Raw genomic sequence first — 72089 nt, 5'->3', positions numbered from 1 at the left:
AGTAGGCAATGATTTTAGACACAGTTGGACAAAATTCGTCCATGAATTTACGATCTACAGACCTACAAGGGAGTAATTTGAAAGTTCTTTGTCTAAAGGCTTCCTCAAAATTGTGGTTCGGGAATCTCCCAGAAACAGAAGGTTGAGGTCGGGAAGGAGCCTTAGACTTCGACTTCTCAGGTGACTTAGAGGTCCCCTCACCCACTGGTTTCTTTCTAAGAGTTAACAATGGGATACAATGGGAAATAAATGAGCACAGGAGCCACCCGAAACAAAAACCACAGTTATGGTGAGAAATGAAATCAAAATGCCAAGTTCTAGAGAAGTAAGGAGTTACCTTGGTGTCATTGAGCTGTTGGCTAGAGCTTCGGCTAGGGTTCCGGCGTGCAAAGAGAAGAGAAGGGAAGAGTCGGCTAGGGTTCCGCGTGAAAGAGGAAAAGAAGGGATCGGGAAGATTTAAGGGTTTATTGATGGGTGTACAGTTGATGAAATGATCGGACGGCTGTCCGATCAGGAGGTATCAGGAGCCTCCTGATCGGTCCCTGGACCGATCCGGGAACATCCTGATCGGTCCGCAGACCGATCAGGAAACGATCAGTAGTCGCTGATCCGTCCTTGGACCGATCAGGGAACTTCCTGATTGGTCGGTAGACCGATCAGAGAATGATCAGGCCAGCCTTGCGTGCCGGATTGATCTGATCGGTCTTCGGACCGATCAGGGAACTCCCTGATCGGTCTGTAGACGGATCAGAAAGTGATCAGTAGCGGGCTGTGCGTGCCAGGCTGACCTGATCGGTCTGTAGACCGATCAGTGTCTGATACTTAGATCTCTCCAGTAATTTCAGTAACTGAAATTAGATAGAGATGTTCTATAGTTCGTGGAAGTTTCTCTAGGAAAACTTCTAAGTTCAGAACCTAGAACTTGGAGGATCTACAAGCATAACGATTACCTAAAAATTATGGTCTGAACTTGTTTATAGCCCTAAAATTACAGATATTTAGAAAACAAACAACTTAAGGCCTGAAAGCTGAAATTTTTGACCTTTGTTATGTTCAGTTTCAAGTTTGTCAAAATATAACCAACTTGCTATCATTCTTTCAAGGACTTGTCCTAGTATCAATCAAAATCATGAAAAGCATCGTTCAAGTGTAACAAACAGTCCATCAACCAAAGTTTCATAATTTCTAGGTAAAGGTCCAACCAAGTTTCCTTGGTTGGAATATATGAGTAAGATCTAGGAACCAAATACACATGAATTATGTAATGGTCTTCCCCATACTCAATTTATGTCTCTTCAACCTAATTATTCAAGGGATGCATGATACATTTTGAATAATTCGGCTGATCCTAGCATCTCACCCCATTTCTAGCAAACAAAAATCATTTGTTAAACCTTATAGTTTGTGTGAGATGTTCCCAAGTTGCCCAAATTAATTTCCCTATTTCTCTTGTTGTTTTAATTGTCCTTATTGATCATGATAGGGTCCTAATGACCTATTGAGCCAAACACATTCCCAATTCTCTCCTCAAATGACTAAATTCATTTTCCGGAAGAGGTTTGGTGAAAATATCGGCTAGGTTTGACTTTGACTCAACATAGGTGAGTGCAATGTCTCCCCTAGCTACGTGATCTCTAATGAAGTGGTGACGCACTTCAATATGTTTGGTCCTTGAATGATGGACTGGGTTTTTTGTTAGGTTTATTGTGCTGATGTTGTCACACAACACTTGCACTCCCTTATATGAAAGTCCATAATCTTCTAGAGTATGGATCATCCACAACAATTGTGATACACACTCTCCCATGGCAATGTATTCAGCCTCGGTCGTGGAGAGAGCAACACAATGTTGCTTCCGACTTGACCAACTAACTAATGATGAACCTAAAAATTGGCAACCCCCACTAGTGCTTTTCCGATCCAATTTGCACCCAGCGTAATCGGAGTCGGTATAACCTATCAAGTCAAAAGACTCCGTGCGAGGGTACCATAGACCTACTCGAATTGTGCCCTTAAGGTATCTCAGAATTCTCTTAACTGCAATTAAATGAGATTCCTTGGCACAGACTTGATATCTAGCGCACATGCCCACAGCAAAAAGTATGTCCGGCCTACTAGCTGTGAGATATAGAAGACTACCAATCATTCTTCTATATTGCGTTAGATCAACTGATTTTCCACTCTCATCATTGTCAAGGCGAGTGTTTGTCGCCATTGGAGTGGATACTTCCTTAAAGTCACTCATTTTGAATTTCTTGAGCATCTCTTGAGTGTATTTTGTTTGATGGACATAAATACCATCTCGAGTTTGTTTGATTTCAAGTCCAAGGAAGAATGTCAATTCTCCCACCAGACTCATCTCAAACTCACTTTCCATGTGAGTGATAAATTCATTCAAATAACCCTTGTTATTTGAGCCACAAATTATGCCATCGACATACACCTGGGCTACAAATATGTTTTCACCATCTCTACGCAGAAATAGTGTTGGGTCTATTTGACCTCTCACAAAATCCTTTTCTTATAGGTAAGTTGACAACCTTTCGTACCACGCTCGAGGTGCTTGTTTAAGCCCATAAAGAGCTTTCTTGAGCTTGTACACGTGGTTTGGAACTTCGGTATTCACAAACCCCGGTGGTTGTTCAACATAGACCTCTTCTTTAATGAAACCATTTAAGAAGACTGATTTGACGTCCATTTGATAGAGCTTGAAGCCTCTATGTGAAGCAAAAGCTAGCATTAAGCGAATGGATTCTAATCGAGCCACGGGAGCGTAAGTCTCATCATAATCGAGGTCTTCGACTTGACTATAGCCCTTGGCTACAAGTCTTGCCTTGTTTCTTACTACTTCTCCCTTTTGGTTTAACTTATTTTTGAAGACCCATTTGGTTCCAATAATGGTGGTCTTCTTAGGTCTAGGAACTAAGTCCCACACTTGGCTCCTTTCAAATTGACCTAACTCATCTTGCATAGCTATGATCCAATCAGGATCGTGCAATGCCTCATCAACTAATTTTGGTTCAATTTCTGAGATCAAGGTGACCTCATTAGACTCATTTCTAAAGAATGACCTAGTCCTAACCCCTTGTTGAATGTCTCCCACAATCTGGTCTTGGGGATGACTAGAGGCTATCCTAGATTGCATTGGTGTTGACGGTGCCTCATGAGTGATCTCACTAGACACAGGCAAGGGCTCAGTATCAGGTAAAGGATCAGACTGAGCCCTCTCTTGCCTTTGCTCATCGTCATCGGAGTCAGCCTCGACTCTTTCTATGTTTTGATCATTTAAACTTAGATTTCTAAGTTCAAATTGAATTTCTCTTACATCCCTTAATTGATCATTTGATTTAGGGATTTCTTCAAATGCTACATCCGAGGACTCTTCAATCAACTTAGTCCTATTATTGTAGACTCGATAGGCTTTGCTGGTGAAAGAATACCCAACTAGTATCCCTTCGTCAGCCTTAGCCGTGAACTTTCCAAGATGATCCTTGGTGTTCAAGATAAACACCTTACAACCAAACACCCTAAGATGTTTAATTGTAGGGGGTTTCCCAAACCAAAGTTCATGGGGAGTCTTTCCTAAAAACCTATGTATCAAGACTCGATTTTGCACATAGCAAGCGGTATTTACCGCTTCAGCCCATAAGTAGCTCGGTAATGAGTACTCATTGAGCATGCTTCGTGCAGCCTCTTGCAAGACTCGGTTCTTTCTCTCCACAACCCCATTTTGTTGTGGGGTCCTTGGAGTAGAGAACTCATGCCTATATCTTTTTTCTTGACAAAATTCTAAAAATCTATGATTTTGAAATTCTCCACCATGATCACTTCTAATTGTTTTAATTGTTGTCGATTTTTCATTTTCAGTTCTTCTACAAAAAGAAACAAAAACATCTATGGTTTGATCCTTATTTTTCAAAAAGAATGTCCATGTATATCTAGTAAAATCATCAATGATCACTAAACAGTATCTACTCCCATTCAATGAAATAACATTACTGCAATCAAACAAATCCATATGCAATAAATCTAAAGCAGTAGATGTACTTACAGCGCTTTTACCTTTATGAGCCGCTTTTGTTTGCTTACCCTTTTGACATGCATCACATAATTTTGTCTTTAGATACTTGATGCTTGGTAAGTCTCGCACTAATCCTTTGTTGACCAGCTTTCGAATGTTCTTCATGTTTACGTGGGCCAACCTTCTATGCCACAGCCATGATTCTTCTTCTTTTGACATGAAACACTTAGCAGAGGTATTAGTAGCACTTTTAAAGGATATTTGGTAAATGTTATCTATCCTTGTGCCTACTAGTACCGTGTCAAGTGTGTCAATGTGCTTGACCAGACATTGACTTGAATGAAACTCAATTGTGTAACCCATATCACACAATTGGCTGACACTTAGGAGATTAAAAGTCATCCCCTTGACTAGAAGGACATTTTTGATTTGGAGACATTCGGATATTTGAATATCTCAAACTCCTATAACCTTAAGGCTACCATTATTACCAAATGACACATTACCTCTATTTTTGTTTTGAAGGGTGGTAAAGAGTGACTTGTCCCCGGTCATGTGCTTGGAGCATCCACTATCAACAAACCAAGTTGATAGATACTCTCCCTTGACAAATGCCTACAAGACACGAAAGATAGATGTTTTAGGTACCCAAATCTTGGGACCTAATGCATCTACAATGAAAGACCTAGGAACTCATGCCTTGGTCACACCCTTCCTAGTCTCATGAACCCTAGAAGCATGTGATACATGAAATTGGGTTCTAGACACTAAGGAAATGAAACTAGACTCCTTAGGTTGGTATCCTAATCCAGCCTTGTTGTAGACCGCCCTTTGGGCATTTAGAATCATATCTAAGGTCTTAGAGCTAGTTGAGAATTTCTCAAGCATTTTCTTGAGTTTCTCAACTTCACTCTTTAGGGCATTATTTTCATCCTCAAGAAGCTCTTGATGAAGGTCATCAACCTCATCTTCCCTAAGAGTCTTCAAGTGTTCTACTTCTTCTTTTAATAATTTGATTTCAGTTTTTGATTTCTTGAGCAGTGTAGATAAATGAGCAATAGTCTTATAGCATTTTTCTAAATGTGGAGAGGTTACCTCTTCATCATCCGAAGATGATGAAGCCGTGGCTGATGTGTCACTTCCGGAGTCCGATTCCTCCCTTGCCATGAGTGCTAATTGACGAGTGCTTTTCTCCTTCTCTTCCTCCGATGAGCTTGAGGAGGATTCATCCCAAGAAGCTTTGAGAGCTTTCTTCTTCTTGGCCCTTTCTTCCTTCTTCTTGAGTTTCGGACACTCGCTCCGATAGTGTCCTTTCTTGCTACACTCATAACAAGTAACGTTAGTCTTATCAATATTTTGATCAATAGACTTACCTTTCCCTTTGTATCTTCGGCTCCTTCTCATGATTCTTCTCACGAAGTTGGCCATCTCGCTTGATGATGATCCTCCTTCATCATCGGACTCGGAGGAGGATGAGGATGTAGGAATTTCTTTCTCCTTCTTCTTTTCTTTCTTCCTCCTTCCATCCTTGTTCTTTTCTCCTGCAACTAAAGCAATACCTTTCTCTTTTTGACCCTTGTTAGCAAGCTCATGAAGTTCCATTTCACAAAAGAATTCATCTAACTTAACAATTGAGAGGTCCTTGGAGACCTTGTAGGCATCTACCATAGATGACCACAAGGCATTCTTTGGAAAAGCTTTGAGAGCGTACCTTACGAGATCGCGATTTTCTACGCGTTCATCCACGGAATGAAGACCATTGATGATCTCCTTGAACCTTCCGTGTAGTTCACTTACCGTTTCGCTCTCCTTCATGGTGAGATTTTGTAGTTGGTTTAGGAACAAGTCTCTCTTGGCGATCCGAGAGTCTCGAGTTCCTTCTTGGAGCTCGATGAGCTTGTTCCACAAATCCTTTGCACTCACAAATGGACCTACCTTGACAAGCTGATCTTTGGCTATTCCACATTGTAGGGTGACCACCGCCTTGGCATCGGCTTGTCCTTTGCGAGTTTGCTCGGCGGACCACCTTGACGACTCTAGTTCCTTACCTTCTTCATCCTTCGGTGGTGTGAAACCTTCCTTGACCGAGAACCACATGGAGATGTCGGTATTGAGATAATACTCCATACGACTCTTCCAATATTGGAAATCCGCTCCATCGAAGTAGGGTGGGCGATTGGTACTAAAACCTTCCTTCATAGCCATCTTCTTGCTCTTTAGGGTGTTAATCCGGATGAAGAGCACCTTGGTGTGAATAGCCTCCACCAAAAACTCAATCAATTCCTCACAAAAGCTTGTTAGCACAGCGGAAATAAACAAGAATAAAACTGATGCAAGGAAAGAAGCACAACTCACAGCTTACACAAGTATGTACGAGGTTCGGGGATAACTTGCCCCTACTCCTCGGCGTGTCCGTAAGGTGGACGATCCCTTGATCGTTCGGTAGATCACACCCCGGACAAATTCCGGCTAAATGTTTCTCCTTCTCGGTGGAGGAACCTCTCCACAAAGATCACAAAATAGATTTGAAAGTGAAGCACAATTACTCACAGAGTTCAGTGGCTAAAGGATTGAACAGATGAACTTACAGCCACGAAGCAAAAATGCAAAGACAGAAGGAATCAGCCAAGAGCTCAACAACACACACAGCCTCTTGATCGACAGAGAGTTTTTCCAGAACCTTCGCAAACCTCTCTTCTTCCTCCTTCTTATTCTGCTTTCTCACTGTCCCGAATCACTGTCACCTGTGTCGAATCGCTGCAACCAACTCAGGCGTTGCCAATCACTCTTCCTTCTCATCTGGTTCTCTGAACTCACACCAATACCATCCATGGTCTTCACTGGTGTCTCTGAGCTCGAACCAATGAGCAAGAGTCCAACTGATCGCGGCCAGTGAACGTTGAAGCCCGAATTGCATCACTTACAGTGAAATACAGCATAAAGGGCACTTGTTCTTATTCTTCTGATGGAGCTTCATTTGAAATTAACCAATGGCACGATACCTGCAACCTGTAACTTAAAAATCTCACAGCAGATGATTTGATCAGGTGAATCAGAAGTGAATCAGAAGTGTATCAGAAATATCAGAGAAGCAGCAGACACAAACAACATGTTGTGGATCGGTCAACAGACCGATCCATAGCTCTCTGGACCGATCAGGACTCATCCTGATCGGTCTAGGAAGTGTCTGATCGGTCTGTGGACCAATCAGCCTATGGGTGGATCGGTCCACAGACCGATCCCCCCTAGCGTTTTGAGTCCCAGCGCATCCCAGCGCTTCTTTCTGATCGGTCTGTAGACCGATCAGATAACCCACAGAATGCTTCTGTGTGGTTACTGATCGGTCCACAGACCGATCAGATAACCCACAGAAACTTTCTGTGTGGTTCCTGATCGGTCACGAGACCGATCAGGTGACTTAAGTATCACTGGATCGGTCTGTGGACCGATCCAGACAACCAGAGTTTCACTGGATCGGTCAACAGACCGATCCATAGCTCTCTGTGTTAGTTTTAGAGCCTCCCAGCCCTAAACCCTAACATCTTCCTGGTCCAGAGAACGAGCTACCAAGCCCTCTCTGACCTAGTCCGGAGAACGAGCTGCCGAGCCCTCTCCGACTTCGTCCGGTCCAAAGAACGAGCTACCGAGCCCTCTCTGACCTAGTCCGGAGAACGAGCTGCCGAGCCCTCTCCGACTTCGTCCGGTCCAGAGAACGAGCTACCGAGCCCTCTCTGACCTAGTCCGGAGAACGAGCTGCCGAGCCCTCTCCGACTTCGTCTGGTCCAGAGAACGAGCTACCGAGCCCTCTCTGACCTAGTCCGGAGAACGAGCTGCCGAGCCCTCTCCGACTTCGTCCGGTCCAGAGAACGAGCTACCGAGCCCTCTCTGACTTTGTGTGCCAAGTATCCGTACTTGGACTTTTCCTCTCCTCATGATCAACCTTGATCATCAATCAGTCTGAGTTTAATTAATGTCTGATACAAACTTAAATCAGTGTCAACATCAAAACAACAGCCAGGTCAGACTGTATCAACACTAATGTCTCCAACCAGTGAGAAAATGGCCGAGCCAAGGAGTATAACCCGTGCTAGTCTTACAGAATTGATGATGTTCGAATGCATCAATTTGATTACTAAAGAAATTTCAATATATTCATAATTACACATGTAGAGATAATCACTAGTTGCGATCTAATTATAAATTTTTTCATGCTATAAATTATATTACAGACATTTAGTAAATGAGTTTAAGATAATCAAACATATAATATATACTCAAATAATGAATCTATACTTATCAAATAAATAGAAAAAACCATAAGGCGATTACCTTAGGATATCATCAAATTCTAACATTTAAGTTCATAGACCCTACTGGACTTCGGCCAGCTGTTAAGTCCCGTGGGCCTAGCCAGACTTCCTACCAGATATTGGGTTACTCCTTGACCTATCTGGACTTCTACACCAATCATTAGGTCCTCTAGACCTAACTAGATTTCAACCTGGTGTCAAACTAGTCAAGTCTTGCACACTTGGTAGAAGAGTTAGATCACACAACATGTCTAACTTTAATCCATTTTTCAATCAGCAAAACTCAGGTTTAATCATTGATGTCAACTGCACCAACAATATATGACAAAATGTTAAAGTTATATTATGTGTGATCTAATGTATTATTTACCAAGTGTGCAGTAAAGGACTTTATGGGTCTAAAGGACCTGATCCTAGGATAAAGTCCAGTTAGGTTAGGAGGACCTAATAACTGACAGGAAGCCCAGATAGATCAAGAGAGGACTTGATATCTGACAGGAAATTCAGTTGGATTTATAGGACCTGATAACTGACAAAAGTTTAAATAGGGCATTTGGCAGGAAGACTTGATGGATTAGATGACAAGCCAGTAATTATGGTGAGTAAGATGAGTCACTAGAAGAGAGAGATCAGTGAGGACGAGTCCTAGTAGCACTGTAGGCCCTAGTCCAAGTTAGATCTATTTTAAAAATCTAAGTTGAGACCAATACTAGATTTTGGTCTTGGTAAGACATGATCTAATTCATAAATTAATTTATGCATCTATGCTAACTTTATTTTGCACAGAATTTTATTATTTGGACTAACACATTTTTGCATGAGTTAAATGAAAAAAAATTAATTTTGGATTAACAGTGTTTGAGACACCTCGAGTGATGGAGGGTACCCCTAGTGAAGGCTTGGAGGGTGCCTCGAGTAAGTGGAGATGCCCCCAAACAGATAAGCATCAAGGATAAAACTTCAGTGTTGGAGGCGCCTCCATCAACCCGAGGTGCCTCAGGTTGGAGCATTGGAGGAGTCGTTAGTCGAATGGAGATGCCCCTAAGTGGATAGAGACCAAAGTTCATGGAGAGGATCAACTCAAATGGAGGTGCCTCGAGTCATTAGAGGCGCCTCCAATGCAGTAAAAAAGAAATCCATGACCAACTCTTTCAATACAATTTTATACGGTGAGTAGGGAAAAGGGGGGTAATGAGCTTGCATAGGTGGCAATTAAAGTCCATGGGGTCAAAAGGCAGAATAGCTAGCCTACTAGCCCCCTACCCTCCTGATCGGCCTTGCCAATCGAATAGGTTTTCTGTTAACCCCGCACCCGACACAGACCGGATTCGCTCAAAGCTCAATGACCCTCTCGCTCGATTGACCCTCCCGATCAGATAAGTTCTCTATGAACCCCACACCCAAGGCGGACCAGTCTCGCTCGGGATTCAACTCCCCTCTTTCTCAATTGATTTTGCCGATCGGGCAGACTCTCTACGGACCCTACTCCTAGTTTGAATCGGATTTACTTGAGGCTCTGTTCTCTCATTCTCTTGATCGGTCTTGCTGATCATACACTATCCCAGTGCCCTAATGCCCCATTCCCAGCTTGGAGTAGATTTGCTGGGGGTTATGTTCCCACTTTCCTAATCGGTCATACCAATCGAACAATCTCTCAATATCCCAATACTTTAATCCCTACTCAAGACGGACTCACTCGAGACTCAACTCCTCTCACTCCCATTCGATCTTGTCGGTCAGACGGGTTCTCCGTGGGTCCCATTCTCGGCTTTGACCTGATTTGCTCGGTTATATTCCCACTCTTCTAATTGGCCTTGCCGATCGGACGAGCTCTAAAAGAGTCAATGTTCACTTATTAGTTCGCCTATAAGACTTTGTTTCCTTTGAGGATATCGCTACGGCCCAGTCATGCCATACACTTAAACGGACTCCATGAGAAGCTTATCTTCTAGGTAGCAACCCAAAAGGTCTCCCAACCCAAAAGCCCAATAACTACCATTAATACAACATGTGGATTTGTCAGAGGATCATATCCATGTATAAATACTTACACCACCTACATGCCGATATGATTAATAGATGTGGTATAAGCATAACGGTGAGACAGATTAATTGATTATAGAATAATGTCTCATTAATGCGGAGATTATGATAGGCATTATAAAAGGGAGCCCTTCTTTGTTGGCACAAATATGCTCATGCACACCTATGCATCTCTTCTTCTTTATTGTTGCTTGCTTTCCTTTGCACTACAATCATTGTTCTTACTTGATCGTTAGAGTAGCTGTATTAGGGACCCCCTGACCTACTTACTGACAATTTCCTTCTTTTCTCAGGAGTTCTTAGAGTTAGTCAATCTACACACCACATCATCGGTGGTCCATCCTCATCACTTCTAGACAGGATTAAATATGACAACATATATGGGAACCTCTCAACCTAATTTGGAATGTGAAGATGTCGGAAAACTCTTTGCCATCACTATGATCCCAGAGGATTTGGACGAACACATTGCCACCACAGTGCAAAAGGAAAAATGAAATTTCTTACGCACCATTCTCAGTCAACTGGGGCGTTTAAAGCTTACAAAACCCTTATTCTCCATATCCTCAAGCGACACAGACATTAGGTTCTTATTATATTATATTCTCCCCTCAACTCCATGGGTATTCATGAGTCAAGGGACTAAGTCAAATCCTCATCCGATCGACAGGTTAGTTTTTCTATTATATTCTCCCTCCTACTCCACGGGTATTCGGGAGTCGAGAGGCTGAATCAGATCCTTAGTCGGTTAGTAGGTTCACTTTTGTATTATATTCTCCCTCTGAGTCCAATAATATTCAGGAGTCGAGGGGCCGAGTCAGATCTTTAGCCGGTCAACACAACTCCCCGATCAGGTATGCTGCGGGCTCTACTCCCTCTTACGACCACAGGATCTGCTACAACTCCTCGATCAGAGAGTAAGGGTCTAGCTCCATGATTAGAGACTAGGACCCTAGATCCACGATGCGAGACTAATGGCATAGCTCCCTAATGCAAGACTATGGGCACAACTCCCCAATGTGAGACTAGCAGCACAATTACCCAATAGGGGCTAGGGCCCTAACTCATCTATCACGGACTAGGGGCCTCTGTCTCCGATCAGGGACTAGAGGCTCAACTCCCCGAATGAGTATGCCACAGGGTTTGCTTTTATTGGTTGTTACTCGGAAAACCTAATGGTTCCACTGTATAAAAATTTTGTACAAAGGTCTGAACCTTTTCCTAGCTACCATGTGTTCTTTTAAATTAAACTTGGATCGCCTGCGGAACTTAACACGTTTGATCCAAAGTTTAATCTATTTGTTCTTTTAGGTTTAGACTTGGATCTCCTGCGGAACTTAACACGTTCGATCCAAATCACCTAGGTTATTAATTCCATTAAATATTAATTTCCAAAATTGGCTTCCAGTGCTGACGTGGCGAGGCACATGACCTTCTTGGATATGGGAATAACCACCACCGACTAGACAAAGTCTTTTAAGGAAAGCTAATATTTAATTTCCTTAAATAACTCTAGGTCAACCGAAAAGAATAATCAAATCACAAGGAAAAGAAAAATAAAAAAACACAAATTCGAAAACTATTTCGAAATACTAGAATCGCAAGCCTCTTGTATTTGGTATTATTTCCAAAAATAACTAGTATGATGTGGAAAGGAAAAATACTAGTTATACCTTTTAGAAAGACCTCTTGATCTTCTACCGTATTCCTCTTCTAACCTCGGACGTTGTGTGGACAATGGTCTTCCAAGATGAGAACCACCTATCACCTTCTTCTTCTTCCTTCAAGTTTCGGCCAAGCACCAAAATCCAAGGATAAAGAACTTTTTCCACCAATTAATCTCCAAGGGATGCAAGCTTTCTCTCCTTCTTCTTCTTCTTCTCCAAGTAGTATCCGGCCACCACAAAAGCTCCAAGCAAGGAAGAGTTTCGGCCACCACAAAGAGGAAGAGAGGGTGAGAAGATGGCCGGCCACAACACCAAGGAAAAGAGGGAGAGAATAATAGAGGTTGTGTCTCATGAAGGCACCCCAACCCCCTCTTTTATATTCCTTAGCTTTGGTAAATAAGGAAATTTAATTACAATAAAATTTTCTTAATTTTCCTTGTCATCAATTAATTAAGAAAAATTAAATAAAATTTCCTAATCAATTATGTAATGGTCGGCCACCTCATGGAGAGCAAACAAGATAATTTTTAATCAACAATTAAAAATTTCTTATTTGTCTTCGGAAATTTTAAAAAATAAAATTTCCCTTTAAAATCCCTTCATGGTTGATAAAAAGAAATTTCTATAATTTTAATTTTTCAACATGTGAATAATTTACAAAGAGAAAAAATAAAATATCTTTCCTATCTACAAATAAGGAAAGAGATCTAATATCTTTTCTTAATCTTTTGTAGAAGAGATATTTTAATTTTAATTCTCTCCAATAAATTATATCTTCCACATAAGAAAAATTTAAAATTAAAATTCTTTTAAATTTAATGGGGGCCGGCCACCTAAGCTTGGGTTCAAGCTAGGGCCGGCCACCCATGAACCAAGGCTTGGCCGGCCCTAGCTTGATCCACAAGCTAACTTGGTCGGCCCCCTACATCATGGGTATGAAGGTGGGTATAGGTGGGTATAGTACTCTATAAATAAGAGGCTACGATAGGGACCGAGAGGAGGAATTGGTTTTGGTCTCCCGATAAAATTAAGCATCCCGTGTTCGCCTCGAACACACAACTTTAATTTTATCAATAATAATTCATTCCACTAGAGAACTATTATTGAACTACCGCACCAATCCCAAATTACATTTTTGGGCTCCTTCTTATTATGAGTGTGTTAGTCTCCCTGTGTTTAAGACGTCGAATGTCCACTAATTAAGTGAGTTACTGACAACTCATTTAATTAATATCTTAGTCCAAGAATAGTACCACTCAACCTTATCGTCATGTCGGACTAAGTCCACCTGCAGGGTTTAACATGACAATCCTTATGAGCTTATCTTGGGGACATTATCAACCTAGATTACTAGGACACAGTTTCCTTCTATAATCAACAACACATAGTATAAGTGATATCATTTCCCAACTTATCGGGCTTATTGATTTATCGAACTAAATCTCACCCATTGATAAATTAAAGAAATAAATATCAAATATATGTGCTTGTTATTATATTAGGATTAAGAGCACACACTTCCATAATAACTGAGGTCTTTGTTCCTTTATAAAGTCAGTATAAAAGAAACAACCTCTAATGGTCCTACTCAATACACTCTAAGTGTACTAGTGTAATTATATTGTTTAAGATAAACTAATTCCTAATTACACTACGACTTTCCAATGGTTTGTTCCTTTCCATTTTGGTCGTGAGCTACTGTTTATAATTTATAAGGTACTAATAACATCATTTTCTGTATGTGGCACCACATACTATGTTATTTATATTATAAATTAATTGAACAACTACAACTAAATGTAGACAATTTGACCAAATGTGATTCTTTATTCAAAATAAATGTTTACAAAAGCTTAGGCTTTCAGTATACACTCTAACAATCTCCCACTTATACTAATGACTAAGCTGCCATATCTTCTGCCATACATCTGATTCCCATTCCCTCCACATGCCGATCGAAAGCTTTTGCCGGAAGGGCCTTAGTGAAAGGATCTGCCAGGTTATCTGCTGATGCAATCTTGGCGATGACAACTTCTCCTCGCTTCACGATATCTCGTATCAGGTGGTACTTGCGCTTTATATGTTTACTTGCCTTATGGGCTCATGGTTCCTTCGAGTTTGCAACTGCACCGCTATTATCACAATAAATTGTGATGAGTTTGGGCAAACCAGGAATCACATCTAAGTCCATTAGAAAGTTCCTGAGCCATACTGCTTCTTTAGCCGCCTCAGAGGCTGCTACATACTCAGCTTCCATGGTTGAGTCTGAAACGCATTTCTGCTTAACACTCTTCCATGCAATGGCTCCACCTCCTAAAGTAAACACATAGCCTAATGTAGACTTACTGTTGTCCCTATCTGATTGGAAATCTGAATCCGTGTAACCCACAGGGAGCAAATCGTCTGCTTGGTAAACAAGCATATAATCTCTAGTCCTTTTCAGGTACTTTAATATATGCTTTACCGCATTCCAATATCCTTGTCTAGGGTTACTTTGATATCTGCTAACCGTGCCCACAGTAAAACAGATATCAGGTCTCGTACATAGCATTGCATACATTAAGCTTCCTACAGCCGAAGCATAAGGAACTGCTTTCATGTCCTCTATCTCCTTTGATGTCTTCGGAGACATCTCTTTAGATAAAGCTACTCCATGCCTAAAAGGTAAGAAACCTTTCTTGGAATCCTACATGCTAAAACGAGCAAGGATTGTATCTATATATGAAGTTTGGGACAGACACAACATTCTTTTCTTGCGATCCCTTATAACTTTGATCCCAAGAATGTGTGCACAATCTCCTAAGTCCTTCATATCAAATTGTTTGGACAACCATACTCTTACGTCCGATAATACCTTGACATTGTTGCCAATTAACAAAATATCATCTACGTATAGTACAAGAAATACCACTACATTTCCGTTACACTTCTTGTATACACAAGACTCATCCGGACACTGAATAAATCCATATGACTAGATCACTTCATTAAACCGGATGTTCCAAGACCTTGAAGCTTGCTTCAGTCCATAAATGGACCAATTGAGCTTGCACACTAGATGCTCTTTGCCTTTTTCAATGAACCCTTTTGGTTGCTTCATATGGATGTTCTCTTCAAGACTTCATTAAGGAAAGTTGTCTTGACATCCATTTGCCAAATCTCATAATCCATATGAGCAGCAATGGATAAGAGTATCCGGATAGACTTAAGCATGACTACCAGTGAAAAAGTTTCCTCATAATCGATTCCCTCTTTCTGAGTGTACCCTTTCGCAACAAGCCTAGCTTTAAAGGTTTCTACCTTCCCGTCTGTCCCTCTTTTCCTTTTGTAGATCCACTTGCATCCAACGGCTTTTACACCATCGGGTGGTTCTACAAGCTCCCAGACTTTATTAGAGTACATAAACTCTATTTCAGAATTCATTGCCTTTTGCCAAGATGCTGCATCTATATCTTGGAGTGCTTTGTCATATGTTCGGGGATCAGGTTCATGTTTACCCGGGATCAAGTCCGAAGACTCTCCCAAAAACATGAATCTATCAGGCTGCCTTACAACCCTCCCACTACGACGAGACACTGTGTGTGGTTGTGTATCATGTGTGACACGTGTTGCAGTCTCTTGTGGTACTTCATCTTGTATTGTTGGTACTAAGGTAGACATGTCCTCTCTAAGTTCTTCTAAAATAACTTTGCTACTGGGCTTGTGATCCATTATATAGTCTTCTTCTAAAAACTGGGCATTGGTGCTAACAATGACCTTCTGGTCTTTAGGACTATAAAATAAACCACCTTTCATTCCTCTGGGATACCCTACAAACACGTGAACTTCTGTACGAGATTCTAACTTATCAGCATCTGGTTTCAGCTAGAGCCGTCAATTTGGGTTGGGCCCGTCGGGTTGGCCCGCCCCGCCAAACAATTTAAGCGGGTTGGGTTGGAATTTTATTAACCCATGTCCGCCGTGGGCCGACCCGCCTAGGCCCGCGACCCACGCGGGTCGGCCCGCTCGGGCTTGGGTTGGCCCGCGGGTTGAAAAACACATGTAAGCTAAGTTTTAGGCCAATTTATTATCTTTCTTTGTTATAATTTTGAAATAAAAATAGTACTTTTCATCCAACATAAGTACTCATTTGTGTTCATTTATATTTAAAATACATGTTTATGTATACATTTAATTGTAGAAAACTTTTTCGAAGTAAAATGTTGAAGATATGAAATATTTTTTATTTTTTTAAAAAAATTTTGATGGGCCCGCGGGTTGGCCCGCCAAACCCGCGACCTACCTTAGAATGGGTTGGGTTGGAAATTTCCCAACCCGCCAAGTTGGCGGGTTGGCCCGCCCCGCCACGGGTTGACCCGTTTGACAGCTCTAGTTTCAGCACATGTGCTGGACTACCCCAAATCCGAATATGTCTTAGACTGGGCTTTCGCCCATTCCACAATTCTGTGGGAGTAGTAGAAACTGATTTAGAAGGTACTAAGTTCAGAATGTACACTGCCGTTTCCAGAGCGTATCCCCAAAACGAATTTGGTAATTCTAAATAACTCATCATCGATCTAACCATTTCCATAAGAGTCATATTCCTTCGTTCTGCCACACCATTCTGTTGGGGTGTGTACCAGGTGCAGACAGTTGGGATTGAATCCCGGCCTCTGATAAGTAATTCCTAAACTCTCCTAAGAGGTATTCGCCACCATGATCAGACCGTAGTGTCTTGATACTTTTACCTAGTCGTTTCTCCACATCAGCCTTGTACTCTTTGAACTTATCAAAGCACTCGGACTTGCGGCGCATTAGGTAAATGTATCAGTATCTTGAATAATCGTCTATAAAAGAGACAAAATATTCAAAACCACCTCTTGCCTCGACAGACATAGGACCACACAAATCAGAATGAACCAATTCTAACACTTCTTTGGCTCTATACCCCTTGGCCTTGAAAGGCCTCTTGGTCATTTTACCTTCCAAGCAAGATTCACAAGTTGGAAAATTTTCCAACTCTAATGAACCCAAGAGTCCATCATCTATAAGCCTCTGAATCCTACTTAAGTTAATATGACCAAGCCTTAGATGCCAAAGACATGCTTGGTTCATTTCCGAAGGTTCTTTTCTCTTATTAGAGTTAGAAGATGAGTTATAAATTTCCATGTTTTACTTTGTGGGAGAAATTGGATTTAAAATATACAAATTACCAACTAATGCACCAGGACAGATAATCACTTTATTTATCTTAATAACTACATCGTTACTAAAGGAAACTGAATATCTATCCAAAAATAGTTTAGAAACTGAAATTAATTTTTTTTTAAAATTGGGCACATAAAGATAATTTCTTAAAACTAAATTTCTATTTCTATTAAAAGATAAGTAGACGTCTCCCACTGCAACAGCCGCCACCTTAGTAGCATTGCCCATGTAGACAGTAATCTCTCATTCAGTTAGTCGTCGGGTTTCCTGGAACCCCTGCAAGGAATTGCAGACATGATCAGTGGCTCCCGTATCTACACACCAGGTGCTGGTAGATAACACCACTAAACATGTTTCAACAACTAGAGCATGAGATATACCTTTATTGTTTTGATTCCTACGAGGACAGTCCGCCTTCCAATGCCCTGACTGCTTACAGATGAAGCACTTACCCTTTGGCTTCTTCACTCCAGCTTTAGGTCCTGTACTCTGAGATTTATTCACTTTCTTTGCTGGACCAACTTGTTTCTTCTTCTTCTTCTTTCCTTTCGGTTTAGAAGTAGAACCATTTTCAGCATAGTGAATATGAGAATTGTGACGAAACAAACCTTCTGCTGCCTGAAGTTCTGTCAGTAGTTCCACCAATGAATATACCCTTTTGTTCATATTGTAATTCAGGCGGAATTGCTCAAAACTTCTAGGTAGTGTTTGGAGGATCATATCGATCTTGGTTTCCCCATCAATTTCTCCTCCAAGGATCTGTATTTCGTTCAGATAAGCCATCATCTTTAGGATATGATCTCTCACAGGAGTACCCTCTTGCATGGTGGCTGTCATTATTTTTCTCATGGCTTCTTGTCTAGAAGCCCGATCCTGATGACCAAAGAGTTCCTTGAGATTGTTCATAATATCATAAGCTGTTGGTAAATCTTGATGCTGATGTTGCAATACATTTGACATTGAAGTCAGAATGTAACACCGCGCCATCTCATCTGCCTTTACCCATTTCTTATGATATTCAATCTCCTCTTGGGTAGATTCACCAGTGGGTGCATCAGGACAAGGCTCAGTCAGTACAAACTTATAGCTTTCAGCAGTAAGAACAATATCCAGGTTCCTTTTCCAATCTATGTAGTTAGGACCAGTAAGTCTATTCTGTTGTAGTATGATAGACAGTGGGTTGAAAGTTATCCTAAGAATCACAAATAACTTTTGGTCAGAACTCTAAATTTAGAATAATATTGATTCCTCAAACAATACTATTTTAAATTAACCAACACCTCAAAACACCGTGAATTTTGTATGCCACGATAGTGTGGACGTATACAAATTCAACATTTGTAAAAGGAGGGATTTAACCCATTAATTTTATTATCTTGTCAACCTAACTTTTTGACAAATAAAATTAATAGTTGGTATCCTTTGGTCACACAAATAATAGCAGTGACTCCGATGGGGAGGATACTATTAGTTGTGTCTAAGTGTATACCTTTACTTGACACTAAGTCCATTAATAAGATTGTGCCCCTTCCGATGGGGAAGATCACACGCTCTTTATTAACTTCCTATAGTCATCCCAAATGGAAGTTTGTTCTAGTGATCCACAAACAAGCTCATACGATATGGAGGAAGGCACTCAGAGCCAACGCACAAGCTTGTTTGCATCACTTACAAACCAGTAATGGAGACCGTGGAATTTATTTAAAATCCCTCTCCCACTTAGTTATTTATAAATGAGGAATTTTAACTATGCTAGCCTACTAAACATGTATACTAACATGTACACACAGCACAATATAAAAGTAATAAATATAAAATCTAATTTTCAACTATTATGTCTTTTATCTATGGTTGTCCTCCATTATGCCTTGCAAGATTCGATCCGCGACACAAATAGAATTTTACATTTTTCGATCCTATATTCCTCGAAGGAATGTACATGTAAACTAGATCGAACATAAAATAAAAATTTACATCCATCGATCCTATATTCCATAAAAGGATTGTACATGTAACTAGATCAAAAATAAAATCCTAATAAAACTAAATACAGCTCCTGCTGTATTTTATAATACAATCATGCACACACATATAAATGCCCTTGACATGTCCAAGGGTCCAATCACACACATAATAACTAAAAGTCATAATAGTTGGATCCTGCATCCACAAAGTTAGCACATCCTACTATTAACCTGCCTAAATTATGTATGACATGTGCATAATTAAACTAATACCAAATACACAGAGGCAAAACCCTAACTCTGATACCAATTGATGGTTGCTACTCGGAAAACCTAATGGTTCCACTGTACAAAAATTTTGTACAAAGGTCTGAACCTTTTCCTAGCTACCATGTGTTCTTTTAAATTAAACTTGGATCGCCTGCGGAACTTAACACGTTTGATCCAAAGTTTAATCTATTTGTTCTTTTAGGTTTAGACTTGGATCTCCTGCGGAACTTAACACGTTCGATCCAAATCACCTAGGTTATTAATTCTATTAAATATTAATTTCCAGAATTGGCTTCCAGTGCTGACGTGGCGAGGCACATGACCTTCTTGAATATGGGAACAACCACCACCGACTAGACAAAGCCTTTTAAGAAAAGCTAATATTTAATTTCCTTAAATAACTCTAGGTCAACCGAAAAGAACAATCAAATCACAAGGAAAAGAAAAACAAAAAAACACAAATTCGAAAACTATTTCGAAATACTAGAATCACAAGCCTCTTGTATTTGGTATTATTTCCAAAAATAACTAGTATGATGCGGAAAGGAAAAATACTAGTTATACCTTTTAGAAAGACCTCTTGATCTTCTACCGTATTCCTCTTCTAACCTCGGACGTTGTGTGGACAACGATCTTCCAAGATGAGAACCACCTAGCACCTTCTTCTTCTTCCTTCAAGTTTCGGCCAAGCACCAAAATCCAAGGATGAAGAACTTTTTCCACCAACTAATCTCCAAGGGATGCAAGCTTTCTCTCCTTCTTCTTCTTCTTCTCCAAGTAGTATCCGGCCACCACAAAAGCTCCAAGCAAGGAAGAGTTTCGGCCACCACAAAGAGGAAGAGAGGGAGAGAAGATGGCCGGCCACAACACCAAGGAAAAGAGGGAGAGAATAATAGAGGTTGTGTCTCATGAAGGCACCCCAACCCCCTCTTTTATATTCCTTAGCTTTGGTAAATAAGGAAATTTAATTACAATAAAATTTCCTTAATTTTCCTTGTCATCAATTAATTAAGAAAAATTAAATAAAATTTCCTAATCAATTATGTAATGGCCGACCACCTCATGGAGAGCAAACAAGATAATTTTTAATCAACAATTAAAAATTCCTTATTTGTCTTCGGAAATTTTAAAAAATAAAATTTCCTTTTAAAATCCCTTCATGGTTGATAAAAAGAAATTTCTATAATTTTAATTTTTCAACATGTGAATAATTTACAAAGAGAAAAAATAAAATATCTTTCCTATCTACAAATAAGGAAAGAGATCTAATATCTTTCTTAATCTTTTGTAGAAAAGATATTTTAATTTTAATTCTCTCCAATAAATTATATCTTCCACATAAGAAAAATTTAAAATTAAAATTCTTTTAAATTTAATGGGGGCCGGCCACCTAAGCTAGGGCCGACCACCCATGAACCAAGGCTTGGCCAGCCCTAGCTTGATCCACAAGCTAACTTGGCCGGCCCCCTACATCATGGGTATGAAGGTGGGTATAGGTGGGTATAGTACTCTATAAATAAGAGGCTACGATAGGGACCGAGAGGAGGAATTGGTTTTGGTCTCCCGATAAAATTAAGCATCCCGTGTTCGCCCCGAACACACAACTTTAATTTTATCAATAATAATTCATTCCACTAGAGAACTATTATTGAACTACCGCACCAATCCCAAATTACATTTTTGGGCTCCTTCTTATTATGAGTGTGTTAGTCTCCCTGTGTTTAAGACGTCGAATGTCCACTAATTAAGTGAGTTACTGACAACTCATTTAATTAATATCTTAGTCCAAGAATAGTTCCACTCAACCTTATCGTCATGTCGGACTAAGTCCACCTGCAGGGTTTAACATGACAATCCTTATGAGCTCATCTTGGGGACATTATCAACTTAGATTACTAAGACACAGTTTCCTTCTATAATCAACAACACACAGTATAAGCGATATCATTTCCCAACTTATCGGGCTTATTGATTTATCGAACTAAATTTCACCCATTGATAAATTAAAGAAATAAATATCACATATATGTGCTTGTTATTATCTTAGGATTAAGAGCACACACTTCCATAATAACTGAGGTCTTTGTTCCTTTATAAAGTCAGTATAAAAGAAACGACCTCTAATGGTCCTACTCAATACACTTTAAGTGTACTAGTGTAATTATATAGTTTAAGATAAACTAATTCCTAATTACACTACGACTTTCCAATGGTTTGTTCCTTTCCATTTTGGTCGTGAGCTACTGTTTATAATTTATAAGGTACTGATAATATCATCTTCTGTATGTGGCACCACATATTATGTTATTTACAATATAAATTAATTGAACAACTACAACTAAATGTAGACAATTTGACCAAATGTGATTCTTTATTCAAAATAAATGTTTACAAAAGCTTAAGCTTTCAGTATACACTCTAACAGCTCCCTCATACGGCTATGAGCTCTTTTCCCTCATATTGCTTCGAGCTTTGCTATCTCATATTGCTACGAGCTCTGCTCCCTCATACAGATACGAGCTTTGTTCTCTCATACGGATACGAGCTTTGCTTCCTCATATTGCTATGGGCTCTGCTCTCTCATGCGGCTATGGGCTTTGCTCCCTCGTATTGCTACGAGCTATGCTTCCTCGTATTTCTATGAGCTTTGCTCCCTCATGCACCTACAGGCTTTGCACCCTCGTATTGCTATGGGCTTCGCTCCCTTTAATAGCCACAACTCAGACTATTCTCTCCCTAACTCTATGGACATTTGGGAGTAGAGGGATCGACACTATATATCCCCGATTCCGCGAGCATTCAAGAGTCGAAGGATCGTGTCAGATTTTTAGTTGGTTGGTATCTTATTTTTTCTATTATGTTCTCTCTCCAACTTTGTGGTCATTCGGGAGTTAAGATATTGAGCTTTCTCTCCCCTATTCAGGGTTGAGCTATCACCACTGGTCTCAGACCAGAGTATTGCCACTAGTCTCGAACCAGAGTATTGTTGGTTGCTACTCGGAATATTGTACTGGTTCCCCTATACAAAATTTTTTGTACAAGTCCTGAACCATTCCTAACAACCTACTGTGTTCTTTAGAAATTAAATTTGGAATCGCAAACAGAACTTAACATTATTGATTCCAAATTCAACTTATCTGTTCTTAGAGGTTTAGACTTGGATCGCAAACGATGCTTAACATTATTAATCCAAATCCACCCATGTTACAAAGTTAATTAAATATTTATTTCAGAGATTGGCTTCCAGGTTAAACATGGCGAGGCACTAGGCTTTCTTAGGTATGAGATCATCCACCACTTCCTAGACAAAGTCTTTCAACAAAATTCAATATTTAATCTCCTTATAGTAACCCTAGGTTTAACCATTAAGAACAATCGAATTCCAAGATCGAAAAACAAAAGAAACACAAAATCGAAACATAAATTCGATTGCCTAGAATCGTTAGCCTCTTATGTTTGGTAATTCAAAATTCATACAAAGAAAACTAGCATGATGCGAAATAAGACAACTAGTTATACCTTTCTTTGTAGCTAAAGACCTCTTGATCTTTTGTTGTATTCCTCACCTCCTCTTGGACATCGTGTGAGCGGCGATCTACCAAGATGAATTCCATCGGGACCACTTCTTCTTCTCCAAGACTCTTGAGCCATCAAGGGATGCCAAAATAGGAAATTTTCTTCTCTTCTTCTTCCTCTCCAAGCAAACAGCCACCAAGATGATGAAGCTTAAAGAACCGCTGGCCTCAAAGGAAGAAAACAAAAGAGAAGAGCATGGAAGAGATTCGGCCACCAAGGAATCAAGGCTTGTGTGCTGCCGGCCCTTAAAGAAACAATAAGGGTGCCGACCACACAATGAAGAGAGTAGAAAGCCTAGGTTGTGTTAACTCATGAGACACCCTCTCCATCTCTTTTATAATCCTTGATTTTGGCAAAAAAGGAAAGTTTAATTAAAACTTCCTTTTCTTCTTCCTATGACTGACCACATCATGGAGTTTAAAAAGGAAAAATTTTTACAACAAAAAATTAAAGCTTCCTTTTAAACCATGATGCCTACAAAAAAGGAAAATTTTAAACATAATTAAAACTTCCTTATTTGTGGTCTCCCTTTAAAAGAGGAAAATTTAATAACAATTAAAATATCTCTTTTTAAATTTCCTATTGTACATGGTAATAAAGGAAAGTTTTAAAAATTAATCTCTCTCTTTTAAAACATGTAGACAATTACAAAAAAAGAAAGATTAATTAAAACTTTTTTTTTAAATCATGGTTACAAAAAAGGAGAGTTTTATCAAAAATTAAAATCTTTCTTTTAAACATTATAGACAACTACAAATAAGGAAAGATTTTAACAAAATTAAAATCTCTCTTTAATCTTTTGTAGATAGTTATAAAAGGAAAGATTTTAAAATCTAAAACTCTCTTTTTAAAACCATGAAGATGACTATAAAAGGAAATTTTAAAAATAAAATTTCTCTTTTAAATCCCTTTCATGAATGGTTACAAAAGGAAAGATTTTAACAAAAATAAAATCTCCCTTTAATCTTATATGGTTGGCCCCATACTTGGACACCAAGCATGGTTTGGCCGACCACTACTTGGGCTCCAAGCCTATGCTTGGCACGCCCCCTTGCTCCAAGCAAGGTTGTGTCCGGCCCATTACTTGGATAAGAAGTGGACTTAGTGGATACAAGGTTTTATAGAGGCTACAACAGGGATCAAGAGGAGAAATTGATTTTGGTCTCCTGATAAGCTTGAGCTTCCTGTGTTCGCCCCGAACACCCAGCTCAACTTCATCAATAATAACTCATACCACTAAAGAGTTATTATTGAACTACCGCACCAATTTCAAATTACATTATGGGCTCATTCTTATTATGAGTGCATTAATCTCCCTATGTTTAAGATATAGAATGCCCACTAATTAAATGAGTTATTGACAACTCACTTAATTAATATCTAGCTCCAAGAGTAGTACCACTCAACTTCATTGTCATGCCGGACTAGGTCCACCTGCAGGATTTACATGACAATTCTTATGAGCTCCTCAAGGGGGCATCATCAACCTAGTTTACTAGGACACAGTTTCATTCTATAATCAACAACACACCATATAAATGATATCATTTCCCATCTTATCGAGCTTATTGATTTAACGAGCTAAATCACACTCTTTGATAAATTAAAGAAATAAATATTAAATATACGTTCTTGTTATTATATCACGATTAAGAGCACACACTTCCATAATAATAGAGATTTTGTTCTCTTATATAGTCAGTACAAAAAGAAACTACCTCAAATGGTCCTGCTCAATACACTCATAGTGTACTAGTGTAATTTTATAGTCTAGATAAACTAATACCAAATTACACTACAACCACTCCAATGGTTTGTCCATTTCATCTTGGTTGTGAGCTACTATTTATAATTTATAAGGATCTGATAGCATGATCTTCTGTGTGTCTCCTCACACCATGTTATTTACAATATAAATTAAATGGACAACTACACTTAGCATAAATGTAGGCATTTGACCAATGTGATTCTTATTTCTAAATAAATGTTTATACAAAAAACTAGGCTTTTAGTATACATTCCAACAAGTATTGCCATTGGTCTAGGATTAGCATATTTTCCTTTTTTGGACACGATCATCACTGACGCTTAGTTGGCATGCGCCTCACTCGCTGCTCGCTCTGCACGAGCCTCACTTGTTGCTCCGTCGACATGTGTTTCACTCGCTGCTTCGTTGGCATGCGCCTCACTAGTCGCTCTGTCGGGACTCATTGTTCCATTGGCACTTACAGCTCGATCGACATTCGCCTCACTCGCTACTCCATCGGCATTCGCCTCACTCACGGCTCCGTCGACACACGCCTCACTCGCAACTTCGTCAACATGTACCTCACTCATCGCTCTGTCGGCACTTGCCTGACACATCGCTCCGTCGGAACTTGCTTGACTCGCCACTCCGTTGGCACTCACCTCACCCACTGCCCACTTGACATTCGCTCGATCATCCGCTCGGTATTGGCTTGGTTGCACGCTCGGTATTTACTCGATCGCCCACCCGACATTTGCTTGATTATCGTCTCGGTACAAATTTTCATCACTCGCTTGGCACAATTTCCCTCGCTCACTCGGAATTGCTTTCATTACTCTCTCAGCACCGTTTCCACTGCTTGCTCGATACCATTTTTGCCGCTCACTCAGCATCGCTTCTGTCGCTCGTTCAACACTATTTCAGTCATTCGCTCGACACTGCTTCCACATCTCACTAAGCACAGCTTCCGCCGCTCGCTCTATGCCGCTTCTGCTGCTCACTAGGCACTGCTTCCTTTGCTCGCTCAGCATTGCCATAGCTACTCACTCGACATTATACAACATGCCCAGCGATTTAACTTTGAAGTTAGGAGCAATTAGCCTTATGATAAGCTGTCTAGTTAATCAGACTCACACCTCCTCAATTAGATTTGATGGGGAAACTTGTGATGTAGTGAATAAGGTTGAGGATGTGTGGTCAGGAGGGAGATTTTAGTTTTCATTGCTTTTCCTTTATGAGGGTTTCTTTGAGAGAAAAGAAGGGACTTTTCTAGCCACGACATCTTCTCCGTCTCCCTCACCACATGCTCACGGAGGAGGCAGCAACCATCTGTCTATCCTGCCCCTTCGCCAGATCATTCGCCGGATGTGCTCCCTATTGTTGTTGCCTTCCCTCACACGAGCAATAGGCCTTCGGAGGCAGACGCTGATGTCGTTCCTATCACTCCATGATGCATGTAGTAGTTGTACTCCTCACTATTAGCAGAGTCTCTCCCTCTCTTCTCCCTCACAATTGTCGCCCACAACCTTCACTATCATTGACTGCGCCTCTCCTTACCCTCACAATCGTCACAATTGTTTCTGGAATCAATTTGACGGCTACGCTGCCCCTATGATCGCTATCACTACCTCTTCGGCTGTCATCACCTATCCACCCCCAGACCACCACTATTGTGTACCCCTACGGTGCTCCACGCTGATCCGACATCCAGTGGTTACTGCTACCCCCAATAAAGATCTGGCCACTACCGCCACAAACCTTGCTATCGTTGATCTAGCTGTGTTATGACCTTCGAGTTGCTATTGTGTTCTAACTTGCGAGCTATTGTTGTGTTCCGATCTACGAGCTGCTATTATATTCTGGTCGCTAGATCCCTCTACCCCTGGCTCCGTGCCGCCTTCGGCTTCGCGCTCCTGCTTCTAGCTCTGTGTCTGCACCTCCGACCAACTTTTGCGAGCCTGATATCAGTCTTTATGTACTTCATTATAGTACTATTTATCTGCTTCATATACTTCATCAGAGATCTGACTAGAGCATTAAAGTGGAAGGCTGGGGTAACCCAAAGGCAACTCACCACTCCCTATAGGACCATTAGTCACGTGAGAGGGGGGGGAGGTGAATCACGTGTATTTAAAAAATTTGTTAAAAAGTGAGTGTGCAGTGGAATAAAAGAGAATAAAACACGAGAAAAATCAAAATATGGTAGGTTACTTGGTTTGAAACTTTCGACGACTCCTACTCCAAGATCCAGGCCCTTCAAATCTATCGATAAGCAATCCACTAAATTCTCTACCACTAAACTCTCAATAAAGTAATTGAATACAAGAAAAATATAAGGATAGTATAACAAGTTACACTTTCTTTAAGCAATAAAGTAAATAAACACAATAGTAAATTAGTTACCAACATGAAAGATGGAGATCTAGATGCACTTGTATGCTAGTATCAGTCTTCTGGCAGTAGTTGGGCACAATAGAGTAGTAGTATAACCACAGCATGAAGACAAAGTCGTAGAGTTTGCGTGGAAGTTGTTAAACAAGTGCTAGCCAAACACTACTTATAAGATGCCTCCAACCTCAAATTTGATCGCATAGACTTCAGACTCTATCAGCCTTGAGACCTTCGGTTTCTATCCATCCGAGGGCGCCCCCAAACTCTCAGAGGTGCCTCCAATACTCTCCGAGGCGCCTCCAATGCGCTCCAGGGTGCCTTCTCGCAATAAACTTCTATCCCCAAAGTTTCTCTATGCTAGGGCGCCTCTACCCTATCCAGGGCAACTCCACCCTATCCAGGGCGCCTTCATTCAACTTCAAGGTGTCTCCCCGTAGCTCTGAGGCACCTTGAGCAGTATTCATCCGAGGTTAATTTTTTCACTTTAAGTCTATAAAAAATATTAATTCATAAAACAAAATATAAACTGTAAAGCAGAGTTAACACAATTAAAATAAAATAATTATTAATTAAATCCTATTTTTTCCAAGACTAGGATCTAGTCATGGTTTTAACTTAGACATCAGAAATGACTCTAAGTTGGACCGCACTTATTGTCCCACCGGGACTCGTCCTCAGTAGATCACACTCCTTTAATGACTTATCTTTACTTATCATTTATAGTTACTTGACTTACCTCTTGACCCACTAGGTCTTCCTGCCAATTGTTAGGTCTATAGACCCAACTATACATCAACCAATTGTTATGACCCGTAGATTCAGTTAGACTTCCTGCTAGATATCAGGTCACACATCGACATATCTGGACTCTGTGTTAGTTATCAAGTCCTTAGACATAACTGGGCTTTGTCTCAGTGTCAGGTTCTCTAGACCTATCAATTCCTACACACTCGGTAAAAGGATTAGTTCACATAGAATCTGACTTTAACCATTTATCGTTAATCAAAATCAAAGTTCAATTATTAGTATCAACTGCACTAACACCCCCTTCTTACTCTGGCTCATAGTGACTTGGTCCACATTCCAGCCACCTCACCGGCATTCCATCTCTTCTCGCTTTCGGATAGGATCACAACTCCTACACAAGCATGCTAGCTATTTTTGTTGTGTTGTCTCTCTAATACGACAGTGCTATGACTCTACTACGCCCAGCTACAGCAAGCACACATACACCAAGCTTCAATCCTTAACTACATTTTTGTGTCAGTAAAATCAATATTTTCTAATTAAGTTAATTTTCTATTATTCTTTCATAAGATAGTGTAGCCTATTATACTTTCTTTATTTGAAACCAAGATTCGAGTTTTAATGGATTGCCCCATTGATATGATCCAAGGGATCGTGAGCCTTGGAGTAGGAGTCATCGAAGGCTTCGAACCAAGTAAAATTAACTTGCACACTCTCATTATTTTTCTTATAATCCTTTTTCATTATTTTCGTTGGTACTTGTGTTTTCGAAAAAGGTTTTAAAAACTGAAAAGGAAAAGTTTTTAAAAATAATATTTGTTGGTGCAACCTTAGGTCAAGGTTGACCTGGTTGACCCGACTCGAGGTGACTTGACTCGAGTTGTATTTTGATGTTTGACTTGGGAAGATTGTCGGTGCAACCTTAGGTCAAGGTTGACCTAGTTGAGTTGCATGTTGATGTTTGACACTCGTGAGATAGTTCTATTCTTGATGTGAGACAAGAATAGATGGTTGGGAGTTTATTGGTCCAACCCTAGGTCAAGGATTGACCTGGTTGACCTGAAAAGTCCAAGTATGGAGACTTGGCACTGGGAAAGTCCAAGCAGGGAGCTTGGCACGCAAAAAGTCCAAGTATGGAGACTTGGCACTGGAAAAGTCCAAGCAGGGAGCTTGGCACGGGAAAAGTCCAAGTAGGGAGCTTGGCAAGTGGGAAAGTCCTAACTGGGATGTTAGGCAGTGTGGAAAGTCCTGGTGAGTGAAGCCAGGTGAAAATCCTAGTGAGTGAAGCTAGGTGAAAGTGGAAATCCTAGTGAGTGAAGCCAGGCAGTGGGAAAGTCCTGGTGAGTGAAGCCAGGCAGTTGGAAAGTCCTGGTGAGTGAAGCCGGGCAGATTGGAAATCCTGGTGAGTGAAGCCAGGTAAAAACCCTAGTGAGTAAAGCTAGGTGAAAGTCCTGGTGAGTGAAGCCGGGCAAGGAAAAATCCAGATGGATCAAGGGTGATCGGACATCTGGTGTTGAGAAGGTCAAGTAGGTCAAGGGAGTGACCGGATACTTGACACGAAGAGAAAAGTCCAAGTGGGTCAAAGGGATTGACCGGACACTTGGTAGGGAGTCTGAGCAGGTCAAGAGAGTGACCAGATGCTAAGCATGAGATACCAATAGGTCAAGGTTGACCGGATATTGGTTTGGAAGACTTGGAACTTGGTTTGGGCAAAACCCAAGCTCTGGATCGATCAGTGGATCGATCCAGCGATACGCTGGGTATCTGATCGGTCTGGTGACCGATCAGATAACGATCAGTGGCTTACTGAGGTTCTTCTGATCGGTCTGCAGACCGATCAGAAAGCGAACAGAAGGCAAAGAGAAAAGGAGGGGATCGGTCTGTGGACCGATCCACATGCACCCTGATCGGTCCACAGACCGATCAGGAGACGATCAAAGAACTTGGGCGAGTTCTCTGTGAAGAGTGCTGATCGGTCTGGGGACCGATCAGCACAGGTCCTGATCGGTCCCCAAGACCGATCAGAGAGGATCTGGACCGATCAGGCTTCAGCCTGATCGGTCCACGCACTAGCCGTTGCGTAGCAACGGCTAGTTCTCTGCTCTTCTTCTTCGCAGGTATAAAAGAGGGCTACAGGACTTCGGTGATACTCTCCGCAGCTACTTCTTCTTCCTTCTGGAAGTTCTCTCCTGCCTGAAGCTTCTGCTTCTTCTTCCTGCTGAGCTTTGTTGAGCTCGTTGGGTGCTAAAGCTTCGCGTGAGCTTCTTCCTGTTGCTGGTTTTCTAGCTAGGCTTGGATCCGAGAAGCTGCTGCTTCACCAGGGTTCCTGCTGACTTCAAGAAGGCAAGCAAGTGTTGTTTACATTTCTGTTCTTGTTTTCTTGTTCCTATTTGTACTCCTATTGCTGTTGCAAAGATTGTGGTGAGGTTTCTCCACCCACAAGGAGTATCTATTAGCCGGGTTTCCGGGGACTCATCCACCGACGGATTGGTAGGCTTCGTCCACCTTACGGACACGCCGAGGAGTAGGAGTTCATCTCCGAACCTCGTTACATTGCTGCGTATTGAGGTTTGATCTTCTTGTCTTTGTTTCTTTGTTTATTTTCCGCTGCGCTAACGTCAACTTGTAGAAAGAAACGACGATTTGGGGTCGGCTATTCACACCCCCCTCTCTAGCCGTACGAAGGATCCTAACAATATTCACCCCCTCTGAAAGCGGGAAGAGATGGAATGCTGGTGAGGTGGCTGAAATGTGGGCCAAGTCACCATGACCCATAGGGAGAAGGGGGGAGTGAGTTGTCTTCTAGGTTGATTAAATTGCTAGACTTTCGAGAAAGAGTCAGGAACATAGAGCTAAGAACCCCAGAAAGTCCCTGGTCAATGATGCGTGCAAGGCTACTAGAAGACAGGAAAAAGGAAACAGAGCATTAGAGGGAGTCCAGGTTGCCCTGTCCTTCCACTCTTACGCTCAAGTCAGATCTCCGATGAAGTATATGAAGCAGATAAACAATATTGGAAGGAAGTACATAAAGACTAAATGTAAAAGCATATTAGGTCTACAAGAGCGGTCCGGAGGCGTTGACATAGAGCCGAAGGTGGTATAGAGCTGGAGGCACGGAGTCGGAGGTAGCAACAAGGAGCTGGAGGTGGGGCAGAGCTAGGGTGCCAGAGGGATCTAGAGATCGGAACATAACAACGACTCGTAGATCGGAACATAACATCGACTTGCAGGCGATAACACAATAGTAGCTCACAGGACGGAATACAACAGTGGCTCATAGGCCAGAACACAATAGTGGCTCGCAGGCTGGAACACAATAGCGGCACGAAGGCCAGAACATAGTCAGGTCAGTGATAGCGGGGTCTGTGATAGCGGGGTCTGCGGTAGCAGTGGCCAGATCTGTACCGAGGGCAGCGATAATCGTCGGATGCCGAATCAGTGTGGAGCATCACAGGGGTGCACGACAACAATAATTCAGGGCTGGATAGGCGATGACGATACTTGGAGAGGCAGTGGTAGTGGTCAAAGAGGTAGTGGCAACAACTGGAGAGGTAGCGGTAGCCACCAGATCGGTGTCAGGAACAATTGTAACAACTGTGAGGGGGAGGAGATGCGTGGTCGATGACGACAAAGGTTGTAGGTGACAATCGTGAGGGAGAAGAGAGGGAGAGACACTGCTAGTAGCGAGGATGATGATTACGACATGCGTCATGCCGCGCGATGAGGAGGACGATTGCGGTGTGCATCACGGAGTGACGGAGGTGACGTTAGCATTGGCTTCTGAAGGCCTGCTGCTCACATGAGGGGAGGCAATGACAATAGGGAGTAGATCAGACGGAGGAGCTGGTGAAAGGGGTGGATCGGCTGACGGCGGCTGCCTCCTCTGTGAGCGTTCGACAAGGGAGAAGGAGAGGATGTTATGGCTGGCGGCGTTCGTCGCAGCGTTGGCGTGAGGCGTCGAAGGTTTGTTGGAAGGCGAAGACGACATGCCTTGCGACGACCGTGGCATGTTGCCTTTTTCCTGAAAGAAAAGCCTCTTCTTTTCTCACAAAGAAACTCTCATAAAGGGAAAATAGTGAAAATCTGAAAATGCCCACTTGCCCACATGTCCTCGTCCTTATTCATCGCATCAACCGTATATAGGGGTCATATCCTCTATATCTTGCATTGTAAAAGATTGTGTGGAGGTCATGTCATGTTAGCCATACTACTTGATGTATCCTGATAAATCATGTGGTGCTACACTTATTCTTAATCAGTCGGGATGATTAGGATGGAGGGTTTGGTATGTTAAGAGGCGTCATATCAAAGTGGAGGTGAGTCAAAGTGTACGACTAGCGAGACTAATCGGAAATTTACTTAGCGTTCAATCAGTGGGGTCGAGCGAACAGGAGCTAAGCGTCTAATTGGTGGAGCCGAACGGAGAGGAGTTGAGCATCCAATTGATAGAACCAAGTCGGAGATGAGCTGGGTCGATCTTGTTGATCCATCTTAACTTTAACCTTCCGCTCGATAAGACCATTGACTTTCCTTATACACATAGAGGTTTAGGGTTTAGGTTTCCCATACTCCTTAAATCACTATTAAAAAAATATAACATAGTTCAACTCCAATTAAAACTCTACTTTTTAAACAGTTACAATCCATCCGCAAGGGTAAATCATAACTTAACAAATGATACAATGATCAAATTTGGAGACAAATCTCACACTTAACCCTTCAATATATAATTAATTATAGATGACAAGAGGACTACAAGAGAGATTTTAATGAAGTAATCCTTTGGCAGTTTTATTTGTTTTCATGCTTTTTCTTATTAAAAAAAAGTCATCAAAATCAATTTAAAAATAATATCTAGCGGTCACATTTCTCTGTTTGTCTGTTGGGGTTAAAAAAACCTTGCACGTGCAAGACAGATGACCAGCCAGCAACGCCGTTCCTTTGCTGCTACCGCCTACCGGCCGAACCGAACGACGGAATGATTATCCCACTGAAACAGGCAGGAAGGGACCAAAATGACAATTGACATCTATTGTCCAATCCTAACGGAGGTAGACATAGTGTAGAATTCTATGGGAGAGCAATATGCAGTCGTTTAAATACCTCCGGTGTCCTCCAAGAACCTCAACCGCTGCAGTTAATAAGGAATCACAGCAATTGAGGCGTGATCTCATCTCATCTAAGACGAGCCACCCACTTTATTGCCAAGGATGTCTGCTTCCCTCTCCGTCGCCAAGATCGTCGCTCTCCCTTCCTCTTTGCCCCGCCTCCTCCAGCCTGCCGCCCGCTTCCACCGCGTCCTTTCCGCTACCAACCTACCGCTCCGACTGCATACTCGTCGGTCTCCCCTCTTCCCCCGATTCTTCGCCTCTTCCGTCTCCGCCACCGCCGCCGCGACCACCATCTCCGTCGGCGACCAGCTTCCCGACGTCACACTTTCCTACTTCGACTCCGACGGGGAGCTCCAGACCGTCACCGTGTCTGATCTCACCAAGGGCAAGAAGGCCATCCTCTTCGCCGTCCCGGGGGCCTTTACCCCAACGTGTTCCCAGAAGCACCTCCCCGGATTCGTGGAAAAGGCCGGGGAGCTGCGCGCCAAGGGCGTCGACACCATCGCCTGCATATCGGTCAACGACGCGTTTGTGATGCGTGCCTGGAAGAAGGACCTTAACATTAGGGACGAGGTTTTGCTTCTCTCCGATGGAAACGGGGAGTTCACCCGGGCTCTCGGAGTGGAGCTCGATCTGTCTGATAAGCCCGTGGGCCTTGGCGTCCGATCCCGGCGCTATGCGTTGCTGGCGGAGGATGGGGTTGTCAAGGTGCTCAATTTGGAGGAAGGAGGTTCCTTTACCATCAGCGGCCCCGAGGACTTGCTCAAGGTCCTATAATACCCCCTTTTGCCATCCCAGCTGTTTCAGGTTTGCAGTCTACTTTTTTGCACTCCAAAAATGTTCAATTTGGATAAATGAATTCTCGTTATGCTTCTTGAATAATGAAATATTGGAGAATTTAGTATTTTCTAACTTTTTGATCAGCTAATTGAGGCAGATTGATTGTATGTTGATGATTGTTGCGAGTACAATACGTGTTTGTGCAAATGCCTAAGAGGATATCAATTGGGAAAAATGAAATGGATTGTCTGTTAAGCGTAATCTAGGTATTTGCCAAAATGCCTAAGAGAATGGAAATTCATAAAAATAAAATACAAAATAGAATTAATATCTCATTTTATCGTAGAACTTTAGAGTATAAATTTGACGTCGTAAGTGTTATGCTGTAAATGTTTGTTGATATGGTTAATTACTAAATCTATCACAAAATCTCTGCATAGATTTTCAAATCCATCAAGGGTTCGCCCACCTCAAGGACACGCCGTGGAGTAGGAGCAAGCAATCTCCGAACCACGTAAAGGATTTGTGTTAGCGTTTGTGCTTGTTCTTATTGTTTTTGTTTAGTATATTCCGCTACGCACTAACACCTTGTAGATAAGAAAGTAAATTGGGGTGACCTAGCTATCCAACCCCTCTTCTAGCCGGCCACCGATCCCTTACAGTTAGGGTACAAGTTAAATTCCTAAGTAAAGAACAATTGCGTAGGCTGTAGGATCTTCGAGATGAAATCTTTTGGTATAGCTGCAACATGTGGATCTCTAGATCCTCAACCTTGGTCCTTTCCATAGACACATTAGATGATACCCTCTCTAAGGAGGTGATGATGTAGGCAACCTGGAGAGTGCACCACTAGGCAAAGGTAGGAGATGGTGAGGCTCGTTAGAGTCCATGCTAGTTCAGAGGGAGAGAGAGAGTAGATGATGACTCGATCACGGTGAGGTGAGACAATTGCTGTTGACCTATTGTGGGGTGATTGCATTTCAAGGATTTCAAAATTTTAATTTCATCAAAGTTAATTATTAATGGTTGAGTTGGAAGGTGATGTAAGATCACTTGGCTACTGAAATCAAATCCCTTTGAATAAAGGTTATGATAGATTTGTTTTTTTTTTAAATACATTTTATGTTTGGTAATTAACCATGCAAGATATATTGAAACGAGGACACTGCTATAACCAAAATGAAATGAGAAACAAGATACTCTAAGAAATAAATAATCTTAAACTTCATTCAACAACTTGGTTTACACTTTACATAAGGCCTTGTAAACAATCCTACTTATTGATATTAAATTGACTTTTACACATGACTTTTCCAAATAATATACATTTCTTAGATTGGAATGACTGCTATTTTCATGATTCTCAGAATATACATGGTCCTTAATTGATAATAAAATAAATCAATTTCATGCATTAAAATAGTGCACGCAGCAATATAAGTCCCTAAAGTAATTTAAATGAGTTTTCCATTTGTGTTATTTATTCAGCTTGGATTTTCTGTAGCAACTGTGGCTATCCTTAAATCTGCTCTATATAGTTGATGTTGTCAAATTGTTGAATGAATGTTTGTGGTATAATACGATCTTACTTCTATGTCCAAATGGACTAGTACTTTTTTCTATTGAAAATGAATTTAGTAGCATATTTACTTGTAAAGAAATACCAAAAAAATTGCCTTTTCTATTAGTTACAGTCCTCTTCTGGTACTTCTTGTTAACCAGTTCCTTGTGTTTCCTTTCTTCCTATTTATTTCCTTGGATTATCAGTTTTTTGCCTGTAGAACCTTGAAGGTCTGTTCGATTATCTTTATGTTTTTAAGTTATTAGAAAATAGATGTGTATATATATTCGTCCCTTCACGGATATCTTTTATGTTTTGGAGAGTGATGTTGCAACACAATTCTGAGATGGAACAGAAGTGAGCAGAAATCCTTCTGTTTACTTAAGCTTTCAGGATAAATCAGTGAATGGCGATTACATTGGTCAATGCCGAAATTGTTACTCTTTTATCTCCTCAGTCTGAAAATTCCGACTCGACTCGACATTTTGTAACTGCGTAGTTTTTCAACTCTTGTAGCCTATTTATCTACCCAATATAAATTGTGTTTCCTTAAGGAGTATGAAGTGAAATAGGTGCCTTGAAATGATTAGTAAATTAGATTATATACTTGTGCTGAGATCCTCAATCCAATCTTTTCCCCATGTATGAATATTCAGATATTGGCCTAGAGATAGTTTTTTCAAGATCTAATTTCAATCTTGAAACTTAATTAGTAGAATAATTAAGATCATTTTTTAATTACTCATAATTAATTAACACTAAAATTAGAAATGTTTTTTTTAGTAAAAGTAGGTAATAGGATTGCCGATTGTATTAGTAAATTTATTGAAGGAAGTAAGTAATACTTGAATTAAAAAAAATAATGGCAAATTAGTAAATCGCTTAACGAAAGCGGTTGAATACCAAAATTATGCATCTCATATCCATTTTGCCCCTTCATGTTTATCCCCATGGTTATAGTTTTAGCAAACGACTCGGGTCATTGTTCATCAGCACAGTAAGGTCTAAATTGATTGCAACGCTATAACAATTGATTAAACAATGTAATTCGTGTGTAAAAAATTATTATTCTTCAATATGATATATAAACCATGTTCCAAATAACTTGCTATACTTTAATAATTAATTAGGATAAATATAAAGGAGCTAAATGAATATGGGATAACCTACGTGATTTAGATATTTTTGATTATATGAATTAATAATTCGTAGAAAAAACAATCTTTCTTTCGTTGTCAATGTATATTCATATTTAATTTTTTTTAATATGTAAATCATTTCCCAATAAAACATAAAGCCTAACAAATGACTCATGTAAAGTAATTTTTTTAAAAAAATCATATCGCCCATCGACATCCGCCGCTCTACTCGCCGACCGACCATGTCCTTAAGCATCGCCAGCTGAACTCAGGCGACAAAGAGGTGCTGCGCCTGCTTTTCTCCTACATTTCTCGATCTTCTCCTCTTTTTTCTTCTTCTTCAACGTTTTTTCTTGTAATTGTGCGGCTGTAGGGATTCGAGTATGGAAGCGGCTGCGCGGATGGATCTCGACGGCAACCCAGTCGCCCTGATGACGATCTGGATGATTGGGGCCAGGGGTTTCATTGGATCCCATCTCTGCGAGAAACTGATGACCGAGACGCCGCACACGGTGCTGGCCGTGGACGTATACAGCGACAAAATCAAGCAACTGCTCGATCCGGCGTCCTCTGCCCAGGGGCAGGAGGCCCGCCACCCCTGGGACGGACGGATCCAGTTTCACCACCTCAACATCAAGCACGACTCTAGGCTCGAGGGCCTTATCAAGATGTCCGAACTGGTTCGTCAGTTAATGCTTACTGGTTCACTTGGACACGTTCACATTCCTATCTTGCTTCGGATCTGTCATTCTGTGCAACAGTTTGATGCTCTCGGACCTGCATTTTCATTATCTGTCACTCTAGCTGCGGTGTAGGGAACTCGGAACTGGTTTTTCATGATCTGTCGTATGATGCTTTGAGCCGGTCTACGCTGATATCATTTGGCGTCTTCTTCCGGAAGGTTTTTTGATCAAGTTTTTTTTTTTTAAAAAAAAAAAATTGGACTTGCAGACGATCAACCTGGCAGCAATTTGCACGCCAGCGGATTATCACACCCGTCCTCTAGACACCATCTACAGCAATTTCATTGATGCTCTTCCCGTTGTAAGTTTTTTGGTTTCTTCACCTATCCAATTCTTAGATATTCAGTACTTTGGTGTTTGTCTGATTTATGGAGCGTAGTTGTGCAGGTCAGATACTGCTCAGAGAGCAGCAAGCGTCTCATTCACTTCTCCATTTGTGAGGTGTATGGGAAAACAGTTGGCAGTTTCCTGACAAACGATCACCCCCTCAAGGTGTGAATCACAGCATTCGCATAATTCGTTGTTTGCCTGAACAGTTAATCATATGGAAATAAAGAGTCATGTATCTATCTAGATTAATTGATCAAAGCATGATAACATGCTCAAACTGCCATTGCTTGATAATTTTGTTTTTTTTGCCTAATGTAAAAGTATCTTATCTTGATTATCTATACTAGCTCCCATCCTCATAAGTGTTTATATTAGTCATGATTGATTGGAGCTTGAAGGGAAAAGTTATTTTGCTTGTTATGGTTAATTGAGCATTACATAAAGCACACTGCATATGGTTTGTCCATATCTGTATTTAGGTTATGTTAAATTGGTTGATCTGGAACCTCAATCCAACTTGCCCCTTTTGCATAAACGTTGTGACAACCAGTGTTCTAAATGGCAGCCGCCTAGGCAGGAGACGGACATCAACCGCACCGCCTTTTTCTGAGGTGGTGTTTTAGGCAGTAACTCACCTCCTTTCACCACCGCCACATTTGGAACTGCCACCGCCATTGCTGTCGCCGTTTCGTTGTTGCAACACGTCGCCTGGGTCGACGAGGAGTCCAGACGCGCCGCACGAGCCTAGACACCTCGTCCAAGCCCGGAGACACGTCTAGAGTCGTCGCACTAGCTTGGCAACACGTCCGGGTGATAGGCCCGAAGGCGTCTCTCGAGCCCAACCATAATTATTCGAGGCGTGAGGCACCCAAAAGCGCATAGGTGTTGTGGGGCTTGAGGTGCTAGGCGCAAGTCTATATATAGGGAATTTCTGTCAAAATATTTCACTAACAAAATTAAAAAATTTCACAAATTATTAAACAATAATGTAAATATAAAATTCAGTAACATTTAAATATTGAAATAGTTTATTTTCATAATCAAAATCAAACTTCAAATTAAAGGCAAATCAAAAGAATGAAAATTCTAAATTAATTTACAATTTGAATTTGTGAGAAACAAAAAAACAGAATCATTAGAATGTAAATTTTAAGCTAATTTACAATTTAATTATGTGAGAGTAAAAAAATAAAACTGATAAGAAAACTTTTGAACTTAAATATGTCAGGAAAAAAATATCCCATTATTATGAAACAAAAGGAGAAAAGCAAGAAAGTGTAGCAAAATCTAGAGGACTGAAGTTGATGTAGGCGAGAGAAGAGTTCATGTTTAAGAAAGGAGTGGAGGGAAGGGGAGGTTGATGCTGATTTTTAGGGGAGAGGAAGAGTCATGTAAGAGAAAATAAGTGAAATAAGTTTGCAAGGGACTAAGGAGGTTGATGTTCATTTTCTAGGGTAGAGGAAGAGTCAAGCAAGAAAAATATGTCGCATGCATGAAAGTTAATGCAACCTAATTAATTTAAAGGGGATTTAAAGATATGGGTTGAACTTAAAAAAAAAAAAATTAAAACTTCAATAAAGCGAGAAAAATCATGCCTTAAGCGTGCCTTAACCTCTCAAAAGGCGCGCGCTTAAGCACGCTTCATTCAATTATTGTGCCGGGGTCATTGCCGCGCAAATGCGTCTGGCTGCGCCTTGAGCCTAGGCGCAACCAGACGCATGCTTTTCACAACTATGAGCCCGACAACGGGCTTGAAGGCATCGCCTGAGTCCGACAATGTGTCCAAACATGTCTTGTGGTCCCGACGACGCATCAGTACTCGTCGTGCAGTTCCGGCGACATGTCAGACTCGTCGTCCATCTTAAACAGGATACATGAGTAAGTTGTAACTTGTAAGTTAGGCTTTAAGTTAATAATTTTAATCAATTTCTAGTTATGATTGGGATAATTTAAATAGACTTAATAAAGTATAATAAAATTATTCCCTTAATTTTGATATATATATATTTTTAAAAAAATATATTTTTTAATTTTCAATATTTAGATTAAATTTTTAATTTTTAATTAATATATTTTACTAAAAGTAAATATTATAAAGAATAATGATTATTTATAATTTTTTGTATAAAAAATAGTAAAAAAAATTCAACAGCCTAGGTACTGCCTATAGTGATTTACAACATTGGTCACAGACAATTTTGTATATGCAGTTTAGTTATTGCATGACTAATTCAAGTCCCTCAACTCTACTTTGTTTTTTTTGGGTATCCACTTTGGTGTTGATTTTCATATTGAATTGGTGCCAATCATTTTCAGAATTACATATGAGATGTTAAAGATCAATACCAACCCGTTAACGGATAAGAATAAAGACATGGATGAGAGTAATTATCTCATTCAAAGGATAAAATTTAATAGATAGAAATTAGAATGTATGGTTGGGAGTATTTCTCTCATCCAATAGATAGAGATAAAATTTCTTTGTGGATATAATTTAGTTTTATGATAACTGTGTATCTTGCATGGTGAGCACTATAAATACTCCCCCTTGCATTCATGTTCAATCATCCAAAGAAAAATAAAAGTGTAGTCTTCAAATTGAAAATTGTTCATCTTTCTTTTCTTTTTCTCTCTAAAATTGTGAGTGATCCTCAAAAGTGTTGTAGTGTCTTTGAAGTGTGGATATAATACAAGTAATTTATTTACTTGTTTATGGTCCAAGTTTTTCAAACTGAGATGCATTAGAATTTCATTACAAATAGGCATGGAAGTGACTATTACTTTAAATGTAGAGAAAATAAGTTTTGAGGTGCAAGATAGTGAACAACACTGGAAGTATCACAAACTGCACAAGATTTAAATGTATTTTCTTGTGGGTGGTTAGATGCACAATAAAGGAAGTTAAACCCATTTTAATTTCATGGTTTTAATTTACTTAGAGACAGTAGTCTATTGCATGCTGTATTTTCTTGTGAATATACTGGGCTACATGAATTACTTTGTTGATGCTGTGGCTATATACCTTACCCTTGCTCATATCAGATTTCAGTATCTTTCTTACTTGATACTTTACTTTTTTTCCCCCTCCATTCTGCTGATGAGAATATTTGTGATCTCATAGACACCAGAATTCTATGTACTCAAAGAAGATGCATCCTCATGCATTTTAGTTCTATTTGTAAGCAGAGGTGGTCATATGCATGTGCAAAGCAACTTATCGAGAGGCTAATATATGGTAACTTTACTCAGGTTTTCTTGTATCTGCAGAATGTAGTATTTTTGTTCTTACACCTTTTGGATTATTTCAAGCTGAGGGTGCAGAAAATGGTCTTGAGTTCACTATTGTGAGGCCTTTCAATTGGATTGGACCAAGGATGGACTTCATTCCTGGAATAGATGGTCCTAGTGAGCCTCTAAAACTGTTGATGGCCGTCAGTCCCAACGGACATTTGTCTACATCAAGGATGCCCTAGAGGCTGTTCTGCTGATGATAGTAACTTTCTTGTTCCTCTATATTTCTTATAGATTTGCTATGAAATAAAAACCGTTCTCACACCCTGCTGGAGCCTCTCTCTTACTTCTCCATTTTTTTTTTTGTATATTTTTGATGAAATAAACACTATTCACATCCTGCAGGAAAACCCTCGAGCTAATCATCATATATTCAATGTCGGTAATCCTAACAACGAAGTCCCTGTGAAGCAACTTGCTGAAATCATGACACAGGTACCTACGTTCTATGAGCAAGTTGCAGATCTTCCGAGCTTTTCTTATCTTTTAATGTGGCTTGCCTTCTCTCCAGGTGTATTCAAAGGTGTCGGGGAACCTCCTTTGGAGGTACCAACTGTTGATGTGAGTTCCAAAGAGTTCTACGGTGAAGGATATGATGATAGTGATGAGCAAATTCCTGACATGACCATTATCAATAAACAACTAGGTATTTAGCTAATACACCAACCTGTGTTTCCTTTTCATGTTTATTCTGAACGTACAAGTTAATGATAGTTCCATTGCAGGTTGGAACCCAAAAACATCCTCATGGGACTTGTTAGATTCAACACTGACCTACCAACATAAGATATACTCAGAAGCCATGAGGAGATCAATGGCAAAGTCGGTTGCATCCAGCTAGATGGCCCAAGCAGAATGAATTTCCTGAAGCATATCTGCTTTAATCCGATTTGAAGGTCGTATTCTTTTTTTTTTTTTTGATGAATGATTTGAAGGTCGTATTCGTTCTATTAGTTGGTTTATATTCTTTCCTTTACTAGTTCATATTGGGCTTTTGTGACCCATAATTTTGTGTGTTCCTAAGGAACTATCTACTGAGCGTAACTTTTGCATATAACTCTAACATATCATCCGTATGTTAGACATGACCTAGCAATGATATTTTTCTTTATTTTGCTGCACCAGCAATGCCACCATCTAAAGTTGTTTGTTATCCTTTTGTGAAACAACAATTTCAACGTATCACTTTCTAATTTATTCTGACAATGATTTAAAAAGATAGTAGAGAAGGAATAATAATCTTTTTTTTTTTTTTGTCTTTTTAGTAATTGTTCCTAAACATTACTGCAATTAATCTGTCTCACAGCTCTAATCTCCAGGCATGGTCCCACCAAACATCCAACAAGTCTAAGGGCATCTCCCATTGGTAAAGTTCCAAATGAGTTTTTTTTTTTTTTTTTGATTTATTATGTTTCCAATATGCCATATCAACATTTTAAAAACTCATTGAAATATTTTCAATGGTTAAAGTTTTAAGTAAATTTTTTTATGATTTAATTTATAACAAGTTAGTTATATGGTTTCATGCATATTACATCAATTTCGATATAAAAGAACATGTTTTGAATTTTTACTTACTATTCTTAAACTATAAATCTCAAATCTTAATTCTAGTTTAAGATTTGAGATTTTAAAAATTTCTCACACAGATGCCTTAAAATCTCAACAATTACCCCTCTGAATATTTAATTAGAAAGGACTGCAATGTCAAAAAAATCTTGCTGTGAATTAGCATTGGGAATCAAAAGTGGTCTACCGAATTCCACTCAAAACTGCACACTGCAATGCTAACATGTTCAAACAAACAATTGTTTCTTTGTAACAAAACAAACAATAGCCTAGTATTACATTTTGCTCTACTAGAATTACTTCCATTAAAAAACATGGAGATGCAACTTCCCAGTATTGCCCAATACTAGAACTTCAATAAGTGATCTCTAGTCTCAATTGCATTATAAACTACATTTTGTTTTTAACAGTTCAAATTGATTTAAAAAGAAAAAAGGAACCAAATTATAATGCTTTTATTTGAGAGGGATATATTTTGCTTGGCCACAGGTTCAATGTAAAAGTTATTCTTTTTCATAAATACCTTTGGGACATTATGATACCCTCATATTTTAGTTTTACATTTCACCAGTGCATCTGTGTCACTTCTTCGTGTTAGAACTTTTGCCCTCTTTGAGCTCACTCTCAGAATATCATTAACCACCTTACAAATTGCCGAAACCTAGCAAAACTTGTCTCCTATGTATTTAACTCAGCCATTAAAATAATGCTACATTTGATTATCATGCACGTCATTCTCATTAAAGCCTCTATACGAGTCACATGCATGCTAACTCAATGCCAAACATATTCCATCGGATCCCAGCTTTTGCATCAGACCCAACTTGAGAAAGTTTCCACAGAAGGGGAATTCAAAAGCCTAACACCCTTTGTGACAAAGCCAGAATACCATCAGAACTGTCCTATGTGGGGCAAAAGATGACAACAAATGTAGCTATTAACCAAAGTATTTGCCCCTCCTTTAACTATCCAAAGCTGACAAGTCCTACCTGTATTTTTTTTCCAATTTTGTTTTAATAAAAGCTGTACAGCACATGCTTCTATGTCATCATATGCAATTTGTTTACCGGTAGTCTCAAATCTCTGAAGAATAAAATTTAAAAATTTCAGTTGAAGCTGCTTTGCCATGGAGCGGAGGGTCCTCGAGAAAGGTAGAAGAGTAAAAGCAAAATTTATTTGATGTGATGGAGTCGAGCTTTGAGATAACTGAATCTATTACGAACACTCGGATGGTTAACCAGCAAGATTCACAGCAGAGATACTGGTAATGTAGTCGATATCACATCGATGTCCATTCTTACATTAAATTCCGCCGTGTAGGTAGATACGCAACACAGATACTTGTCATTTTAGTAGTAATCAGTTCGATGTTATATCCCATCCAACTGACCAAAAGAAAGATAGGAAACAACAGCAACAACCGAAGCACACAAAAAGATACGCCCGTCTTTAGCTTCTTAAGCGACCGCTGTTGAGTCCCATACATCCTGACCACAAGTTCTTCAACGACCTCTTCTGCACACAGTCACATCGCCATCAGCAAAACACACAAATCGTAGAACTAGATAAAGTCAGGAACAAGGCAGAGAAACCCACCCTCTTGGGCTTTTGGCACAGGAGCTCCGGAGGGATCTTGTACAAGTCCTCGTCTACAGCCTTGGATGCTCTGGACCTTCTCGGAGTCGCTTGCTGTTTGAGATCAGCGACCACCCTCACTTGCTTCCCCTTTTGCTCTTTCGCGTACGGTTTATGATCCCCTGTCGCATTACCAACTTTCTTGGCCTGAAAAACATCCACAATTTGCAGAAGAATAGCATAAGACTTTGGGTATAGAGTATAAACTGTCATGGCGATCCGTAAGTACCTTTCTATGGTGGTGTTGATAGGCTGGTGCTGTATGAGTCGGCGCACTGAAGACGCCCTCATGTTCATGATCACCATAATAATGACCACGGATCAGCCCGGCCTGCAGCTCAAAGTAATGGGTGACGGGGAGCTCGTCGCAGTAATCCCAGTACCCAAATGCTGGAACCTGGCGCCGCTTCATCATGCACTCCTAACATTGACCAAAATTGAACTCTAAATTTACTTACATGCACACTAACAAAGCCAAATCTAACACACATACAAACCTCCATCATTGTTGTGCTCTTAACTTAAAAGGGACGACTGGAGCAGCAGGTTTATATAGGAGAGGTAGAGGAAAGGGAATGGTGGTTGAGAAGAATAAGTGAGTGGAGGAGGAAGGGAATGTGAGCGTAGCAGCAAAGGCAGCAGCAGTAGTAGAGAGGAGGGGTCTTAATCAGAAGGACAAGGCAAGAAGTGCTTTGGCCATCTTTACTAGGCATGGCCTGCTGCCCTGGGGGCTCAGGGTAGGAAGCCACACTCATTGCCATCAAAGACCTAATCTATTCCATTTCGACCACCACCACCCCCACTCCTCCCATTCACCCTTTTCCTCTGACCCTCTGGGCCCTTTTCCCAAGGCCAGCAGTAATGGTTCATTCGCACTGATCCTCTGGTCTCCGTTAACCAAAAGCCCCACTACTTACTGCTAGGCCATGCCATGGCATGGGGTTGACGTTTGGGGTTCGAGAGGAGGAAGGAATAGCCGGTCATGACTTGGGCCGCGCGGGTTGAGAAGCTGCCCCTCTCCGCCTCGGTTCGCCCCCACGCACAGTCACGTGAAACCACGTCAGTGGTATTAACTCTTCCTCGGCATGGGGAGCCACAGCTTCATCCTGTTTCTCGATAAGAGGAAGCCGTTCGTTGTCAAACTCCATGGACCTTGACAAGGCGCATTGAATGGACGAGGAGGCCTTTCAGAGCGTTTCATCGCTGCTGGTTCTGGAGGAGGAGGAGATGGTTGTTGTTATTGTTGTGTACCTCTTGGATTGGCATTGTTCATCCTTATTGGCCTCATAATTATGCACTAATTGCCCTTGCTTTTGCAGGAATTGTATGCACAGCAGTGCTGCTTCTTCTGGCTTCCGCTCGCTCTGCCCGATGATGAGGCTGGTTTCTTCGGAAAGCAGAGTTTCGTACATGGATTAACTATTGTATAGCGACCACGCCAAACGAGGTCTTGCTTACCTTCGCCTCGGGGTGGTTGAATCGTCAGAGTTGCAACAAATCTGAAATTCACAGTTGATGTTAAATTTTCTCCTTGGTTTAAACGAGTTTTTACAAATTTTTATAGGTATTCTTGAAAGTAGAAAAATTATTACTTTAAACAGATTTGTGTTGGAAGTTACCTTGTTAAATCATCATCCGAGAGGGGGCATGCGCATAAATGTTGCCTTGTTTTTAAATAATGATATAGTTTTGACTAAAAAAAAAGGTAAAGTTGAGTTAGGGCTTCAATGACTTAGGGTCTAGTATGAAGTGAGCTTAGAGGTAGGAGACAATGGATGACGGTTTGGGAAATCTCAGAGGCCTAAAAAATCTAGCAGGGAGGATTCCAGAATGAGAAACATAAAGTTGTTTATATGCTGAGTTCTTTGATAATCTAGAACAAGTAGAGCATGTATGTGTCCTAGTGAATGACAATTAATGAATGCATTCGAAGAACTGAAGACCCAGTGTGAAGTGAATTCTTGGGCAACCCAACATGCAAATGGTGAACTTTGTATGTAATCTAATAAAGGATGACAGGTTTAGCTAGTTTGAAGGGTTTGATGCATTTGAAAAAGTTAGGTAATGTAAAACTAACAAAGGAAGATGGAAGACGGTGATTTGGGTTTACAACTTTCAATAACATCATTAGGGAATGATATGGGTTAACTAAGTTGAGGCTATTTAGTTTAACCGGTAAAGCACAGGAACAATAAGTCTTTGATTGTAGTCTATGGCCATGCTTGATTTTGGAGCTTTACTTTGTGTTTATAAGATATAAATTAGCAAAATTGAGATTTTTTTTAAGTTAGCACTAGCTATTCAATCCTTTGAGCCGATTAATCTTGAGAATGAACAGTTTAGTTTCACATAAATCTTTCACCAACTATCAAGGATAATTTGAAAGTACTCGAAATGGGTGGTAAAGTAAAGTTAAAGGAAAATTCAAAGTATTTTCAAAGTATTTAACAAAAGGAGGGCTTTTATTAAAGGGGAGTCTAATATTACCAAGTTAAAAGTTTCCAACTTAACTGTTATTGCATTTGAAGTTTATTTACTTAAGCTTGGTTAACTTTATGCAGTTATTACGTATGTTGTTTTTTCTTAACTTTGAATTACGTGTTGCCATAATCAAAAAGGGGGAGATTGTTGGTGCGGGAAGCATCCGATGATCGAACCTAAGTTTTGATAATGGCAAAGGATTCAAAGTTAAGGTGCGTTGTTATCTGACAGCTTTTGCTGAGTGTCTCAGGAAAGTCCTAACTGCGGTTAGGCAAGATAAAACCCTAGGGGGTGGTAACCCTATGTCATAGGGGGTGGTAACCCTATGCGGAAAGCCTTGGCAGGTCGTTGGCTTCAGGCAAAAGTCTTAGGGGGTGGTAACCCTAGGTGGAAAGTCCTGGTGTCGTGAACCAGGTGAAAGTCTGAATATCCTAGATTTATCACTGTATTTGAGTAATATCCTAGATTTATCACTGTATTTGAGGAAAATATCTTACAATATGTGAAATCAAACTATGGATACTTAGGAGATTGCATGGACACCCTATCATTATACTGTAACTTGGGGGTGCAAAATTAATGAGATCATTGAGCCAATTTATGGTTGCTCTAATCAAATACGTGATAACTCTTTACTTGAAATAGATACTTCTATATGTCAAGTAAGTTGCCTTTACAGGTATCTATTGAATTTTTAGACTAAAGTAGAATCGAGGATTCAAATCATATTAAATACCTTATTAAAATTATTTTATTTATAAATATTGATGTGCTTTGTAATCGTCACCTAGCAAAAATTGTGAAATTGCTCGTGCGGAAACTTGTCACACAATCCAAGACATACCTCAAATTTTAACGGCTTCAGAAAGAATGGATTGGGAATAATATTTTTAGGTATATCCCTAGAAGAATAATCCCTTTCGTCCTGATTTTTGGAGTTCCTTGGGTGAAAAGAGAAAAAGGACCTCTCTATAGTAAAAAAAATTTATTAACCTAAAATTTGAATATGGTTTAATAGGAAAATTTGAAAATCAATATATTTCATTTAAAATATGGTAAACTCCATACATAATTTATTTCTCAAGATTCTTCAAAAAAATGTAATACCATACAAAATATATTTTCTAAGTTTCTCAAAAAAGTATAATACCCAAAAATACAAAAAAAAAAGTATGAAATAATTATTAAAAAAAATCTATATCTTCTAACATTTTGAGAAGTAAAATCATCAATAAGATCTTCAAAATCAAGTTTTTCTAATACATCATTTTTTATATATAAAATTGTCAAGTCATGTACATTCAAATCATTACCATCATTTTCTCCCAATTCTTCTCGCTCATTGATTACATGATCATTTAATTCTTCTTGATTACTCAATTGTTACTCATTTGTTGCATAATTATTTAATTCTTCTTGACTCACTTATTGTAATTCATCAACTGAATTTTCAATTGAAGAACTAGTTTTAAAAAACTTACGAAGAACACCTTTGTGAGTTTTAATAATCTATTTCACTCTTTTTCTTTTGTTTCTTTTCTAACTACAAGATTGATATTTTTTTAGAAACATGTTTGTACTACAAATTTCAAGTGTAAAAATAAAACACACAAAACTAGCAACAAAGCTAGCAATGAAACAAATACAAGCAGTGTAAATAAAGTCTGATTTGTGCTTGAAGTAATTGATATAATTTATTCTATGATGATTAAAATTAGGATGATTTATTTAAATTCTTTTAAATCGGTAAGAAAAATTATAAAATATTGACTCCAATATAATATTAAAAATTAATATTGAATATTGACAATAAAAAAATATAGATAAGTAGGTAACTTACATTGTAAATTTATATATTGATGAATGATATGTTGATAAAACTAAATTAGTAAACTTTTCTAATTTAATAAGAAGAGAATTAAAGGAGAAGGGAGAGAATTAGCGTTCAGGATTCATACTTTACTATTTAGAGTATTATGACTTCTGTAAATAAATTAATAAAAAAAATTATACAAAAAATAAAATCTTGGAAAGAGAACAAAGGATCATTTATCTTCCTTTTTTTTTTTTCTTTTTTTAGAATTTTTTTCTTAAATTTTAATAGAAATTATATATATATTTTTATCTTTATTAAAACAATTCAACTATATATATATATATATATATATATATATATATGATCCTGTTCGAGCGTAGAGTCGATGGACGCTGGGGACGTGACACTCTTCGCTATCCTCTGACGAGGGTGTTGACCTCTGATGAACCTGCAAAGAAGCCGAGCCGGGAGGGGTTTCCCGGCGACAACCCTCCGACGCTCAAGTCAGGCAGTGAAGAGAAAGAGAAACGAAGTAACTCTACTATGGCTACAGTGATGAGAATTGCATACCTCCGTCGAAGTCTAGGGGTCCTTATAGAGGACCCCGGGGAGGCGCGGGTACGCTTCTTGATGCGTGCACGCTTCCCCAAACATACCTCAGTAGGGTTGTGTCAGAAAAGCATGTCTGACATCATTCCGCAATCGTCCGAGCATATCCTGGATGTGACGGTGGAAACTTCCACCGTATGATACTCTGTCCGCTCCGGCCGCCGACCATGCTGTTTGTCGGCGGCAGGTTGTTGGTGCGGGAAGCATCCGACGATCGAACCGGTGTTTTGATTATATCAAAGGGTTCAAGTTAAGTTGTTTTGTTATCTAATGAGCTTAAACAAGTGTGCAGGAAAGTCCTAACTGCGGTTAGGCAGGTGGAAAATCCTAAGGGGCGGTAACCTTAGGTCCTAGGGGTGGTAACCCTAGGTGAAGGAAAATCCTAAGGGGGTGGGGTCCTAGGGGGCGGTAACCCTAGGTGGAGGAAAACCCTAAGGGGCGACAACCTTAGGCCCTAGGGGGCGGTAACCCTAGGTGGAGGAAAACCCTAAGGGGCGACAACCTTAGGTCCTAGGGGGTGGTAACCCTAGGTCAAGGGAAATCCTAAGGGGGGGGGTAACCTTAGGTCCTAGGGGGTGGTAACCCTAGGTGGAGGAAAACCCTAAGGGGCGGCAACCCTAGGTCCTAGGGGGTGGTAACCCTAGGTGGAGAAAAACCCTAGGGGGCGGTAACCCTAGGTCCTAGGGGTGATAACCCTAAGCGGAAAGTCCAGTCGGTCTGGAGGACCGGACTGACATCAGGTAAATCTCCTGAGTGGAGTAGGTGAGGACGCGTTCCCCGCAGAAGAAACAGTAGGCGTCGGGTCGACCTAGGGTTTCCGGTTGGAAACCTGAAGTCAGACTTGGACAGTCCGGAGACTGTCATTATCACTTCTATTATGCTTTATGTGCTAACTTTGTGCTGCAGGGTATATTTGGGATTAATGTATCTTGCAGGGACCAAAGTGCAAAGATTAACCTCGGATAAACAGTGTCCGAGGTGCCTCCATGGAGCTTGGAGGTGCCTCGGGTGCAAAACCTGAGCTGGCTGCGAAGCAAGCTTCAAGGCGCCTTGGAGAGGCTGAAGGCGCCTTGAACAAGTTGATGAAGGCGCCTTGGAGAGGTTGAAGGCGCCTTGAACAAGTTGATGAAGGCGCCTTGGAGAGGTTGAAGGCGCCTTGAACAAGATAAAGTTCGACCAGGTCAGTTCTGATCCATGCGGGTGACGCGGCTAGCCTGGAGGCGCCTTGGAGGGGTTTAAGGCGCCTTGAACACCCTTTATAAGAGGGGTTCGAGCAGCAACAATAGACAACGAAAGAAAAAAAGCTTCCTCGTGCTGTGTTCTGCTCAAGTATTGCTTCCGAAGTGTTGCTGCAACATTCCGACGACCCGGAGCTCAGATTTTTCTACCACTGTTGTCGGTATAACTTTAATTACAGTTATATTTGTAATAGTTTGTAATAATTATACGAGCTTATAGTTGTTGCCCATGGAAAGCGATCAAGGATCGCGAGCCTTCGAGTAAGAGTCGATCTAGGCTCCGAACGAAGTAAACGATCGTGTTCTTGTGTGTTTGTTTTTTTTATTCCGCTGCTTTAATTACTCAACGAACGTTTTACGATTTCGATAATCGAACGAAATAGACGCGAGCGCTATTCACCCCCTCTAGCGCTTCTCGATCCAACACAGGTGTCTCGAGGATGAAGTTATCAGCTGTCCTTTTTGTCTCCTAGAGCTCTTACCTACTCCCGGGCCCAGCGGACCAGCCGCTCGGCGCTCATGGCCTCCGGGAATGCGCATACCTCGGCCCGGGCGGGGAAGCCCTGCTCATGTGTTCGGATGGAATTGCGCCTTATTGTCATGCGACTCGGCCGAGCAGTCCGCTCGGCCCATAGACTCTACTTGAGTATCGGAAACCCGACCCCTGGTCGGGCTGTCTTTCGTCTGGTCCGGGAGACCCCTGGCCGGATGTCCGGTCGGCCGGATGCTCGGTCGACCCACTACTCCGCTCGGCACGACCTCTGTCCACTCAGCACGACCTTAGGGTTGACCTTCTTGACCATTGACCTCCACGTGTCGTTGACCTCCAGCCGATGAGAGTCCCCCGTCCTTATCACTGGATCACATGTCTCCCCTCAAGTCTAGTCGAAGGAAGCGCTAAGTCCGACTGACTGGACTACGTCTGGGTGGCGTGTCTGCCGCTCATCCATCGAGATTAGTGTCCAGCCGTCCGAGGACTATGCAAGTAAGTAACGCCGCTCAGCGTGTCCCCGGTTGGTACTTGGAAAGTTTTGTTTGCCTGCCGTTGTCCCGCCGCTCCGACATCGGTCACGCTGATTATCCCTAGAAAACTCCTCGGCCTTTGTGTAAATCACCGTCATTAATGCTGAGCACGCGGCCACGCTCGCATGATGGTGTTCATTAAATGCGACCTGTGAGCGAGCGCCACGTGGTCGCGCATTCGTCACCGTTCACTCGAGCCGTCAGGTCTAATGTGACCTTTGGCTTTTTCGAATTTGACAGTCAGATCCCCTCCTTGGATCCCGTAACCTGGATCGGACGGCTCCGGTCGATCGAGCCCAATGTTTATAAGCATATCTCCTCTTCGGCCACTTCACGATATCGCGTGCGCATCCGAAAGCTTCTGCTTCTTCTTGTCCAGTGCTTCGTCGAATTCGTTGCTCGGCTTCCCGATGATCCGCCGCCTCCCTCTTTGGTCCGATCTATCGTAAGGCTCCTTCGCCCTTTCCCTTTTCAGTTTTTCTCTGTGTTTTTCTCCGCACTTTCGCCGTATTCGTGCCTTCTTAGACACTGTTCCGGCCATCCTTTTCCTTAACCTCTGCCATCTCTTCCTTTGGCCCTTACCACTAATGGCCAGTTCTTCTCGTCAGTCCGAACTCGCCCCCGGCCTCTGGTATACTACCACAGAGAGTCATTTCGACGAGAGGGATGCGCTGAGCCTTACCCGAACCTTTGAACTTCCCTCTTACCACGAACTGATATTAGCCACACCTTCCGATCGGCCACACGACCCTTCGACCGACACTGTTTGTTTTTTTCGAGACCAGTTCGTGGCCGGTCTGCGCTTCCCTATTCATCCGTTCATCCTTGAGGTGTGTAACTATTTCCGCCTCCCACTCGGCCAACTCGTCCCTAACTCCTTCAAGTTGCTGTGCGGGGTGGTTGTCCTCTTTAAGCTGCACGGCATCCTCTTAGTCCCTAAGACCTTCCACTACTTCTACTACCCCAAACAGTCCGAGTGGGGAACCTTTCTCTTCCAATCGCGGATCGGTCTAGTCTTCTTCGACAAGATGTCGACCTCGAACAAGCATTGGAAGGAAAGCTATTTCTATCTTCGTTTTCTCGAGCGGCCGTCCTTTAGCACTAAATGGAAAACCACTGTGTCAAGCCCGCCGGATCTCGGTAAATATAAGAGCCAGCCAGACTACCTTCACGCAGCCAATTTGCTAGCCGGGCAAAGATTCAACATCAACAAGCCGCTCTACGAGGGGGTGCTATATATATTTGGACTGAGCTCGATCAGAACGAAGCTTCCGAGCAGCATGGGAAAGCATTTTCCTCATCCCCCTTCCTTTTGGTCTAACTGATTTATTCTTCTTTTATGCAGCTGACATCATGTGGCGCGCCAAGGTTGTCGATCGGCTAAAGTTGAAAGCTGCCGAGGTGGAGGCGGCGACCGCGAAGGAGATGGCCGATCTAGGTATTGAACCGGTCGGCTCACACGAAGGGGAAAGTGAAGAAGCTTCACCTGCGGTTGGAGAGTCAGCCGCTCGGACTTCTGCAACTGCACCGGTCGATGATGCTATCTCGTCCGCCGGACAACCGACATCGGAAGAAGCAGGGCACTCGACCGAGGACTCGCCACTGATCGTACGCAAATGGCGCCGGACGGATCTCCACACCCAGTCAGCTACATCTGTGGAGCCATTGACTGAGCCGACTGGCGCCCCTACTGTAACAATCGCCCCGGCCCTTGCTCCGGTCGAGGCCATTTCTTCAGATCGAACTCCTTCCCAGCTTGATCTGCCAGTGGCTTCTCTCGGCGTGCCGCCTGCCAGTTCCCATCCCCGAGCTCCTCTTCGGCTTAGGCGTTTGGGTATAATATCCGCCCCGCTCGGCGAATCATCCGAGCGTGCAATCTCAGCTCAATCTGATCTGAGCGGTCGTCGAGTGGTTAAGGTCGTCCTTGTTGGTTGCTACTCGGAAAACCTATAGGTTCCACTGTACAAAAATTTTGTACAAAGGTCTGAACCTTTTCCTAGCTACCATGTGTTCTTTTAAATTAAATTTTGGATCGCCTGCGGAACTTAACACGTTTGATCCAAAACTTAATCTATTTGTTCTTTTAGGTTTTGACTTGGATCTCCTGCGGAACTTAACACGTTCGACCCAAGTCTCCTTAAGTTATTAATTCCATTAAATATTAATTTCCATAAAAGGTTCCCAGTACTGACATGGCGAGGCACATGGCCTTCTTGGATATGAGAGCAACCACCACCGACTAGACAAAACCTTTAATAGAAAGCTAATATTTAATTTCCTAAAATAACTTTAGGTTAACCAAAGAGAACAATCAAATCACAAGGAAAAGAAAGAAACAAAAGAACACAACTTCGAAAAAACATATTCGAAATTCTAGAACGTAAGCCTCTTGTATTTGGTATTATTTCCATAAATAACTAGCATGATGCGGAAATAAAATTTACTAGTTATACCTTGTAGAAAAACCTCTTGATCTTCTACCGTATTCCTCTTCTAACCTCGGACGTTGTGTGGGCAACGATCTTCCGAGACGAGAAACCACCAATCACCTTCTTCTCCTCCTAGCTAGGTTCGGCCAACAAAGAGGAAGCTTCACCAAGGAAGAAAAACAAAATACTAACCAAGCTCCAAGAGATGCTAGCTTTCTCTCCTTCTTCTTCTTCTTCTCCGAGTAGTATCCGGCCACCACAAGAGCTCCAATAGAAGGGTAGGGTTCGGCCACCACAAGAGGAAGAGAGGGAGAGGTTGGCCGGCCACACCAAGGAACAAAAGAGGGAGAGGAATAATAGATGTTGTATATTGTGAAGGCACCCTCACCCCTTCTTTTATATTCATTGGCCTAGGCAAATTAGGAAATTTAATTATAATAAAATTTCCTTAATTTCCTTGACATGATTTAATTGAGAAAAATTAAATAAAATTTCCCAATTTAATCTCTAATGGCCGGCCACTTCTAGAGGAAATAAATTAGACAAGTTTTAATCAACAAATTAAAACTTCCTAATTTGTTTCCGGAAATTTTAAAAATAAAATTTCTCTTTAAAAAACTCTTCATGGTTGATAAAGGAAATTTCTATAATTTTAATTTTATCAACATGTGGATAATTTTTAAAGAGAAAATAAAATAACTCATCAATCTACAAATAAGGAAAGAGATCTAATCTCTTTCTTTAATCTTTTGTAGATCTTTTACAAGAGAGATATTTTAATTTTAATTCTCTTTAAAAATTATTTCTTCCACATAATAAAAACTAAAATTAAAATCCCTTTTTAATTTAATTTGGCCGGCCCCACTAGCTTGGGTTCAAGCTAGGCCGGCCAATAATATACCTAGGCCGGCCCTAGCTTGGTTCCCAAGCTAGCTTGGCCGACCCCTTATTAGTGGGTATAGAAGGTGGGTATAGGTGGGTATAAAACTTCTACAAATAAGAGGCTACGATAGGGACCGAGAGGAGGAATTGGTTTTGGTCTCCCGATAAAATTAGCATCCCGTGTTCGCCCCTAACACACAACTTAATTTTATCAATGATAATTCATTCCACTAGAGAATTATCATTGAACTACCGCACCAATCCCAAATTACATTTTGGGCTCCTTCTTATTATGAGTGTGTTAGTCTCCCGTGTTTAAGATATCAAATGTCCACTAATTAAGTGAGTTACTGACAACTCATTTAATTAATATCTAAATCCAAGAGTAGTACCACTCAACCTTATTATCATGTCGGACTAAGTCCACCTGCAGGGTTTAACATGACAATCTTTATGAGCTCCTCTTGAGGACATTATCAACCTAGTATCTCTAGGACACGCCTTCTATAATCAACAACACACACTATAAGTGATACCATTTCCCAACTTATCGGGTTTATTGATTCAACGAACTAAATCTCACCCATTGATAAATTAAAGAAATAAATATCAAATATATGTGCTTGTTATTACATTAGGATTAAGAGCACACACTTCCATAATAACCGAGGTCTTTGTTTCTTTATAAAGTCAGTATAAAAGAAACGACCTCAAATGGTCCTACTCAATACACTCTGAGTGTACTAGTGTAATTATATAGTCAAGATAAACTAATACCTAATTACACTACGACCTTCCAATGGTTTATTCCTTTCCATCATGGTCGTGAGCTACTGTTTATAATTTATAAGCTACTGATAACATGATCTTCTGTGTGTGACACCACACACCATGTCATCTACAATATAAATTAATTGAATAACTACATTTATCATAAATGTAGACATTCGACCAATGTGATTCTTATTTCTAGATAAATGTTTATACCAAAAGCTAGGCTTTTAGTATACACTCCAACAATCTCCCACTTATACTAAAAGACTAAGCTGCTATATCTGCTGCCATACATCTGATTCCTAACCCTTCAACATGGCCATCAAAAGCTCTTGCCTTAAGGACCTCAGTGGAAGGATCAATAGGTCATCACCTGATGCAATCTAGGCGGCAACAACTTCTCCTCGTTTATACGATTTCTCGTATTGGTTGTGCCCTATTGTGTTTACTTGCCTTATAGACTTATGGTTTCTTCGAGTTTGCTTATCGCACCAACATTATTACAATAAATTGTAATAATCTTTGGACAAACCGAAATCATATCTAAGTCTATCTTGAGGTTATTGAGTCATACAACTTTTAATGGCTACCTCCGAGGCTTGCCATATACTAAGCTTCTATGGTGGAGTCCAAAAACACCTATGCTTATCACTCTTCCATAGTTATGACTTTACCTCCTAAAATAAACACAAAACCCCGAGGTTGACTTATTATTGTCCCTATCGATTGGAGGTCAAAATCCATACAACCCATAGGAACCAAATTAATCGCCTTGTAAGCTAGCATATAATCTTTAGTGCCTCTAAGGTACTTTAATATATACTTTATCGCGGTCCAATGTCCTTGTCTAGGGTTACTTTGATATCTCGCTAACTATGCTCTTAGCAAAACAGATTTCGATCTCGCATAGCATACATTAGGTTGTCTAACCGCCAAGCATAAAGAACTGCCTACATGTCCTCAATCTCCTTTAATGTCATCGGAGACATCTCTTTAGATAAAGACACTCCATGCTTAAAAGGTAAGAAACCTTTTGAGGAGTTTTGCATGCTTAAAACGAGCAAGGATTTTTTCGATGTATCAAGCTTGGAATAAATATATTTTTTCTTGTGATCCCTTATTACTTTGATCTTAAAAAATATATACATTCTCCCAAGTCCTTTATATCGAATTATTTTGACAACCATACCCCTACTTCTGACAACATTTTGATATTGTTTCCAACTATCAAAAATGTTATCTACGTATAGTACAAGAAATACCACCACGCTTCTATCACACCTTTTGTATACACAAGACTTATCCGATTACTAAATCCATAGAATTTGATAAACCGGATGTTCTAAGGCCTTGAAGCTTTGCCTCAGTCCATAGACTGATTGAGCTTGCACACAAGATGCTCTTAGCACTTTGCAATGAACCCTTCCGGTTGCTTTATATGGATGCTTTCTTCAAGACTTCTATTAAGGAATGCTGTCTTGACATCCACTTGCCAAATAGATAAAGAATCCGGATAGACTTAAGCATGGCTACCAAAGGAAAAGGTTTCCTTTTCATCAAGCCTTGCTTTGAAGGTTTCTACCTTCCCGCCTATTCCTCTTTTTCTATTATAGACATTTTACACCCAAAGGTTTTACACCACTTGGTGGTTCTACAAGCTTCCGATTTTATTAGAATACATATATTCTAATTCTATTATTCATTACTCTTTGCCAAGATGCTTCATATTTATCTTGGAGTGCTTCGTCATATGTCCGGAGATCAGGTTCATGTTCTTCAGGGATCGAGTTCAAAACTCTCCCAAAACATGAATCTTTTAAGGTTGCTTAACAACCCTCCCACTACGACAAGGCATTTTCTGCAATTGTGTATCATTTGTGATACGTGTTGCAGTTTTCTTGTGGTATCTCATCTTGTACAGTTGGTACTAGATTAGACATGTCTTTTATTATTTTCTTAAGAACAAATTTACTTATGAGCACGTGGTTCATTATATAGTCCTTTTCTAAAAATCAGTCATTGATGTTATCAATGACCTTCTGATTTTTAAGACTATAAACCTACTTTTGTTTATCTAGGATAACTTACAAACAAGTGAACTCCTATCCAACTTATCATTATCTCTCTTTAACATATATGTTGGATTACCTGAATCCGAATATGCTTCAAAATAGGCTTACGCCTATTCAGCAATTCTATATGAGTAGAGAGTTATGACTTGGAAGACACTATGTTCACTTTCATTTTCAGAGTTTATCCTTAAAATAAATTTGGTAATTTTCTGAATAACTCATCATCTATCTAATTATTCCATAAGAGTTCTTTACCTTCTTTCTACTACACCATTCTGTTGGGGTGTACCAGATGCAGTTAGTTGGGATTGAAATCAACTTCTGATAAGTAACTCCTAAAATCTCTCAAGAGGTACTTGCCACTACGATCTTCCATAGTGACTTTTTACTTTATTCCTCCACATCAACCTTGTACTCTTTGAACTAATCAAAGTACTTAGTCTTATGGTACATTAAGTAAATTTATTTGTATCTTGAATAGTTGTCTATAAATTAGACAAAATATTCAATACTACCTCTTGTCTGGATAGTCATAGGATCACACAAATCAGAATGAACCGATTTCAACATATCTTTGACTCCATACCCCTTGGACTTAAAAGCTTCTTGGTTATTTTTCTTCCAAGTAAGACTCGCAGGTTGGAAAGATTTCCACACCAATGAACCCAAAATTTCATCAGCTACCAATGAATCCTACTCAAGTATAACCTAGCTTTATATGCCAAAGATATAATTGGTTCATTTCAAGGTTGCTTTCTCTTAAAATTAGAAGATGTGTTACTAATTTCCATTTGTTGCATCGTGGAGTTATTGGATTATAAATTGTCAACCATCATACCGTAATAGATAACTTTCCTATTTTTCTTGATAACAACTTTGTTATCAAAATAGACATAATATCTATAATAGTTTAGAAACCGAAATCGGGTTCTTTCTAAACTTGGTACGTAAAGACAATTACTTAAAATCCATATTTTATTCTTATCAAAGGATAAACATCTCCCATCGCAATAGCTACCACTTTTACAGGAGTGCCCATGTGGACGGTGATTTACCTTTCATTTAGTTGTCGGGTTTCCTCGAACCCTGCAATGAATTGCGGATATGATTAATGGCATCTTGTATCTACACCCCAGGTTCTGGTAGATAACACCACTGGACATGTTTCAACTAATGAATTAAATACATCTAAATTGTTCTTAGTTCTAAGAAGATCTACCTTAATGTCCAAGTCCTATTTCCAATCATTACAATTGAGACTAATAAGTCTTTTTCTATAGTATGACTACTAGGGATTGACAAACATCCTAAGAATCACAAAAATATTTGGTCAATATCAACTCCTTAAAATCTCCATGAATTTTGTGTATACAAAATCGAAGAGGAGATTTTATTCATTAATTTTATTATCTCGCCAACTTTACTTTATGACGAATAAAATTAATAGTTGATCTGTCTTTGATCAAATATTTGGTCAAAACTCTTTGAATTTAAAATAAAATATTGATTCCTCAAACAATATTATTTAAATTCACCAACACCTCAAACACCGTGAATTTTGCATGCCACGTTAGTGTGGACGTATACAAATTCAACATTTGTAAAAGGAGGGTTTTACCCATTAACTATCTTGTCAACGTATCTTTATGACAAATAAAATTATCTCAAACACCGTTAATTTTGTATGCCACGTTAGTGTGGACGTATACAAAATCAATCATTTGTAAGAGGGGTTTTAACCCTTTAATTTTATTATCTTGTCAACCTAGTTTTATGACAAATTAATAGTTGGTTTCATTTGATCACACAAATAATAGCAGTGACTCCGAGTGGGAGGATACTATTAGATGTGTCTAAGTGTATACCATTACTTGACACTAAGTCCATTAATAAGATTATGCCCCTTCCGTTGGGGAAGATCACACGCTCTTAATTAACTTCCTATAGTCATCCAAAAATGGAAGTCTGTTCTAGTGATCCACAAACAAGCTCATCCGTTATGGAGGAAGGCACTCAGAGCCAACGCGCAAGCTTGTTTGCATCACTTACAAACCAGTAATGGAGACCATGAGATTTATTTAAAAATCCCTCTCCCACTTAGTTATTTATAAACGAGGAATTTTAACTATGCTAGCCTACTAGTCATGTATACTAACATGCACACACAGCACAATATAAAAGCAATAAATAGAAAATCTAATTTTCAACTATTATGGCTTTTATCTCTAGTTGTCCTCCGTGTGTTGTCATCCCAAGCTGCTGCCATATTTGGCCACCGCCACCGGGTCTAGCTGTCGCATCCATCTTGCTACTAGTTCCGCTGCGCCTCTGGTCCTTAGAAGGTTCCACGCTTTGCAAGATTCGATCCGCGACATACATAGAATTTTACATTTTGATCTTATATTCTATAAAAGGAATGTACATGTATCTAGATCAAAAATAAAATCCTAATAAAACTAAATACAGCTCTTGCTGTATTTTAATACAATCATGCACACACAGATATATGCCCTTGACATGTCCAAGGGTCCAATCACACACATAATAACTAAAAGCCATAATAGTTGGATCCTGCATCCACAAAGTTAGCACATCCTACTATTAACCTGCCTAAATTATGTATGACATGTGCATAATTAAACTAATACCAAATACACAGAGGCAAAACCCTAGCTCTGATACCAATTGTTGGTTGCTACTCGGAAAACCTAGGTTGTACAAAAATTTTGTACAAAGGTCTGAACCTTTTCCTAGCTACCATGTGTTCTTTTAAATTAAATTTTGGATCGCCTGCGGAACTTAACACGTTTGATCCAAAACTTAATCTATTTGTTCTTTTAGGTTTTGACTTGGATCTCCTGCGGAACTTAACACGTTCGACCCAAGTCTCCTTAAGTTATTAATTCCATTAAATATTAATTTCCATAAAAGGTTCGACGTGGCGAGGCACATGGCCTTCTTGGATATGGGAGCAACCACCACCGACTAGACAAAACCTTTAATAGAAAGCTAATATTTAATTTCCTAAAATAACTTTAGGTTAACCAAAGAGAACAATCAAATCACAAGGAAAAGAAAGAAACAAAGAACACAACTTCGAAAAAACATATTCAAATTCTAGAACGTAAGCCTCTTGTATTTGGTATTATTTCCATAAATAACTAGCATGATGCGGAAATAAAATTTACTAGTTATACCTTGTAGAAAAACCTCTTGATCTTCTACCGTATTCCTCTTCTAACCGCGGACGTTGTGTGGGCAACGATCTTCCGAGACGAGAAACCACCAATCACCTTCTTCTCCTCCTAGCTAGGTTCGCCAACAAAGAGGAAGCTTCACCAAGGAAGAAAACAAAATACTAACCAAGCTCCAAGAGATGCTAGCTTTCTCTCTTCTTCTTCTTCTTCTCCGAGTAGTATCCGCCACCACAAGAGCTCCAATAGAAGGGAGGGTTCGGCCACCACAAGAGGAAGAGAGGAGAGGGTCGGCCACACCAAGGAACAAAAGAGGGAGAGGAATAATAGATGTTGTATATTGTGGTGACACCCGCCCCCCTTCTTTTATATTCCTTGGCTTAGGCAAATTAGGAAATTTAATTACAATCAAATTTCCTTAATTTCCTTGACATGATTTAATTGAGAACAATTAAATAAAATTTCCCAATTTAATCTCTAATGGCCGCCACTTCTAGAGGAAATAAATTAGACAAGTTTTAATCAACAAATTAAAACTTCCTAATTTGTTTCCGGAAATTTTAAAATAAAATTTCTCTTTAAAAACTCTTCATGGTTGATAAAGGAAATTTCTATAATTTTAATTTTATCAACATGTGGATAATTTTAAAGAGAAAATAAAATAACTCATCAATCTACAAATAAGGAAAGAGATCTAATCTCTTTCTTTAATCTTTGTAGATCTTTTACAAGAGAGATATTTTAATTTTAATTCTCTTTAAAAATTATTTCTTCCACATAATAAAACTAAAATTAAAATCCCTTTTTAATTTAATTTGGCCGCCCCACTAGCTTGGGTTCAAGCTAGGGCCACCCAATAATATACCTAGGCCGGCCCTAGCTTGGTTCCCAAGCTAGCTTGGCCGACCCCTTATTAGTGGGTATAGAAGGTGGGTATAGGTGGGTATAAAACTTCTACAAATAAGAGGCTACGATAGGGACCGAGAGGAGGAATTAGTTTTGGTCTCCCGATAAAATTAAGCATCCCGTGTTCGCCCCGAACACACAACTTAATTTTATCAATGATAATTCATTCCACTAGAGAATTATCATTGAACTACCGCACCAATCCCAAATTACATTTTTGGGCTCCTTCTTATTATGAGTGTGTTAGTCTCCCTGTGTTTAAGATATCAAATGTCCACTAATTAAGTGAGTTACTGACAACTCATTTAATTAATATCTAAATCCAAGAGTAGTACCACTCAACCTTATTATCATGTCGGACTAAGTCCACCTGCAGGGTTTAACATGACAATCTTTATGAGCTCCTCTTGAGGGCATTATCAACCTAGTATCTCTAGGACACAGTTTCCTTCTATAATCAACAACACACACTATAAGTGATACCATTTCCCAACTTATCAGGTTTATTGATTCAACGAACTAAATTTCACCCATTGATAAATTAAAGAAATAAATATCAAATATATGTGCTTGTTATTACATTAGGATTAAGAGCACACACTTCCATAATAACCGAGGTCTTTGTTTCTTTATAAAGTCAGTATAAAAGAAACGACCTCAAATGGTCCTACTCAATACACTCTGAGTGTACTAGTGTAATTATATAGTCAAGATAAACTAATACCTAATTACACTACGACCTTCCAATGGTTTGTTCCTTTCCATCATGGTCGTGAGCTACTGTTTATAATTTATAAGCTACTGATAACATGATCTTCTGTGTGTGACACCACACACCATGTCATCTACAATATAAATTAATTGAACAACTACATTTATCATAAATGTAGACATTCGACCAATGTGATTCTTATTTCTAGATAAATGTTTATACCAAAAGCTAGGCTTTTAGTATACACTCCAACAGTCCTCCACCTCCCAAAAGAAGAATTTCTTCTGGCGACTGACTGGCCAATCGCTCCTGAGCATCAGATTACTATCCGCGGACCACTCGCCAGGATATGGGAGGATGCGAGGGCCCGTGTCGCCTTAATGACTCCCAGTCAGCTCAGCGATAGCCACTTGCAGCAAGCTACCGGGGTATGTTTCTCAACACCATACGTCCCTATTTGACTTGGTCTGTGATATTGTTTCCTCTGTGCGCAGACTTGGGTAGAGAACATCGCAGTCAGCAACCGCCTGACTGCACTGGAGGAAGAATTAAAAAAGCTTTAAATTTCAGGAGGGGCGCCAGCTCAGGGGCCCTTATATGCCACGCTCCGAGCCGAGCTGAGTAAATCGGAGAAATTACTGATGGCCGAATGACTCAAGTCCTCTGGCTTGGAGACCAGGGTAGCTGTCCTTGAAGCCCAGGTCAAGTCTCACGACCAGGAGATGAAGCTGGCAACCAATAGAAAAAATAGGGTCGTCTCCGATTTAGAGGCAAAGAATGTGCAGGCCCGAGCGCTGGAGCAGCGTGTCAACGAGCTGGCGGATCTGCTATCTGGAGCAGCGTGTCAACGAGCTGGCGGATCTGCTATCTGCTGAGCAGGAGGGCCGATCGACCTTCGAAGCTAAACTTCAAGGAGAAAAGAAAGATCTCCAAGACGCCCTTGATGCTTCCTGAGCGGCACTAAAGGAATATCAAGACGGTGAATCAGGCCGCTTTGAAGTGATGAAACAAAACTATCTCCGTTCGGACGAATTCGACGAGAAATTTAGCGATCGGCTAGTTCTAGCCTTTGAGGAAGCCATCCGGGCGACAACAATTTATCTGAAGGCTAAGGGCCAACTTCCGGAGACGACCTCCATCCCTCCTAAAGACTTTGTCGGTTTACTAGAGACCATCCCCGAGCCCCTTTTTGAAGCCTTGGAGTGAGGAGCATCTTTCACTTGTCTCTGTCTATGTTTTGAAGTTTTGTCTGTATGCTCGCTGTCCGGCAAGTTAACATTATCGCCTTTAATTCGACTTTTAACTTACTTGTCTGCGTATTTTTCGACGGTGGGTCAATAAAACTCCGCTTCTGTTGATGTTACTTCTCCGAACGCATTTTTCCCGAGTGGTATTTAGTAGTCCTTGGGCCGGGGGGTTTATAGTCGCCGGTCCGACTCAAGGATTTAACGTCGCCGCTCGACGGTCTTCAGGCCGGGGAGTATAATTGTTAATTAGAGCCCTAGAGCCAATCATTTGATGATTGCTGTATGAACTCATTGTATCATATTCTTATATATAAAGGCATTTGGTTTTTTGGTTATTATGCTTACTTGTATTGGTACCAAAAAAACTAAATATAATAGCGTCCTTGAGTAGAGGGTTCTTACCTATATCAATCGGTTAGTTGAACCGATAGTGAGATGATATAGGGAACACTACTTTTAATCATTCATAGTCGAGTATTAACATTCAGGAACAATGTTAATGCGACGAGACTAGCATGTAGGTTAACTCGATGACTTGATCTCACAAGTCATGTATATAGAGATATCAAGTTGACACATGGGTATGCATTGGAGAATGTATACTGAATGACCCGCCATGAGAAAGTATCATGGATCGTTATATGAGTGTCATATACTTTCTCATGTGGCTATTAGTATGACTACTAGTCCTTGGACCTGAAGTCACCATGGATCCCTACATAAGGAGTTACGTACTTTGACTTCATCAAACGTCACCCGTAACTAGGTGGACTATAAAGACGATTACTGGGTATGTAACAAATTATGCAGAGGGATGTGAGTGATATAGATGAGATCTATCCCTCCTATATGACGGGAGCGACATCGATATTCTTGATAGAGTGAGACCACGAAGTGCATGACCATGCCCAAATGAGTCAATATGAGATGTTGAGCTCATTTGATCGAGTGAGTCTATTTGGAGTTCAAGATTTAGATTGATTAGAGGATGACACGGTCTATGCCTCACATTGATCAATCTAGATGTCTAGGATAGAAGGACACTTGTCATATATTGTGAGAAGTAACAATTAGTAGTCACAAGGTGATGTTGGATCTCAACATTCTTGTAACTTGGGTAGTAATGATGTGTTGCTAGATACCGCTCATTACTTATACTTCTAAATGAGTTTAGGAGCATTGCCAACGTTACAAGAACCTATAGGCTCACACACAAAGGGCAATTAGATGGAGATTAGGTTCATTTGATGAACCTAAATGATTAGGTTCATATGATGAACCAAATTGGATTAAGAGTAATCCAAATTAGGCTAATTGAGTTGGACTCAAGTTGGTTCATGTGTTAAGTGAGTCTAATTTGGACTTAGACTTATTTAATTAATTTAATTCAATGAATAGATATTCATTAAATTAAAATTGACTTGAACCAATGGTTATATTAGATCAACCAAGGGAGAGAAGTGGTCAAGTTTGACTTGACTTAAGTAGGAAGATGAAGAGTCAAGTTTTGACTTGACTTTGACTTGACCAATGCCACATCATCAAGGCTTCTTCATTTGGTCAAGTTTGACTTGACCAAATGCCACCTCATGGAGGAGATCAAGAGACTTGACTCTTGCTATTCCATGGGGGTTACAAACCATTATGTGGCCGGCCACCTTTAGTGTGGATGAGATTTATTTTCTCATTCAAGGCATTCATTCCATCATCTTCCTCTTGCTCTCAATTTTCTTCTCCCTCTCCTCTCTTGGCCGAACACTTCATAGGTGCTAGCACACCTTTTGTTTGGCCTCTCCATCTCTTACTTGTGTGGATACATATAGAGAAGTGTCTACTTTGACACTTTCGAGATTCGGCGAACCGAGGACTAGCGGGATTGCGAAGGGCTTCACATCAAGGGTAAAATTCCTTCTCCTGGTGTAGATCTAGGCTTTAGTAAACTCGTACATGAAATTTTCTTTTATAAACTTCACACGGATCCGGTGGCATGGGAGATTCGGGGTTTCCGCAATGCGAAAAGCGGTTTTTGTGGCCCGAAAATCCCAATAGTGGTATCAGAGCCACGTGCGAAGTCTTGTACGAGTTTAATTTGTATTTTTTTTGAAAAATATCAGTTCTGTAACTTTCTGTAATTTTATGGTTTTTATGATTTTTATAGGTATTTTTCTCGTAGAAGTGAAGCACAAGTGTGTCGACACTTGTAAGCTTCGATTACCGAGAAGATTTTTCCGAAACGGCAAGGTTTCGCCCCAAAACGTTTTGGGACAGCGGGCTAAGGCGCTGTAGGATAGCTAAGGTACACTCGTGATGGTTATATCGTGGGTAGGGGTACTACCCCTGGCCCCGCAAGGGGATTCGTTCCAGGATTGCGTTCGAAAATCCGCTAAATGGGACCGCCGGGAATTTTACTCATAAAAATTGTGAAAATTGTAGTAAAAATTACAGAAAATTATAGAAAATACATAATTTAGAATTATGTATTATTTTGTGATATTCATGGCCCAAAAGACCCAAATTGGATTTGAAAATTGTGTTGTAATTCATATTACGGCCTGCGTGCCGTCATTTGTGTTGTGTGTACTGTATACTTGATACGCGACCTGCGCGTCGTGCCTTTCTCCATTTATTCTTGTTGTAAATTAGTTTAGACTCGAATGTAACTCGAGTTTCAAAATTGTAATGTACAAAATTGGAGCCGTGGAAGGTCCATTCGAGACAGAGTTACGAGGAGAGCGCGAGCAACACAAGGTGGTCAAAGGGAGGAGCTTGAGAAGCTGTTGACCCTAGGTTGACCATCCGATCTTCTTATTGGCTTGAGAAGATTGTAGTAGGGCCATGACTAATCACAAATAATTTAATTAATTGCTTGTGTGTGTACGTGTGATGCATGCTAGTAAAGTAGTTAATTAGCGCCTTAACGATTAGATTAGATCTAAATCATGTACAAGATGCACCCTACAATTAGATTAGATCTCAATCACGTCAACTTTAAAATGCCTACCATGCCGTGATACCTATCACTACCTCGATCACATGTGTTGTTGAATCTGCCAAAGTAGAGCAACACATATTATCTTGGTAGGGTACGGAGGGACAATCTTGGTCCCGCCTATCAACGCATGGGTGAGTACAACTCAATTAGATTGAGTAACTAGTTAACTCAATTAGATCGAGTTCAACTATAGGCATTCTTCCAACGGTTGGAAAAATAGGGGATAAATCACATTTATATTAATTCTTGGGCATATTAGCCAAAGCTAACCCAAGTTTTAATATAACTGCGGATAATGATCCTATAAACAAGAGTTGCATAGAGATGTAATTGGTAAATCATTACCTACCGATCATACTAATCTTGGGCGTATTAGCCAAAGCTAACTCAAGGGTTAGTATGATGTGGATCTTGTCCCACATGAATTATAGAATTCAGTGGGAGCATAATTTAATTAAATGCCTAATTAAATGATTACTAGAATATGATGTTTATTTATTTTCTACATTTTTCTGTTGTAGATAACCATGACGTCAAACACGAACACCTTCTCTCTGCGTTCTGTCCTTGACAAGGACAAGCTCAACGGAGCAAATTTCCTAGACTGGTATAGGAATCTAAGAATAGTTCTCACCCAGGAACGTAAACTGTACGTTCTGGAGCAGCCCATTCCGGAGGCTCCTCCTGCTAATGCCACGCGAGCAAACAAAGATGCTTACAAGAAGCATCAAGATGACGCATTAGATGTATCATGTCTAATGCTCGCGACCATGAACTCTGAGGTTCAGAAGAAACATGAGTTAATGGGTGCTTATGATATGGTTGAACATCTTCGTCAACTATATCAAGGACAAGCGCGGCACGAGAGATTTGAAATCTCAAGGGCACTATTTCAATGCAAGATGTCAGATGGGGCTCCCGTAGGCCCATATGTACTCAAAATGATTGGGTACATAGAAAACCTACAGAGGTTGGGATTCCCACTTGGCCAAGAGCTGGCCACTGACCTGATCTTGCAATCCTTGCTGGATAGCTATAGTCAATTCGTTCTAAACTACAACATGAACGAAATTGACAAGCCATTGCCCGAGCTGCTTAGCATGTTAAGAACTGCTGAGCTGAACCTTAAGAAGGTTAAGCTCCACTCTATTCTGATGGTTCAGAAACACAAGGGAAAGGGCAAGCCCAAAGGCAAAGGAAAGTCCCAAGGCAAGGGCAAAGGCAAGGCACTGAAGCCTAAAGGAGGGGTCGCCAAGGATGCTACCTGTTTCCATTGCGATCAGACCGGGCACTGGAAGAGGAACTGCAAGGTGTACCTGGAAGATCTTAAGAAGAAGCGAAGTGAGACTTCCACTTCAGGTATATATGTTATAGAAGTCAATCTATCTATTTCTTCATCATGGGTATTAGATACCGGATGTGCTTTTCACATTTGTACTAATGTGCAGGCGCTGAGAAATAGCAGGACATTGACGAAGGGCGAGGTGGACCTACGAGTAGGCAATGGAGCACGAGTTGCTGCTGTTGCTGTAGGAACTTATCATCTATCTCTGCCCTCTGGGCTTGTATTAGAATTAGATGAATGCTGTTATGTGCCTGCTTTAACTAAGAACATAATTTCAGTTTCTTGTTTGGACAAGAAAGGTTTCTCTTTTATAATAAAGGACAAATGTTGTTCTGTTTATTTAAAAGATATGTTCTATTGTAGTGCACCTCTGATGAACGGACTCTACATTCTAGACCTTGAAAGCCCTATCTATAACATAAATACCAAGAGGTTTAAGTCAAATGATATGAACCAAACCTATCTATGGCACTGTCGCTTAGGTCATATAAATGACAAGCGCTTATCCTAGCTCCATAAGGATGGCTTGCTGGACTCATTTGATTTTGAATCTTATGAGACGTGCGAGTCATGCCTACTAGGCAAGATGACCAAGACTCCCTTTAGTGGGCACAGCGAAAGAGCGACTGATTTGTTAGGACTTATACATAGTGATGTATGTGGCCCTTTCAATGTCGCTGCTAGAGGTGGTTATAGGTACTTCATTACATTTACTGATGACTTCAGTAGATATGGTTATGTGTACCTGATGACACATAAATCAGAATCCTTTGAAAAGTTCAAAGAATTCAAGAATGAAGTACAAAACCAGCTTGGTAAGAGTATTAAGATACTTCGATCAGATCGAGGTGGGGAATACCTTAGCCATGAGTTCCGTGACTATCTAGCTGAGTGTGGAATTCTATCCCAACTCACTCCTCCTGGAACACCACAGTGGAATGGTGTATTCGAAAGGAGGAATCATACCCTATTAGATATGGTACGGTCTATGATGAGTCATACAAATCTTCCTACATTTCTTTAGGGCTATGCTCTAGACACGGTAGCTTTTATACTCAACCGAGTTTCATCCAAGGCCGTGATAAAGACACCATATAGGATATGGAATAGGAGAGATGCCCAGGTGTCTTTTATGAGGATTTGGGGTTGTGAGGCTTACGTTCGACGTCAAGTCTTAGACAAATTAGGACCCAAATCCGACAAGTGCTATTTTATTGGATATCCCAAGGAAACTAAGGGATATTACTTCTACATTCTCAGTCAGCACAAGGTAGTTGTGGCAAAAACTGGGATATTTCTAGAAAGGGATTTTGTTTCTAGAAAGACTAGTGGGAGTACGTTCGATCTTGAAGAAGTTCAAGATGCGAACAATAGCACTGAAGCCTCGATGGAAGTTGAACTGGAACTACAAAGTGTTGTGGATGATGTTGTTCCACAAAGAGTTGAGGAACAACAACCAGTTCAAGTAGACATACCTCTTCGTAGGTCTGATAGGGTACATTGTCAGCCTGAGAGTTACTCTTTTCTCTTGTCTGACCATGATGACGTTGTGCTCATAGAGGATGAGCCTACCACCTATCAGGAAGCTGTGATGAGACCAGATTCCGAGAAATGGCTAGAGGCCATGAGATCCGAGATGGAATCCATGTGCACTAACCAAGTATGGACTTTAGTTGATCCACCTAAAGGGGTAAAACCCATAGGGTGTAAGTGGGTCTTTAAGAGAAAGACTGACATGGATGGACTTATCTATAAGGGTCGCTTGGTAGCTAAAGGTTTCAAGTAGATTCATGGTATTGACTATGATGAAACTTTTTCTCCAGTAGCGATGTTTAAGTCCATTCGAATCATGCATGCTTTCTATTGTAGCATACCATGACTATGAGATATGGCAGATGGATGTCAAAACCGCGTTTCTGAATGGAAACCTGCTCGAGAATGTGTACATGACACAACCTGAGGGTTTTGTAGATCCACAACATACTAGCAGAGTATGCAAGCTGCAAAGGTCCATTTATGGACTAAAGCAAGCTTCTCGGAGCTGGAATCTTCGATTCGATGATGCAATCAAACAGTTTGATTTCATCAAGAATGAACATGAACCTTGTGTCTACAAGAAGGTTGTAGGAGATATAGTTGTCTTCCTCATATTGTATGTGGATGACATACTACTCATTAGGAAAGACATCCCTTTACTACAGTCTGTCAAGACTTGGCTAGGGACATGTTTCTCAATGAAGGACTTAGGTGAAACATCCCGCATTCTAGGGATACAGATCTATAGAGATAGATCTAAGAGATTGCTTGGCATAAGTCAAAGTACATATATTGACAAGGTACTCCTTCGGTTTGCCATGCAGAACTCCAAGAAGGGATTTCTGCCGATGTCACATGGTGTGAGTCTTTCAAAGACTCAAGGTCCCTCTTCTAGAGAGGAGAGAGACCGCATGGATCAGATCCCTTATGCCTATGCTATAGGATCTGTCATATACGCCATGCTATGTACTCGACCTGATGTCTCGTATGCTTTGAGCATGACGAGCAGATACCAGTCAGATCCAGGTGAAAGTCACTGGATAGCAGTCAAGAATATTCTTAAATACTTAAGAAGAACTAAAGAATATTTCTTGATATATGGGGGCGATGATGAGCTAGCTGTAAAGGGTTACAGTGATGCCAGCTTCCAGACCGACCAGGATGATTATCGATCGCAGTCAGGGTTCGTGTTTTGCATAAATGGTGGTGCTGTGAGCTGGAAGAGTTCGAAGCAGGACACAGTAGCTGATTCTACGATAGAGGCCGAGTATATTGTTGCATCAGAGGGAGCAAAGGAGGCAGTTTGAATCCGCAAGTTCATCACTGAACTTGGGGTGGTTCCTAGTATCGCTGACCCTATTGAGCTCTATTGTGGCAACAATGGAGCTATAGCACAGGCTAAGGAACCTCGCTCACACCAGCGGACCAAACACATACTACGGCGCTTCCATCTCATTCGAGAGATTATCGAGAGAGGAGATGTGAAGATTTGCAGAGTACCTACAGAGGCTAACATCGCAGATCCCTTGACCAAGGCTTTGGAACAGAGGAAGCATGATGGTCACACTAGGTCATTGGGGCTTAGAGCCTACACTGATTGGCACTAGTGCTAGTGGGAGATTGCTAGTTAGAGCCGTAGAGCCAATCATTTGATGATTGTTGTATGGACTCATTGTATCATATTTTTATATATAAAGACATTTGGTTTTTTGGTTATTATGCTTACTTGTATTGGTGCCAAATAAATTAAGTATAATAGCGTCCTTGAGTAGAGGGTTCTTACCTATATCAATCGGTTAGTTGAACCGATAGTGAGATGATATAGGGAACACTACTCTTAATCATTCTTAGTCGAGTATTAACATTCAGGGACAATGTTAATGCGATGAGACTAGCATGTAGGTTAACTCGATGACTTGATCTCACAAGTCATGGATATAGAGATATCAACTTGACACATGGGTATGCATTGGAGAATGTATACTGAAAGACCCGCCATGAGAAAGTATCATGGATCGTTATATGAGTGTCATATACTTTCTCATGTGGCTATTAGTATGACTACTAGTTCTTGGACCTGAAGTCACCATGGATCCCTACATAAGAAGTTACGTACTTTGGCTTTGTCAAACGTCACCCATAACTGGGTGGACTATAAAGGCGATTACTGGGTATGTAACGAATTATGCAGAGGGATGTGAGTGATGTAGATGAGATCTATCCCTCCTATATGATGGGAGCGACATCGATATTCTTGATAGAGTGAGACCACGAAGTGCATGGCCATGCCTAAATGAGTCAATATGAGATGTTGAGCTCATTCGATCGAGTGAGTCTACTTGGAGTTCAAGATTTAAATTGATTAGAGGATGACACGGTCTATGCCTCACATTGATCAATCTAGATGTTTAGGATAGAAGGACACTTGTCATATATTGTGAGGAGTCACAATTAGTAGTCACAAGGTGATGTTGGATCTCAACATTCTTGTAACTTGGGTAGTAATGATGTGTTGCTAGATACCGCTCATTACTTATGCTTCTAAATGAGTTTAGAAGCATTGTCAACGTTACAAGAACCTATAGGCTCACACACAAAGGGCAATTAGATGGAGATTAGGTTCATTTGATGAACCTAAATGATTAGGTTCATATGATGAACCAAATTGGATTAAGAGTAATCCAAATTAGGCTAATTGAGTTGGACTCAAGTTGGTTCATGTGTTAAGTGAGTCTAATTTGGACTTAGACT

At 40.4% G+C, this 72089-nt stretch overlaps 2 protein-coding genes and 1 pseudogene across 2 annotated transcripts; 2 read left to right on the top strand and 1 right to left on the bottom strand.

The window, feature by feature from the left end:
- Positions 1-33037: 33037 nt before the first annotated feature.
- Positions 33038-33987, top strand: LOC122022505 (peroxiredoxin-2E-1, chloroplastic-like). Its single transcript, XM_042580525.1, has one exon. The coding sequence runs from the start codon at positions 33134-33136 to the stop codon at positions 33809-33811; it is 678 nt and encodes a 225-aa protein (XP_042436459.1). The 5' UTR covers positions 33038-33133; the 3' UTR covers positions 33812-33987.
- A 498-nt stretch (positions 33988-34485) lies between these two features.
- LOC122022504 lies at positions 34486-45623 on the top strand (annotated as a pseudogene).
- On the bottom strand, positions 43745-45208 carry LOC122022506. The gene is made up of 4 exons (XM_042580526.1): positions 44580-45208; positions 44312-44503; positions 44044-44229; positions 43745-43962 (listed from the first exon to the last, which is right to left on the bottom strand). The coding sequence occupies exons 1-4, from the start codon at positions 44586-44588 to the stop codon at positions 43897-43899; spliced, it is 453 nt and encodes a 150-aa protein (XP_042436460.1). The 5' UTR covers positions 44589-45208; the 3' UTR covers positions 43745-43896.
- Positions 45624-72089: the final 26466 nt, after the last annotated feature.

Source organism: Zingiber officinale, chromosome 9B (assembly GCF_018446385.1).
Source record: "Zingiber officinale cultivar Zhangliang chromosome 9B, Zo_v1.1, whole genome shotgun sequence".
NCBI classification, from domain to species: domain Eukaryota; kingdom Viridiplantae; phylum Streptophyta; class Magnoliopsida; order Zingiberales; family Zingiberaceae; genus Zingiber; species Zingiber officinale.
Note: the sequence above shows the minus strand (reverse complement) of the source record. Positions and strands in the feature narration are given on the sequence as shown.

What these genes read in the sequence shown, in the direction of transcription:
- LOC122022505 (XM_042580525.1), top strand. Translation starts at nt 33,134, where the DNA reads ATGTCTGCTTCCCTCTCCGTCGCCAAGATCGTCGCTCTCCCTTCCTCT.
- LOC122022506 (XM_042580526.1), bottom strand. An exon ending in ATCAACACCACCATAGAAAG is followed by an intron (nt 44,230 to 44,311) that starts GTACTTACGGAT and finishes GATGTTTTTCAG; the next exon opens with GCCAAGAAAGTTGGTAATGC. An exon ending in TGTGCCAAAAGCCCAAGAGG is followed by an intron (nt 43,963 to 44,043) that starts GTGGGTTTCTCT and finishes GACTGTGTGCAG; the next exon opens with AAGAGGTCGTTGAAGAACTT.